The sequence below is a fragment of the Limanda limanda genome, chromosome 15 (genome assembly GCF_963576545.1).
Source record: "Limanda limanda chromosome 15, fLimLim1.1, whole genome shotgun sequence".
Classification (NCBI taxonomy): Eukaryota; Metazoa; Chordata; class Actinopteri; order Pleuronectiformes; family Pleuronectidae; genus Limanda; species Limanda limanda.
The window spans coordinates 8,202,824-8,274,912 of NC_083650.1; the positions used below are offsets into that span (position 1 = coordinate 8,202,824).

The 72,089-nt window shown below is 42.3% G+C and overlaps 2 protein-coding genes and 1 pseudogene across 2 annotated transcripts; 2 read left to right on the plus strand and 1 right to left on the minus strand.

Annotated features, from left to right (window-relative positions):
* Positions 1-4,415: 4,415 nt before the first annotated feature.
* Positions 4,416-8,428, plus strand: LOC133020993 (indoleamine 2,3-dioxygenase 2-like). Its single transcript, XM_061087763.1, has 11 exons — positions 4,416-4,505; positions 5,274-5,369; positions 5,441-5,560; positions 5,994-6,112; positions 6,296-6,310; positions 6,396-6,495; positions 6,635-6,752; positions 6,843-6,894; positions 7,504-7,652; positions 7,802-8,165; positions 8,419-8,428. Exons 1-11 carry the CDS (start codon positions 4,416-4,418, stop codon positions 8,426-8,428), a joined length of 1,233 nt encoding a protein of 410 aa, XP_060943746.1.
* Positions 8,429-9,990: 1,562 nt separating this feature from the next.
* On the plus strand, positions 9,991-12,741 carry LOC133020994 (indoleamine 2,3-dioxygenase 2-like; annotated as a pseudogene).
* A 1,387-nt stretch (positions 12,742-14,128) lies between these two features.
* On the minus strand, positions 14,129-36,892 carry insyn2ab (inhibitory synaptic factor 2Ab). Its single transcript, XM_061087914.1, has 3 exons — positions 35,733-36,892; positions 24,155-24,226; positions 14,129-14,312 (listed from the first exon to the last, which is right to left on the minus strand). The coding sequence occupies exons 1-3, from the start codon at positions 36,890-36,892 to the stop codon at positions 14,129-14,131; spliced, it is 1,416 nt and encodes a 471-aa protein (XP_060943897.1).
* Positions 36,893-72,089: the final 35,197 nt, after the last annotated feature.

Here is a 72,089-nt window from a genome sequence, read left to right on the forward strand (position 1 = left end):
AGCAACAGAAGAAGATGAAGAAGCGGAAGTTGTTCCCAGACCTTGATATTAAATATTTCTGCAACCTGTTAATCACATTCCTATATATAATGTAATAAATAACATTTGGAGGAGTGCAAAGTGGGAAAGCATCTCTCCGAGCGTTTTTCTCTTTCCTTCAGTAGACGTGCCAGTTGGACGCCACTCTCTATCCTCCAGACAATGTGGATGTGGGAGAGGAGGGAAAACTAACTGGGGGATGTCAGACAGGGAGGATGACAGGATGTGGGATTTGTGACTGAAGCACTGTACAATGATGCTCAGTTTCAAACCCTGCTGCTATGGTCCCTTTCTGAAGAATAACACTGCACAGCTGCTGTCCTGATCTCAAGTCTCTTTCACCAATATATCCCCTTCTCCCCTTGCAGAGTAAATTTACTGTCCCCCTGCACCCCCTGTGTGTGATGACTTGGTAAGTGGTCTTGAAATTAATCCGAGCACCACAGTTTCCACTCCCGCCCCCTGCTCCTCTCTCCTTCCTGCTGGTTTCTCCTGCCGCCTTGGATGGTTAAACGGTTTGCGGGTTTGCTGGCAGTGGCAGTAAAGCATCCTGACAATGGGAAGCAGGACCTGAGGGCTCACACCATAGTTGCTGGGAGGCATCCGCACTGCTAATGTTGCTGCTGTGATGCAGGCATTTGACCGAGCGGCTCGATGTGGGTCTAAACTCCCGATCCGATCAGATCCCAGTGAAATAACTCAGCACAAGCGGCTACAAATCAGTCCCTATAAAGCCGTCACATGCAGGAAACCCATTTACCCATCGGAAAACCTCCAGCCGGTCTTCTGCATTCACTCACAGTGCTAGGGAAAGAGAGTACATTCCTGTAGTTTCAGGAGCAGCAAATTCAGTCATCAAGAATCCGTTTGACACACCTCACAAGAGGAGTGGATGATTTGTTAGATCTGTGGGGGCTTCAGGAAACACTGCGGTGGAGAAAATCACGACTCCCTTATTATGTAGTGATAGTGTCACAGGAAAATTCAAGTGTTCATTTTGCTATCTCCTCATTTTGTCCAATTAATTTGATAGGAGGAGATGTAAAGTGTCTTTCGACCCAACAGGAGTCGTAGTGGTCTTGATCCACCACAGATTTACACATGCATTAAGTGTAATGCTGATTCACTGTTATATGCGTATGAGTGGAAGCTCTGTTAGTCTTTTGTCACATTCATCAAGGGAAAGATGCAGGTTTTGAGAAGGTTCAGAGTAAGTTGTATAGAAAGTTGTGTGAGAGAGAAGTTAAAGCTGAGTTGCATGTTCTGCAATGAACACAGATGTGCTGTTTCTGTTATTTTACCCAGACCAGACAATAAGTCAATCTCTCAGTTCCTCCACAGATGTTCAGAGGCTGCTTCCTTTTTTTACGGTCCTGGTTCACACCCACATGTCTTGCTGTCAGAGCACAGAATTGATAAATGGCAAGATTCTGATAGGAAATGTGTCAATGCTGACATTTGGGAAAACACATCTATTGTATTGTCTGTTGTCCAAGTTGGACAATAGACTCAGTGTTAGTATCAAACTTAAGTTAATGGTTAAAAAATGAACCAAGTTATTTAATGCGACTCCACAATCTGGACGTCTTCGAGAAGCAAGTCTCATGCACGGGCATGAAACTAGCTTTATATTCAGTGAATGACTTGTGTCTGAAGTGAATAATCATTTCCTTTGTTTTTGATGCATTGAGGTCGAGTTAATTATCATCACACTATTTAACAAACTCCGAGGTAATGCAGGGCCATGATCAGACTCTGAACCCTGAAGTAGAGATAAGAGGAAAGTCTAAGAAAACCTAATAACAAACCTGCTCTCTTGAGAAGTCCTGCAGCTGTCAGTGTATAAATAAAAGGGTTGACAACACACAACCCTGAGGTGAACCTGTGTTTGATCTAGCGACAAATCTGGCGACTTTCCACCACATCGGCAATCTCTGTTTTCGCATATTCATGTTCACTGATTTGCAGTGTTGGGGAGTAACGGAATACATGTAACGGCGTTACGTATTTAGAATACAAATTATGAGTAACTGTATTCCTTTACAGTTACAAAATAAATAGATGGTATTCAGAATACAGTTACATTGTTGAAATCAGTGGATTACATGATGGTACTTCTCGAGTTTATTCACTCTCTCGTAAATCCACCGGCGGCAAAGCCCCCAGGAAGCAGCTGGAGACCAGGGCTGCCGTAAGAGCGCCCGGGCCCCCGGCGGCGTGAAAGAGCCTCACCGCGACCGGCTCGGGACACAGGCCCGGGACCGAGGCTCTGAGAGAGTTCCGTCGCTACCAGAAATCTACGGAGCTGCTGATCGGCAAGCTGCCCTTCCAGCGCCTGGTGAGAGAAGACCGACCTGCGCTTCCAGAGCTCCGCTGTCATGGCTCTGCAGGAGGCCAGCGAGGCACGCCGGGTTCACGACGGACGCTGAAGCGCCGGGCAGCGCTAATAATATCACCCGTTGACCCAGAAGTATAAAAGCATATGGTCACTTGTTGCTCCAACATTAACTGCAACAGCGTCCCAATTTAATGTCATCTATCTTCAAGAACTTCTCCGCTGTTTGCTCCGTTCAATGTCGGGTGTCGAGGGTAAATTACGTATTCTCCGCCCCCCCCCCCTCTTTTTATCTTTATGACTGCTTGTGTGTCTGTAGTGGATGGGCAGAGGGGGGCATTTAATAATGTGATCGTTAAAATATTAAAATTAAAACTCAGAAGGGGAATACAAACTATGGGATGCATACTTTATCATTTATATCATATAAAATGTCATCAATATCGTTTAAAATCATTTTGCAGTGTGTTTCCTAGAGCGATACGCTCGCGTCAAGCGCAAAAAATAGACTCGACGCCGAAGCGATCGCCGCATCGGCGGAGAGAGAGAACAACGCCGCAATCATACACTTAAAAAATGCAATACAAACCGGAAGTATTCCAAGTATTCAGAATACGTTACTCAGATTAGTTAATGTAATGGAATACGTTACAGATTACATTTTTGGGCATGTATTCTGTATTCTGTAAAGGAATACGTTTTGAAAGTATCCTTCCCAACACTGCTGATTTGTGAATGAAGTCACGTTTGCCTTTTTTAATTCCCTACTTCAATAGAAACAGCCTTTTTCTCTAAGGGGCTCATCTCGCTTGAACTATCGGCTTAACTGCAGTCACACAAGGAAACTTGAACCCATGCTAGATCTGGTTTTAATAATATATATATACAATATAAAATATAAATAGTATCTGTTTGTTCTTGGAAAAAGGCAGGAGGCAATTACAAAGTTTTGAAAGACAAAACTTGTCTGTGATACTCTGATCATTAATAAAATATTTTAGTCAAACAATCCTTTGGTTTGTGTTGCATCTCACATGATTTTGACTGGTAAACACAGTATTCTGGGGAAAAAATTGAAACTGTGTCATCGTCCCATTTGAATTACTGACACGATCCATTTGCACTCGAATCACAGCCTCTGTTGTTTTGCTTTGGATAAGATGTGACAGCGTCTCAGGCACCTTCCGCAAAGTAACAGCCTCTGTTGTCAACACAACAACACTCAGAAAGAACAGAACACATTTAGATTTGATTTTATGTTTTTTGGAAGCACTCCATCCTCAGATAATGAGCTGTAAGAGGGTTTCTGACTCTTTAAGCTTATTATTTGGGTTAAGTTTACAAAATTTAGTCTCAATCTGGTCCTTTAACGACAGCTCTGCACGTCCCTGTGTACTCGATTGATGGCGAATAGATGAATATTATAAAATAGCAAGAATATATGTAAACAAAGCTGGAGTGTCAAGTATTTCTTGCTGCAGAAATGTAAATATAAGCTTTGCATGAGCAGAAGACAAGACAGGGTGAAACAACACTAAGGGCGCTCTCACACCTTCAGTGTTTGGTCTGCACCCTCAGACGTTTCAGTGTCCAAAGTTAAATAACAGGTGTTAGTTCAACCAAAAAAACGATGTTCAAACAGCATTAAGAAACAGAAGAGTCCAAATACTTTTTTTTTTACCAGTGTTGAGAATACAGAAACATCATCAACACATAATTTGCTAATTCACCACTGTACAGGGAGTCTTCTTTATGCAGCAGTTGGGTTTAAATATATTTAAAGCCTGTATGATCTTTTGGTATTTGTCTCAAAACCTGAATAATACAGAGTTGAAGTTATGGAAACATGATCTGTCTCTGGGTTGTTTCTGTGAATGTGTGACATTACAGGATCAATGCTTCCCTGTTTGTGGGCTTCAGATGTTGTTTTCAGTTTTTTTTATTAAGGCAAAGGTAGTAAAAGCAGGTTTGGGTGTCAGACACAGTCTGAGTTTCTCTTCTCATCACTGCATTCACTGCAGCAGAGCACAGGGCAGAACATATGGCGACTATCAACACCGAAGCACTTCAGGCAGACTTTGATGCATTTGAAATTTCTGAGGAGCTTGGATTTATCCTCAAGGAGCCACTGGTAAGTTTCATCATCATCTCTCCTTTTCTCATAAAAGCTCTTTGTTTTTTTACCATATAGTAATAAAAGCAGATCTTACACCAGACAACAGAATGTCATGACAATAACAATACTTTCAATACTGCACAAACAGAGACAGCTTTGTTTACCAGCAAGGATTAGCTTCTCTTTATCTGGTGCTTTTCAGGTATTTGATCGGAGGTACATTGGTCTATCTGGGGAAAATGATAATCATGCTTGTTTTTGAGGTTATAAACAGTTATTGATCCGGTGAAAGCCTGTCTCTTCAGGTTTCTATTGAGCCATTCACAAGACTGGACCTAGTCTGTTTCCAGCAGAATGAGAGTTCCATATACTCATTTTGTCAAATTTGGATAAAGAATCTCAGAAAGAAGGACTTTACTCCATATATTTGAATTTTGAAATTGAATACACTGTCATAAACCTGTGAGAATGATAAATAATCAACTTTGGCATTTTAATTTTGAACTAAAAAAATCAAACACTGGCATGAAGCACAGCCCACTCTCCTGTTTACACAGTGATTTCCCATCAGGGCATCCTCATTTTCTACCCGGCTCATTTTCTCAGTTTTCTCCTGCCTCCTCATTTAAATTGCTGTCTCTCTCTGATGGATAGCACCAGTCATTCCCTGACATGCAGGTCGGGCACCACAGCAAACATGAGCTGATGATGGTACTTATTACATTCTACATGCACAAAAATCAATCAATCAATGAACAATTCATCTTACTCTTTATCATCTAGACGAACCTTCCAGACTATTACCGGGTGTGGCTGGACCTGGCAAATAATCTCACACCTCTGATAGAGTCACGTAAACTACGGGACCTGGTTCACGAGGTGAGAATGAGCAAAGCGTTGATTGTGTTTGTTGCTCTCGGACATGGACCCATAAAAGCATGTGTTCCCAGATGCCGGTGTTGAGTCCCCATCTCTTGAGCAGCCACAGGGAGCTCAGGCTGGCTCGGCTTGTGCTGGGGTTCATCACCATGGGGTACGTGTGGCAGGATGGACGACATGCACCTTCTCAGGTAAAAAACGCAGATCAATGGAAGGAAGGATGGCTGAAACTGTTTTATCATAATGAATGTTAAAAGCAAGGTGACAAATTAAGTCTACAGTACCTGCTGCTCTGGGAGGCCGTACTTTACAACAGCAATGATTCAAGCTAAATTCCTGAAGGAAATGATATTTTTTGTGAATATTTGGTCATAAACCAGAGTTTTGGAGAAATATAAATTTGGACCTGATGATGGTGTTTTCTTTAAACCGTTGACTGTGTGTAAAGATGGTTTTCTCCTGGTCCTCCCACCATCCTGAAATGAAGCCATAATATCCCAGTTACGAGTACTGTCATCAGCTGTCAATTGTGAAGTTTCACCAGACAAACACAGTGTGATAAGAAAAACTAATTGATGGTCAGAATCCATCTTTGATGTAGGGATTGTTTTGCTTGGTTGACAGATTCTCCCTAAAGCTCTGGCCTGGCCCTACTGGCTGGTGTCTCGCAGACTTGGACTTCCACCCATCTTAACTTATGCAGATTCAGTTTTAGCCAACTGGAAATTAAAGGACCCCAAAGGGTGAGCACTGTTTTTTGTTTGCTTTATTAATGTCTTTACTTCATGCATGAGGCCAAACCCCCTCCTTTATCATGGTAGTAACCTCACCATTGAACTGCATAGTCTGTATTTCAGTCACGTAGAACAATTGCTCGATAAGAATAGCCTGCGCTGATGCAACTGTTTCTTTCATTTTCATTTTAGGGCAATGGAAATTGGGTGAGTAGAGTTAAAATAAAAATGTTACCCTCACGTGATTTTCATAGTGTGATGATGATGTTGTGCTCATGCATTTTCCAAACAGGAACATGGATTTGATCGTTTCCTTACCCGGTGAGGAGAGTTGCAGGGGATTTTTCATTGTGTCGTTATTTGTCGAGATGGCCGCTAGTTCAGGCCTAATGGTTCGTACTGGCTGCTGTTACTCTTCCTCTTTCACTTCAACTGTTTCTGAACCACAGACTGATGCTGCCTATTGTGTGTCCCTTTGATTGTCTGTGTGTGTTTGCTCTTGTTTTCTTACTGATGATTTTCAACCTCCAGGGGGGACTGATGGTGATGCACGCAATGAAAACCTCTGACCTCAATGGCGTACAGAAGGGTCTCATCAAAGTGACTCAGTCTTTGAGGAAGATGAAGGAAACTTTCAAACTCATGCATAGTAAGTTTAAATCAAAGCCCAGTCTGAATTTAATAAATGTTCATGCTGTGATGTAGGTAATAAGAATAAGTGGATTTGTGCTCTTTCTAGATCACGTAGATCCGACTGCGTTTCATGGAAAATTGAGAATTTTTTTCTCAGGGTGAGTTTCAGTCTCCGTACTACGTTCTGCATACTGCAGTTATTAATGCTTTCAATATTTATCTATTCTTATTAAAACCTTTTTGGAGTTTCAGGGTTAAACAGTGTTACAGATAAATCCAATACGATTAAAGTAAATGGTGACTGATTCTTTAAATGTAAAAAAAGACAACAGAAAAAAAGAGAACATGCCTCCGCAATGCTGCTGTTCAGTGATCCATGTGCCTAAATGTCCGCTACCACAAGTAGCTATGCTAATCGAAGTAGCGATGCTACCGCAGCTAATGTTCAGTGTGTGTGTGCGAACATGAATATGGCTACAGAGGAGAATGACAGAGGTCATTCAGGCAAAAATTGTGATTTAAATGACGCAAGTCATTTTCGTTTTTTTTTTTTTACATTTGAAGAAGTGGTCGCCCCCATTTACTTCAAATGTGTAGGATTTGGCTGAAACACTCTTCACCCCTGAAACTCCCAAAATGTTTTGTGGACTCAAACACCTCACCCACCACTTCATCCGCATAGTGGTGAGTAGATAATCAGTGAATATTCCTTATTTTGGCCAACTTTCCCTTTAATACGGCATGTTTATGGTTTTGAACTGTTTTAGGTGGGGAAACAACCCGTTGCTTCCAACAGGGCTGTTGTATGAAGGTGTGAGCAATGAGCCAATTTCGTTATCAGGCTGCAGTGCAGCCCAGAGTTCAGCCATTCAGTGTTTCGATGCTTTGCTGTGCATCCGGCATGAAGATGAGACAGGTAATGATGTATTTCCCTCAACCTCTGACCCCGTCTGCTGCTTCTCATGAATGCATCACTCTGTTTGTGCAGTCACTTGATTGCTCTGACATAAATTGTTTTGAGGAGGAGCTGTAGTTTTCTCTTTTCTGTTCCCTTCACTGATCCAGGGGCCTACCTGACACGCATGAGGGATTACATGCCTCCTGCCCACCGTCAGCTGGTAGAGACTCTCTCTGTTCTTCCACCTCTGAGAGACTTGATCTCCTCCTGCTCCAGCTCTGATCTCTGCCAGGCCTACAATACCTGTGTGTCTGCGCTGGTGGATTTACGGAGCTACCACCTCAATACTGTGACCAAGTACGTCGTCATGCCTGCTAACCAGGCCCGAGCCGTGAGCTGCCCGCTCAGAGGCGTGGCTACTCTCAAAGGGACTGGTGGATCCAACCTCATGGTCTTCCTCAAGAGTGCTCGTAACAATACACAAAAATCCCTGATCTTAGAGACATCACCTGTGTCAAAAGAAACCGAAATGTCAAATATTACCTCCTTGAAGAAGATGTTTTCACCACTGTCTGTGCTTTGGTTGGTTTGTTTGTTTGTAAGCAAGATGATACAAAACCTACTTGGCACTTTTACCAGGAAACCTGCTGTAAAGATGCAGTAGAGGTCAGAGAATTAAGTTGTGTTGCTGATCCAGATCGTTGGGGGGATCTTGGAATTTCTTTTTAGCACTTCCTTTAACATTGGGACACAATCTTGGTTTCTATGATGTGATTTGGTGCAGATCAAAATAAAAGCGAGATTATAGTTTGACTAATTGTGTTAAGATATTCAATCAAAATGACTAGAAAGTTCATTTTTGAACCACCCTCTCAAACAAAATGTTAAACTTTTTAATGTAGTTTTTATTTGGCAGAATTGGGCTTCCATACATTTTACCACTAATGTAATCACATCTAAACAATCTACACAAACTTATATGGCATCATCTAGTTTGGAAAGTGATGACATTGGACACAAGATAATGAAAAATTGATGTAAGTCTATTTGTGTATTTATTCTCTTGATAGAATGTGTCCTGTTATTTGGACTAAGCTCAAACTGACGTTTAATGCAAGGAAACACAGCCCCGGTCAAAATAATACATTTCACTGGGCGTCTAAATATACTCACTGGGTGTTGACTGATGTGTCTCAGCCCGTATTCTACATGTGTTTCAAACAGTGGAAGCATAACAAGGTGCCAGGCAGAAACAGACAATGGGAATGTGGAAATAAATGTCACCAGAAATCAAAACTGTCATTTGTCTCATTTCATGCTGAAGTGAATTTGGGAGTGTACATAATACGTTTGTTGTTCCGTTTCTCATATGAGCTGAAGTACAAAGGAATCAGATTTAGATGCTGTCGCAGGACAAGCCAATACATTTGGAGACAATTCTACACAGTCCCTCTGAATAATGGACGTTTCCAGCTCCGCTTCCAACAGAGCAGAACAAGAGTATTAAGACCTTCGTGGGATCTGAATATGTGTTTGCATGAGAGACTCAACCTGAAGCATCAGGATGTAAAGGGAGAACGTGTGAACCTTATCCATGGATGACTGGGACCTTTTTATGAAACTAACCTTCATAGGTGGAGTCATATTATCCAGAGTTTTGTGTGAGAGAGAGCTCAGAGAGAATTAACATCAATAAAAGGTGCTTCTGTAAACACAAGGTGCAAATACAATGTTTGTCTCGACAATCGAAATCCTCTTAGTGCTTGAAAAACATTGGAGATGCTCTCATGACAATAGATCTAAAGACTCATCTTTGCTTACTTTACATATGAATGGAGAGACATTGCTGATTAAACCTGCACGTGTCTTTTACATTAGCAAGGTTGTTATGCGATATATTCACAACATGGCAGTGCAGAGAATGAGAGTTCTGACAGCAGCAAACATGGCGACGATGGATGAGGTCCTGATATTGTACCTTTTAGGAAAGAGACAGAAATGGCCAGGTTGTAAACGTTGTTGGACAGACCTCCTACTTCCATTGTTCCAAGTTTTTTTCAGATTCATTTTCTGAAAACATCTTTACTGCCAAGGAGGGCAAATCATTTGCAGTTTACAGAGTTGACGATCACACAAACAAATAGAGATCTGTGAGGGCATCAAGATAAAGATTAAGGAGTTAAAATAAATAGCAATAAAAAATGTTCCCAATAAATAGACATTTGTTATATCATTTAAAAAGCACAGTCATCAAAGATGTAATTTAAAATGACTACTGTCTGAGTATAGTAGCCTGATAGCAGAAGGAATGAGAGATTTTCAGTATTAGTTCTCCTCTGAGATACAAAACAGGAACATGGATTTGATCGTTTCCTTACCCTGTGAATGGAGTTGCAGGTTTTTTTTTCATTGTGTCGTTATTTGTCGAGATGGCCGCTAGTTCAGGCATAATGGTTCGTACTGGCTGCTGTTACTCTTCCTCTTTCACATCAACTGTTTCTGAACCACAGACTGATGCTGCCTATTGTGTGTCCCTTTGATTGTCTGTGTGTGTTTGCTCTTGTTTTCTTACTGATGATTTTAAACCTCCAGGGGGCGCTGATGGTGATGCACGCAATGAAAACCTCTGACCTCAGTGGCGTACAGAAGGGTCTCATCAAAGTGACTCAGTCTTTGAGGAAGATGAAGAAAACTTTCAAACTCATGCACAAGAAGTTTAAATCAAACCGATCCCAGTCTGTATTTAACTGATTTTCATGCTGTGACGTATATTAAAGCAATGGAAATTCAAGGTAATTAAAATAAGTGGATTTGTGCTCTCTCTAGATTACGTAGATCCGAATGCATTTCATGGAACATTGAGAATTTTCCTCTCGGGGGGAGTTTCAGTCTCCGTATGACGTTCTGCATACTGCAGTCATTAATGCTTTCAATATTTATCTCATCTGGTGCAGATCATCTCACCATGCATCATAATTCTCGGCTCCTCTTACCCTTCTCATGCATTTTTCATTCTTGCTGCACAAGGTAGCGTGGGAAATGTTAGCACACGCCTCGATTTGCAACTGTTAAACAAGAAGCTAATACGGCATTTTTATAGTTTTGAACTGTTTTAGGTGGGGAGACAACCCATTGCTTCCGACAGGGCTGTTGTATGAAGGTGTGAGCAATGAGCCAATTTCGTCAGGCAGCAGTGTTCAGCCATTCAGTGTTTCGATGCTTTGCTGTGCATCCGGAATGAAGATGAGACAGGTAATGATGTATTTCCCTCGACCTCTGACCGCCGTCTGCTGCTTCTCATGAATGCATCACTCTGTTTGTGCAGTCACTTGATTGCTCTGACAGAAATTGTTTGGAGGAGCTGTAGTTTTCTCTTTTCTGTTCCCTTCAATGATGCAGGGGCCTACCTGACACGCATGAGGGATTACATGCCTCCTGCCCACCGTCAGCTGGTAGAGACTCCCTCAGCTCTTCCACCTCTGCCAGACCTGATCTCCTCCTGCTCCAGCTCTGATCTCTGCCAGGCCTACAATGGTGGATTTACAGAGCTACCAACTCAAAACTGTGACCAAGTACGTTGTCATGCCTGCTAACCAGGTCCGAGCCCTGAGCTGCCCGCTTTGTGAGATTGGATACAGGAATTTCTTTTTAGCACTTCATTTAACATCAGGAGTTTTATGATATTCACACCTGATTTCCCAGGGGAATAACTAATGGATCTTCATGAAAAAAAATCATAGTTTCTATATGATTTGGTGCAGATATGACATCACACTGTGACGTCACAGTGAATGTGGTCACCTGGAACCTGAGTCAGAATCTGCTTTTCAGCCTGGATTTAAATTAGTGGAACTTTTGATATGATAGTTTGACTATGTTTGATGACATATTTTATCAAAATTTGTAGAAAGTTTATTGTTGACCCACTATCTCAAACAAAGCATCACACTTTTTTAATGTACTTTTTTCTAGGATTGAGCTTCTACACATTTTAATACTTATGTATTCAAAATATATGATATTCAACATTTTTAAACGATCATGTTGCAGAGAGGAACTTGTTTTACTTCTAAAATCGATAAATTATTATTTTCAGATATTATATTTCTATTGCCATTTATATTTATACAAATGGATCACACTATTTGTATAAACCTTGATTATAATCTCTAACTATAATATATCCTGGGGATTTGTAAGTTGACCTGTTTTAAAACTATTTTCACTATGTCCATAAGAGTAAGAAGCCAATGACAGAGGAGGAAGGTAAATACAGAGAGAACTGTGGTCTCGGGGGGAAATAGAGGAAGGAAGTGCTGCAGGAGTGAAATGATGCCGTTCGGATGAAATGGTGGAGGCCTGGTGACTTAAAAGCGAAGGCGATTCAGCTGCGGAGAATGACAGAGAGACAGACACAGTGGGAGTTCTCAGGGGAGACGGCTGAACGGACAGACGTGGGATCAGGTCGCTCAGTTTGATCGACTGCAACCCCCGCCCACCTCCCAGTCGTCACTTGGAGGTTGAGAAGTAATCACATTAGAAGAGAGAAGGGAACATAGCTGCACAGCACCGCGCTGCTGCTGCTGCTGCTGCTGCTGCTGCTGCTGCTGGTGATGCTGCTGATCCCTGGTCATGGTCCAGCTCTGCTCCACTAAAGCACAAAAGATGTACAACGTGGACGGCTTAACACCGGCTTGACACCAGCCAAACGCAGCTCTGGCTGTGGCGACACTTCACAATGCTTCTAGCACTCAGTGGACACAGGAGAACAGCAAATCACCTTCAGTTGGAAATGTTTTAATGATGTAGAAACAGTAGAAAAATGCATAATATTGCACATAATCGTGAAATTGCACTTTCTCAAGGTACAGATATTTGCATGGAAATGACCTGAATAATGTCGCCTACTGCCTGATGTAAGAATGGGAGACTCGCATGTGTGTGTTCCTGACATGTAACAGGGATGTCGCTGTCATAAACTTCCAGTAAATAACAGAGAGCAAGTTCAGTGTCATTGCTACATCATTTGTTGTTTTGAGTCTTTGAATCAAAGCTGGTGGCTACATGTTTTCTCTGCTGTATACGATTGCTACCAGGGATCCTCTAGCACTGTGTATAGCCCTTCTACTCGCGCAAGTTCAGTGCACAGGTGTTTGTGTGGGTGGGCAGACAGATGTGTGGTGTTCCTGTTCTCTGTGGCGAAGGAAAAGAAAAAGAAGAGAAAGTTATTTAATTTTACGAGATGGGACTTTCAGATGAATGGCAAGATAAATCAATACAGCAGCACTTTGAATGTTAAATAAAATGCCAACTGGATGAGAGATAAATGGAGCTAAAATAGATTAAGTTCCAGAGTGTTGCTGTGACACCGTAAATGACTGAGAGGCAAACTCTTAATGGACTCGCGGAGAAATGTTAAAATAGCCTTTACTTTTTATAGTTCAAACTTTCAACAAAAAAAAAAAGGAAAAAAATAACATCATTTACATTATCATAGAAAATACTCTGCCTTAGAAGTAGTCAAAACATTATACTGTATATGCTGCTTTAAAAAATCTGTAACCCAGAAGACATTTTCAACAGTGCCTGCTTCAAGAGAACACATATGTGTGTTTTAAATATCATCTTCAACTTTGCTAAAAACAAAAAAAAGTATCATTAAAATATGGATTCTGAAAATAATGTGCTGGTGTAGCCAACAGAAAAGGAAGACACAGTTTTAGCACAGTGAAACGGAACGAGGGATGGAGAGAGATACAGGGAGGGATAGAGCGAGAGGGGGAGGAGACAGGGGTTATTAACAAAAGCAGGCAGATGTTCAGTCAGACGCACAAACTGAGCAGGATGTGAACAGATCAGGGGGGGGAGGGAGGAGACGGGGCTTATAAGAACAGCAGCGGCACACTGTCATGTACTGTACTGTGTTTCAGTCTCTTTACGCATGTTCCTGTCAATAGTCAAATGTTTGTGCTTTGCCGGAGGTCGGGCGGATGTCCATTCAAAGATTATAGCTTCGCCCATAAAAGGCCCTCCACATGGCGCCTCCTCTCGTTGCCAAGCAATATGCTCTGAGGGGAGAGAGACCAAAAGTGCATTGCATTGGAGGATGCAATAAAACCATGTGAACATAAAGTGAGAGGTGCATTAAACCCAGAATATAAATAACATCCGTCGTTACGCAGCTTTAAAAAAATACATGTACAAATATCCTAACGCTCACCTAGTTTTCCGCAGGTGCCGGTCGACACCTCTCCAGCACACGAGCCAGAAAAAGGTTTGACAGAATTGAAAATGTTTTTTTCATTCTTTTATGGTTCTGCTGTCCCCTCAGCTGACTGGACGTGGAGTCTCAACTCAAATGAACCGGTGTCCGTCGTTATCCATCCTCATGGGTTGATTGCTCCTTCGGAATATTTCGCAGATCCGTTTAGAGAATAACAGGAGTAATAATGTGCCCGATAAAAAGGCCGTTTTCCGAGGCCTTCGTGTTGGATTCAAAGGAACCAGAGTTTCCAGCGAGCGTGCTTTTTGGACTCTGTCTTGGACTTGCGTTTGGGGGTGGAGGTGAACACTTCGTTGGAGTAAGGCAGGGCAGGGAACTGTGGGCTGTCCAGGGGGCACAGTCTCCTCATCAGGGGGTGCAGCTTGTCCTCCTGCAGCTTGAAGTCCAGCTCCACACTGAAACACAAACATAAACAGTTTGAGTTTTTGAATTTTAGAATATTACCTCTGTAAAAGAGGTAATGTTTGCATTGTCATTTGTTCAGCTGTCAGTTAGAAGTATTACACAAAAATTGCAGGACCGATTAAAACAGAACCTGGTGGAAGGATGTGCTATGGGTGAAGGGAAAAACCAAATAAATCAGAGGGGGGATCCCGGAGTTTTGAGAATTTTTTTTCAAAATTTGTGTTGATTTCTTGGGAGAATAATTCATGGATCTTGATGAAAAATTAGTCTTTAAGAGAGATTTAAAAGAGGATAAGAAGTATCTCTTCAACTCCCACTTTAACCTTTATTATAAAGCACTTTGGATATTGTTTATCCAAAGTGCGTTACAAAACAAAGTGATAAGACAAACCATGATAACAATGATAATGATAACAACAACAACCATAATTTTACACAACAAATTAGGCTCATTAAAAGGCTGAAGAAGAAAGCCTTTATGTAAACTTTCATTGATGGGGAGAATGGGATGATGAGAGGGAGAAAGTTCCAGAGTTTTGGGGCAACGATGGAGGAAGCCCTGTCCCCAAAACACATCTCTTCAGGGAGATTGTTTCAAGGAGGTCAATGGCGAGTCGGGTCTTCGCTGAGGACCCCAGGTTACGACCGGGCACATGTGGTGGCAAAAGAACTGAAAATTTCTTACGTGTAAGTCCAGAAGGAGCCTTAAAAGTGAACAATACAATCTAAAAATCTCTGCTCAGATTTGATTAGACTTCACATTTATTGCCCAACACCAACATCAGGTGCATTAGAAGCGATTTATTAGTCTTTTTAACATTTATGACTCAGTTTTTGAATTATTTTCCAAGCTGGTAATCCACTGAAGTCCAGATGGAGGCTGGGAGGGAGGCGAGCGGTTCACACACCCTGGCAGCACATATCTCCTGTGGCACACATCCATATTTCAGAGTCCTGCGAGTTATAGGCTTCCTCTGCATCACCCCAGTATTTTTTTATGCATGCAGTCAAAGGGCTTTTCCTGCATAGATTATATTTGTATTAAAAACAGAGAGAGAGAGAGAGAGAGGCTGAATGTGGGTTGCTCCTGACATCAGTCGTCAGTGTAATCCCAGCCTGGTCATTGTCTGATTTTGTTCTGGCAAACCTAGCTGAACTCTCTCTCTGATTAAATCTCTCGGGCCCTGCGATATATGTGCGAGCGGCTAAATCCCATCCCAACGAAACCACTGTGAGGCCAAGCAGACCTTGATTAACTGCCCGCATCCAAGCGTGGGATAAATGCACTATTATACACCATCTCCCTTCTTTTTATTGCTATTGATCTCCAGCGCTCTGTTAATGTATTTATTCCTGCGATATGCTATAAATTGTCAAAGCATCATCGTGGAAACAGAAGAGAATGGATCATCTGCTCTGCTCCAACGACTCTGACTTTCACTCTGGTTTGAGGCATTTGGGATTTTTTTCTTCTCTTCCTCACCCGGCAACATTACACACTGCATTTCAAAAGCTCAGCGACGACTCTCCGACTTACAGGGGTGGGGGAGGGGGGGACCGGAGAACTGAAGAATTTAACTGAATCTGCCAAAAGCAATGACATCTGACATGTCAAGGTCAAACAAGTCCTCTCCTTGTCTGCAGGCGGACAAATGGGTGTCAAAGTACAAAGCTGGGCCTGATACGGAAACCGCTGTGATGGGCAGTGTAATTAGTTCGCTGAAGGATATGCTCCACACTCAGAGTGACATAATGAATCCTGGGAACTGTCCTCACCCGTAAGATAATTGTCAGTTAAGAACACAGCTCTATTAAAGACTCCGGGGGGGAAATCCGCTTGTTGTATTGTGCTCTGCTCCTTCTTTATTTTCTCGTGCACTTTCTTTTTCTCGTTTCCACTCCGAGATGAAAGCTGAGAACATGCAGATCTGCTGAATGATGAATTCCTGACAATGTAAAAAAACTCAGCTTCATACACCGAAGCCTGTATCTCAGCAGAACTGCAGCCACTTCTCTTATTCACATTATTAATCGACTCCTTTCCTCTTGGCTTTTTCTTTATCTCCATTTGTACCTTTTGTTTTATGTTAAAATCTTTGTGTCCTTTACATGTGCCGTTTTAAATAATGTCGACTTGACAGAAAGCCGAGCAGAATCACAGCAGCAGCAGCACCGTGCGACGTAGAACAGTCTCGGCAATTATTGAGCAATTAATCACTTGGCAGATCACCCGGCTCCTGCACACTGTGGACCTGTGCCTCGGTGGGAAGCCAGAGGCGGCTCTGTACGATGCGGGTGGCGCTGAGGGAGCAGGTGCTTCAGCAAACAAATGCCCAATATCTAAGATCACCTCGGCACAAAAACAGATCCGAGCCGAGGAAGACAGGGAGGTTTTTCTGGGGCATTCAGCACGGCAGATTAATCATCTTTTTAGTGATGCAGCGTGAGTAGCTGCTGCTGTGATCGGTGGCGAGCCGTTTGTTTGTCTGCGTTCGTGGAGCGCTGAGCACCGCTCAATGCTCGGTGCTCCTGGAAGGGATTTGGCCGCTGTGAAGGGCCTTTTATACACAACACACACCATCCATTCAGCAGTGTGTACCTGCTATTCCACCTTCTATTCCTGCTGCCGGCACCTTGCAGCTCAAAGTCATCTCCCCGACTGTGATTTCCCCTTCGGCCGTTCACAGTTCAAAGTCTGCACTTGACAAGATGAGTGGTTGAGGCCCTGTACGGTGTAACATCTTCCCAACTACATGATGGGGCGAAGTAAATTAAACCACCAGCGAGTGACAGTGATTTCCTCCGCTGACAGGCAGCAGTCGGAGCATAAACTTCCCACAGGTTATGTAAATCAGATCTGGAAACTCTTCCCCCCTCCGTTGTGTCTATCAGATTTTTTTCTGTTGACTGTTACATGGCTTTCTTCTCCACAGACACACAGAGAAACACAACGTTGATGAGAACAAAACTGAATCTTAACAACTCTTCACCAGAAAGAACCACAGCTTTGCCATCTCAGTGTGGGACACGAGCACTAATTAGCTCCTCGCGTCTCATTATGTTTCATTGCAGTCGCCTTTCCCCAGGACGTAACTGTTTCTCAAAGTCATTGTTAGTTTGGAATTGGAAACAGTGCGTTATGTACTTTGATGCAAATTCAACACAGCGTTATAGAAATAAAAAAAGACTTGAATCCTTTGATCTGAGCTGCTGTTTTAGTTACTGGGCCTCCTGCTGCAGCCCACGCTGACTCACTGGTGGGCCATGTTTAATTTGCAACTGATGCTCTTGCAGATCTTGTTTGAATTACACATGTACAGTGGATGAGTGTGGCCAGGAGACGTGAAGTGGACACCATGTCCTTCATAAGCAGTTTATTAGTTAAATTTAACAAAATTATTTATCTCCTAAAGAACGTGAATCAATGTGTTCACAGCACTGAAACACTTACACAACAATACGGGGCAATATTCCAGTTTAACCCAATGAAGACAATGGTCTGAATAAGACACTGCCATGAAAACAATATTTAATTTAAACTGAATGAGGTCATACATGGAATAAACAATAATCAAATTAACACAAGTGGAGTGTTCTGACCTTAGTTGCATTATATAGTCAATAGAGAACTTTTTTGTCCTTCCCTTTTTTTGTAATGAAGTCATATTTTTTTAATTTCCTCCTGGATCATCTTGTCTCTTTTGCTCAAGACTTTAAAGGACTCTGCACCTGGAATCTGAGAGAATATCTGCTGTCTGCTTAATCATGCATGAGGAAAAACTAAGGTTAAAATATGTTGTTCACATTTTAGACAACGTATTTAATAATGTTCCACATTAATGATGTATGATTTCACCCACCTGAACCCACCGGCTATTAACATGTTCATTTTAACAACCCGACCCACCCGACCTGCAGATCAACCATGAGTAAGCAGTTATAACTACAATCTGCGCATCATTAAGTAGACACAATATATGTCAGTCATAATTTCACTCCCCCTTATGGAGTTTTTAAGGCAGTTTGCAACATCAGCATACAGCAGTCACCTAAACTAAATGACACATGGCCTGGGTTGTGTAAATAAGACAAAAAAATTACAAAGAGTTGAACCTTTTACTAAATTAGAAAGAATGCCCTGATTGTTTGACATTATGGACGTAAAGCTGACGTGAATCATTATCAAACATAATAAATCTGAGTAATTATTGGTGTTCGTGTGAACGTAGACACATTCTTTCTCCCCAAACAATGTCTGCCACAAATGTGAGCAGTCAAACCCTAAACCCTTGCAAAATGGGTAAAAACACCCTTTTAGCGAACCCTTTGCCCCCCCGACGTGAAGGACAGTATCATTATCCTTCTCGCTCAAGTTTATCGCCCTATACATTCAGCCTCTCTCCCCCTCCCTTGCCCCTCCCACCATATGTATGCCCTATTTGTTGCCGTGATGTATGAGATGCTGCAGAATGCTGTGGAGCCTGTCAGGGCCGGGCTGAAGTCTGGATAACACCCACAGATTGACTACCTGAGCCCGGTTGCAGCTCCACTCCCAAATTTATCGAACACATGGGATGTTGGTATGCTGCGAAATTAAGGGCTTCGTCTGGCGAGCTGCTAATCTTGGCTGCGGTTTGCTGTCTAACCTCGAGGGGTAATTGCTTCTTTGGTCCCGACTTAAATTGTTTTAATTTGCCTCACTGTACTCGGCCCTCCCCATTGATTTGTCTCAGGGAATAGTTTGTCCTGCAAGGTTATTACTTTTGCCCTATCAGCAGAATGACCTACGGATTAATAGGTGTTTTATAATAACAGGAATGCTGGTGATGAGAACATGCAGCTGTTTGAGTGATGAGGTTGCTCTATATGCGACAGTTAAACAGTAAAAAGTATTAAAGAGCAGAGACATAAAGAGAGGTGACAATAAAGAAAAATGCCAAAGGAAGATTTGAGCTGCAGGGTTTTGCAGACGAATACTAAACAGCACTATTTGCAGAATTGAAGATATTTCTGACAACTGCTTTGGCAGAGACAGATAGAACTATGATGGATTACTTCCCTGCTTGCCAACCACAGCTCCTCCCGATCCAGTGACTGTTAAAAACCAGTTGGTTGAAATCAAATCAACGACTGTTTAATGACGGAGGGCACGGACGAAATGACAATCTTCCACTTTATTATTGCTCGGCAGAATCCATCTTCATTGGGATTTTGTCACCGCACCACATGCTTTGGTTTAGTGAAAATAAACTGAAGGGACGTCTTTCGACATCAGGAGTCGTTCAGAGTTTGTTAATTTAGCCAAGTAGCTTCATTGAAACACACGGTTGGCCCACTTTGTTTAATCTAAATATGATCAGTGAAATAAAAAAAAGGAGAAGCTCGACTATACGCTTAAGGACTTCTCTCCTCTATGCAGTGTGCTTATTGCATCAGTCTTACAAATCGCATTACTGCTACATCTATAATGTTGCCCTCTCAGTTCAGTGAAACTCCCAAATGCACTCCAACACGCCATTTATCTGCAGTAAGACGTCGTTAAACTATAGATACAGTAAAAAGTACACTGCACACACACACACACGGCATCATTCACAGCCTCATGGACGTTTATTTATATAGTTCTTAATATTCTCCCATACTCTGTTTCAACCCCCATGTTGAAAGCCACAGTAACAGTAATGGTTAAAGCTATGAAACAAATCAATGAGAAGTCCTGTACGATCAATAAGGACACAAATCCACAAGCACACACAGAGCAGAGATAATAATGTCCCAATAAAACAAGACTTGGAGGAGGATGAGCACAAGATAAAATGGATTTTAATAATTAGAAAATCCTTTTCTTTGTGAACATTTATGATTCTTGCAGGATTCATGAGGATACAAATTAAATTACAAACACTGTGATAATAAACAGCGCAAATTGTAATTTATTTTCTGACACTGGAAACTACCTCAATTCTCCGTGATAAAATGTGAGTGTTGATACTGTAGATCTGTGGCGGATCAAATTTTTCTCATTTTAAGCTCCATAAAGCCGGGGGAACCTGAATTATTTACCATTCAATGTTGTTGCTTGGAAAAAACCCTGCAGCATTTCTCAGGTCGGGTTTATTACCTCATCTGAGGAGGTTATGTGTTCACCTGTGTCTGTCGGTTTATTCCTCTGTCAGCAGGATTAAGCAAAAATTACAGAAACAAATTGCGCTAATTTGTTCATTGACCTGTTAACAGAAGCTACTTTGTTAACTGGAGGAACAACCTGCCTAACTGGAGGATGAGGGCATGTTCATCACTTTTTTTACAATGTAAATTCAATTATTTATATATTATATGTATATACATTTGTCGAAAGGCCTGTGTACAATGAACCAGATGACATGTTAGCTGACAGGTGTTATTATAGCTGCATATTCAGAAAGGAAGAAAAGACCAGGGCCTATGACTGAACCTTGAGGAACACCACAAAAAATACACAAATCAGCCACAAGATTAAAAGAGGTGATTGATAAAATACTTTTAAGTTAATTTGCTGTAACTGAACTTCTAAATGGAAACAATAATAAACTTTCAATATGATTTTCCTGTGTCCAAATCAAGTCTAATGTTGTTTACAGCTTACAGTGGTTTCATGTCTGGCCGTCTCTCTTACATGATGCATCATTTAAGTCCTTGGGACGACGATAAGGCCATGCTTAGAAGAAAATGTATGAATTCTAACTACATAGGTTGCCCATGACAAGTGATATACAGTTTTCTATATGGCCTTGTTTACTCCAACAGTTAAAGAATGTATCACAATAGCTGCATATATTGAAGGTTATAGTGTAAACAGATTTGTCCCCAGATTTAACACTGCAGGAACCTTCAGAGGTTTTTCTCTCTGGACTGCAGGGAAACAACAGACAAAGCAAATAACACTCGACCGACCACTGTTGTGCTTTGGATCCCTGCTGAGTTTTTTTATGAAGGAGGAATTGCTGTCTTTGCAACCCACATATGGCACTTCTTTTAACAAGATGTTTAAGCCAAAACCTGCTGGGGTTGCCGTCATCATCATCATCATCATCATCGTCATCATCATCATCATCATCATCATCATCATCATCATCATACATAAGCTGCCTCACTAAAGCAAAGCAGTTTTAGCCGTCCAATTAGAGAGGTTACTGGGATGTGTGCTAAATAATTTCACATGGCTCTCATAGGATATTATAAAATTGCTCTTGCTAGGAAGAAAGGTTCCCCACCACTGTTTAAGGTGAGGTCCATTTATTAAAAACACAATTTAGTCCAACATCGAGTACATGGAGAGTCTTTACAGATGAATAAGTAGTCAAGATTCGAAGGATCTAGTTAGGTCAGACAGCATTTAATTGAGTGAGCAATAGCTTTAAAGCCATAACTGCTGCCAATCTATTATCTCTCTAAAAGCAGAAAATCATTTGCTGTTGCTGAGATCTGACTTCAGTCAGTTTATCCATACTTGCTAAGGAGTGGTGTTTTCCCTTCAATGGTGGAACCTAATTCTCTGATAGAAACTCGGGTTCATTCTGAAGGAGCTTGAATCTACTCTCCAGTTTTATTGACCACAGTCCAATGCTGCTCTCTTCTTACACTGGTGTGGGAGTAGTGGGAGAAGTTCTAGTGCTCTGGTTAGTTTACATCCTGTAATGTTTTGTAGAGGTATCGACGTGATAAAGTCTTTTTTGGTTTTACCCTGACTGACATCAGAACAAAGCTCCTTTTTTGATGCTTAAGGACTTAAACATGACACACTTTAGTCTTGCAAGCCAGCGGGTCAGGTCAGGATCTTGTCCAAGCTGGACTCTAATAGTGTGCAGCCCGGATCAGGGGACATGTCATCAAAATCTCCAGTCTGAGGTTTATTCTCGTTGGGCCTGAAAGGAACATGATCATGCTCTTATTCTTCTGTTGCACTTTTCCCCTGAGGCTTGCTGTTACTGGGCTGCCAAATTTAAACTTGATGTGTACCGCCTGTTCCCGAGTGGTGCACCTTCACCAACGAATTAAAAAACCTGCTGTTCGAAATCAGAAAACAAAAAAAGACTCAAATTGGCTTCATCAGTCTTTGTCACGTGAGCAAAGCCATACTGACTGAATTAAGGAATGACCTGATGCCAGGGAGCATCTTGCCGGAGCGAAGCAAACCACAGGAGGTGGTCAATGAGGCACGATAGCTTAGGAGATGGACGAGAGAAAACATTATAGTTGATGTTACACTGCTGGGTTTCCCCTGGACAGCAAGATTCATTAGAGGAAGAGGCAAGTCCTCACACTCCAACGCTGCTCTAATTTCCCTTGTCTTTATCGGATTTGAATTTAGTTTGTATTGTTGATTACTTGATTACAACCACATTGCAGTAATTCATATTAAGACCTTATAATCCCAAAGCCCAGCAAGTCTTTTTTCCCCATGTGGAGAAAATGCTGACTCATGCAAAAGACCTGGGACATATGGGAAGTTTATTTGTTGCCAAAAGACATTTCTTTTATTTTCCAAATATGGAAATAGGTGACTATGGCACAAATGTGTCCATATGTGGTTTTTCATTGAGACACAATGATTAATCATCCAGCTGCCTCTGATATTACAGGACAGTATTTGATTTTCTTTGCAGTAAAAACAGCTCTTATTATCTTAACATTACAAAACACATTCTAGCATTATGCAGGGACTATTTTGAAAGTAAATAGAGAAGGATGAAGCAGAGGTCAGGATATACACAAAGGATAGACTGAATATTTCATCTCTAATTAGTGATTTTGCATTTTTTGTCTGCTGCTGTGACTCAAGTCCACATGAAAGAAAGTGAGAGGTTCCATTGCACAAAGTGTTTTTCTGGGCTTGAGAGTATTTTCCAAGCAACTGTCTATTACCTATTTTAGGGCACTGCCAAGCAGGGACTCTGCAGTGGAAGCGTCTGGATTGAAGTGACAAATGACACAAGGTTCCAGCTTTAGTGGATTTCCCACCTGCTCCTCAGCCATTTTTCAGCTCAGGAACATACGAGAACACATGTGCACCTCGCAGACTTGTTGTGCGTTTTGACAGGAATACAGGTTACAAGTAAACTGACAATCAAAAAAAAAACAGAGCTATGCTGACTGGGATTGGTACAAGGGCACAGAACTAAGCAGGTATTTGACACGTTTTATGGGATATAAGTCATAACTCCTAATGTTCTTTGTGACAAAGTCATTTGTAATTCATCGAATTAAGTTCCCGTTGCTATTAAGTTTGTCACTCTACAGAAACCCTTTCAAATGATATTGGAAGTAATATTTATTTTATGTCGTATAATCGTATTCTCGGAGATAATCATCTTCCTGACTCTTTTGACTTCTAGTCACTTTTTTTCATTTATTCAACATTTTAAGCCACATCCATCCAACCCATGCATTATCTATAGAGCTTGTTCCTTGAGGCTCAACCATTTAGACTAACATTCTCACAGAGGGTCAATTTATAGTTTCAAATTAACCTAACCCCAATCTGCATGTCTTTGGACTGTGGGAGGAAGCTGCGGTACCAAGAGAAAAAAATAAATTGCCGAGCAAACTCCACACAAAGAGACCACCATCGAACCAGGATTCATACCAGGAACCTTCTTGCTGTGAGGCGACAGTGCTAACCACTGCAATACCATTTTGGCCGTATGCCTCGGTCAAATAATCACTGATGTAAATGTACAGAAAAGCAATGCTGCCCTTAAACCCTCTTTTAAGCATCTCTTTCACATTGAAGCACTTCATCATACAGGAAAACAGCATTATTGACACTGGCAGTGAAACGTAGTGGGCCCACCTGTAAATGATGCATGCGCTGTTTCGACAAGTGTCACAATTTGCTGTGTCTTGTCCTGTTCGGTAGGAGAGCCTGTGAAAAGACAGATGAAAAGATTTATGGAATCTCCAGAGAAAGGCTGGAGCTTTGCATTTCAACAGCTGTGGGGCATCAGCAATGAACAGACAGATTTGTTCAGCATGGTTTTCAGCCTCGTGTTGTTTATTCCTAACAGGTGAATATGCAGCGGCGGATCTGATCCTTCGGTTCTCTCAGATTCGGTTAATCAAGTGTGTAGACTTGCTGATTTTACATAACAGGATTACCTTGTTTTGCCGTAGCAATAGTTTAGAAAGGTGATATGTGTCTCTATTCTATAGGCAATAGGAAGTAAGTGGGAGCTGAATGCATCATGAATCATGTGTAATGGAAAATCTATATCGTTACAATCTGGGCTTTCCTGTACATATTCATTCATTTGCATCCAAATCAATTTGCCACAGACATAATTCATACATCAAGAATGAATAACAAATTAACAAATCGTGTCTCATTTGTATACGGCACAGGTACATTTCCCCCAGGGACTGTTTTCTGTACTGTTTGATAGTCATAATATTACGTAATATGTCAAAGTATATAAAATAATATTATCATTTCATAATATGTCAAAGGACGTCCACAAAGAACCAACTGCAAGCTATTTCTTTGGGAAAAACAGACGTTTATGTATAAACAAATCGAAAAGGGACGTTTTTCATTCATTTCGCCTCACTTGAGTTTACTTATGCAGGTGTGCGTATTGGTATTCATGCTTGTGTCCCTGCACGCTATGGCAGGCTGCCGCGGTATGGGCGCCGAGGGGAGGGGCTGCGTTAGAGCTGCACATGTAATTGCTTGCTGTCGCCGTAGCCCTTCACCCTGATGGATGACATGTGGAGGGGGGCTGGACCTCAGCGGTCACTGTGACATGAGAGGTGACCTCGGTGGGGGTGGGGAGGGGAGGGGGGATACTGATGGGGGGCTCAAAGTCAACAAGTTCATCCATCCTGCCCTGTTCTGAAATGAAGTGCCTTTGAACAGCTGTGAGCAAGGACACTAACTCACTGCGGAGACAATGGACAGGGCTTATCCTGTACATCCTTGTAAATTAAAGAGCCTCGCACTTATAATCAAAGCACATTAACCTTAATTTATGATTTCTACATTTACAGCATTTAGCAAAAGGTTCTCTTTCCCATTCAGGGTGAAACGTTTGTGACCCAGTATACTGCATTGGCACTGTATTAAAAGCGCAGAATGTCACAGTGTACAAGCTCACGTATTACAACAAATAACTGCTGCCTCTGAAAGTCCTTCTCTGAGCTGACTGTTTGCTGGCACAGTGGCGCTGCTGTGTTGTTTGCACACGTCAGCAGTCCTGGGATATGTCCTGCCCTCATCATCCCGGTCTCACTGTCCACACCTACAGTACGTGCCTGCAGCTCTGCCGGCCTGAGAGCTGCGTCATGTTTTGTGCCGGATTGATAACGTGTGAGCAAAAGCAACGGTCAGGTCAGGGGACATTATCTCATGTGGCGTTCTACACTTTATGTAAGGGGTAAACTCTGCGTGTTATCCAATGTCAGATACGTTTTCTCTGTATACAGACGGAGCACAGAGGACATCTACTGTACACTGCAGTTCCCTGACAAGTATTAGTAGAGACCTTCATATTGTATATAACTGTGTATATACACAGGATTATGGCAATTTGATCAATGCGGCATGACTCTGAGTTTATATGCATCACACATAAAAATAAAGCTCCAGCCTAGTGTTACTCTGAAATATGATGTTGTGCAAAAGATGAATATTCTCTGTGTGACCAAAAAGCCTTATCGTTTACAACCACCTTGAGATAAAAACCTCGAACACTAGAGTTTGTTTTATATACAGAAACTGGTTGAGGTCTTAAGATATATTCAGTTATGCTGAGATTGAGGAAAAAACTGGAACAACAGAGCCAAACATCAGATATTTATAATGTGTCACTGCCCTAACTTTATTCAGGCCAGAAGAGATATCAAACAGCTGTTTGTGGTTCCTTTTCCAGGATGCACATGAAAAGAAGAAAGTAAATTGAATGCGATTTCATCAAACTTAAGGAGATGTGAAACAGATGACAAGGAAATTAACTGTTTGTAGTTTGGTTAATGAGACAAGCGAGGGACAGCAAGTAAGCTCACCCTAAAATGAGAAGTTTGATATTTGTTATGATGTTTTGGTGCAGATCCAAAGAAATGGGCAGGAATAGTTATTTTTTTCACTTTCTCTGTATGTCTTTTTCGGTTTTCCAGAGAATGTATTTCATCTATGTGGTTAGCAGGGGTGCACGTGCCGAACAACTACAGCTGAGACTACGAGGTCTGAGGGTCTGCGTGGACGGTAACAGCATTAAGGGCAAACGTGAGCATGCAGCAAATAGCACACAGCTATTCAATGCAGCAAAACACCAAGTAAGAGATCTCTTGTCTTATTATGAGTTGTGCAAAAATTTACTTGGCTCTTTTTGAAACCGGGCAGGACAAATTACACTATGCCTGGCTGCCACTCGAGGTAATTAATGGAAAACTTTGCTTTGACATGACGAGATAGTGAATTAACCTGGGTGGAGTGGTGCACTCTTTATGCTAAAAGGCCATACAAATCACTGGACATTGTGTTTAGTCTTGGTGAGAACAGGCAGGTTTAAAGCTTCTCTTTTGTTCATTTCACTGTAAAGTTTAACGACTATCTGACTCTCCAGACGTCGCACAAAAGTATTGAGGAGCATACGGATGCCAGGCATTGTGCCCTGTCAAAGCTCTTCTCACATAACACAACTGCAACACAATGCAGTGAAGACACTATGGCATAAAGGGTTTTGTGGACTTGAAAGGCGCACGTGTTATGAAGCTGCACTAATTGGGCCTTTAAAACCCACTTCCACAGAGTCACACTGGGGTGCCTTGTTCTCCGCTGGATGTGGATACGGCTTAAAGACAATTTGGTTTGTGTTTCCACGGGTTTTCGGAGATAGAATTCATTGATTCTTAGAGTTACATGCTTTAAGAGTCTTACTCTGGACATGGCTCGGGGACTTTATGAAGCATGTTAATACATTTTCTCCGATAAAGGTATATCCCTAATGGAATATAACACTTGGTTTACAATAAATATCAGAGAGACGGTACTGAGGTGTATTGTACTGTATTCAAAAAGCCTCATTACACATTGTTGATTGAATGAAGCTCGCGTAAGTTCAATAGGGAAGACTTAACCTGCATTCAGATCAGCTGACTGCGGGCGGTCCTAAATTTCGGGAACGCCTCAGAGGGTTTAACCCGCGTCTGTCAGCTGATCGCGGGCGTTTCCCAATCTTCCAATCAGGCCCGCGCGGGATCTTTCAGCCAGTCACAGCAGCAGCTGTCAGAATTTAAAAGTTCCCTCTCTTCTCTTCCTCAGCAGTGTCACTTCAGCGACGAGCACTACTACGCGACTCGCTAAACAGCACGCTCGGCAAAACCTACTTATTTTGCTATTACCATCATGTCGGACTCCGACGACAACGATCCACAGGAGGTCTTTGATCCTAGAGCGGATCTTCTCCTAGAGATCGCTTCCAATTCATCTGGCGGTCGGCGCAAGAGCCTCCGCCTAGCTGAACAACATCCTGGATCCCGCACAGACGAAGCTGACATGCTCATCGCACAGCTACGGGACCAAGGCATCACACCAGCCCCAGGCCTGCTTCCTGCCCAGCTCCGGGATCTAGCAGACTACGTGTCCCTTCAACCTGGTCCCAGCTCCGTCCCATCTAACCCAGCCGACTTCTCCGCCGCGCCTGCCCGCGGGCGCAAACGAACCAGGAAAGCGGCTCCATCCAAGGCCCCCACGGCTAAGATAAGTAACCCACCAGCCCGTCCCCGTGCGCCGGCACCCATCCCAGCTCCAGGCGACATGCTAACAACCACCTTGCAGTCCCTGGCCTCAACTTTACAAAACATCGACAACCGGCTGGAGACGCTCGAAAACGCGGCACACTTCGCCTCATCCTCAAACACCAGCGCTCCGCAGTTCTCGTTAGCACAAACAGCCACGCACACGCTCTCCCTACCCAGCGAAAACACTCAACACACCTTGGCCTCAGCTGTCCCGGCGCCCGGTATAGGTAGGCCGTACATCCCTCAGGCTGCAAACATTTCAGCACGCCTCCGATCAAAAATCCTACTAGGCAAAGACATAAACTTAGTCAGCCTCATCCTGCCATCGCCAGAGTGCGATAAAACAATTGCAGCAGGAGAAAACCTAACCGCGGTGTTCAAAACCACCGATCCACGCCTAATCAGAGATCTGTCAATTGGACAATTCCTTATTGCCTTCAGTATCTTCCGCGACACAATATGCTCCGTCTACCCCGAACGGAGACAGGAATTAGACGCATACTTGGTGCTAATCGGGGATCTTAATTTAAGATACGGGAGGAATGTATTTTTTCAATATCACAAAGCCTTCTCCAGCAAGGCCGCACTATACATAGCGCAATATAACACACGCCTCAACTGTTCCGAACTGGACACAGAATTGCTCCTCCTGGTTGCCGGCGGCGCTCAGGCAATCGCTTGCAATTCCTGCGGGAATACGGGTCACACGCAGCCCTTCTGTCCTTCCGTTCCATTTCATAATAACTTTTCCCGTCCATCCTCATCCCAGCATTACGACAGCCCGGGCCAGCAGTGTCTGCAAGGAAGCACATCCAAAAACTGTCTGCCCCAGACGCCAGATCCCATCCCGGAACCCACCTCTCATGCAGAAACGCCGTGGCTCAAAGCTCTTTTGAACACTCATCCCTCCACACCAATTAATGTACAAAATCTAGCAGCAGAATTGCGCTCCCATCCCGACTCCGTATTTGTGAATTATTTAATCACCGGACTTTCCCAAGGTTTCCACGTGGGGGTCCCGTCCTCTCCCACCATCACATACGTGGCAAAAAATCTCCAGTCCGCAATCAAGGAACCAGGGATTGTTTCTCAGCTGCTCGAGAAAGAAGTGGGAAAAGGCTACATCATCGGTCCATTTAAATCCTCTCCATTCGCAGTGTTTCGCTCAAACCCCATAGGCATAGCCACACGGAAATATTCTGGAAAAAAGAGACTAATTTTCGATCTCTCAGCCCCCCGAACCGGCCCCTTCGCAAGCATAAACAGTACCATCCCGATAGAACAATTTTCTCTCAATTACGCCACAGTCGACCACGCAATAAAATTAATAAAACTCGCAGGGCAAGGAGCCTGGCTCTCAAAAGCAGACATCACCGACGCGTTTAAAATCATCCCCGTACATCCCTCACAGTGGAATCTGCTCGGCGTCCGATGGGAATCCAAATTCTACTTCGCGGTACGCCTGACCTTCGGGTGCAGGAGCAGTCCAAGTATATTCAACCACCTGTCCGAGGCGCTGTGCTGGATCCTGCTGAACAGAGCGAGAGTCCCCTCTGTTCTCCATCTCCTGGATGATTTTCTCCTGGTAGATTCCCCGCAAGACAGCTCAGGCGCGTCTCTCAAAAAATTGAAATGCTGTTTTCAATCACTCGGTGTACCCCTGTCGGAAGAAAAAACAATAGGCCCAGATACACGGCTGGAATTCCTGGGCATCACATTAAATTCCATCGAAATGAAAGCGTCCCTCCCATCAGAGAAATTACTACGCATTCGCGAAATCGCAAATACATACAGCGAAGCAATAAACATCACCAAGCAGCAGCTGCTCTCTCTCCTTGGTCACCTGAACTTCGCTATGCGTGTAATTCCCCAAGGACGCTCCTTCATCTCCCGTCTTCTGGAAACCGCAACCTCCGTCCGAATCTCCACGACAAAATATCGCTCGACGAAGGATGCCGATCCGACCTGCGGTTCTGGTCCCACCTGCTCGACCATTGGAACGGTGTCACTTTTTTTTATGAAGACCTGGTTCACTCCTCCGACTCATTACAGTTATTCACGGATGCCGCCCCATCCGTGGGTTTTGGGGGTTTCTTCCAAGGCCAGTGGTTCGCCAGCCGCTGGCCTCCCTCCTTCCCAACGCACAACTTATCTTCCGCTTTATCTGAAATCTACCCCATTGCCGTCGCATGCCACATCTGGGGACAGCATTGGGCACGTAAGCGAATCTCGGTCCTCTGTGACAACCAAACGGTGGTGAACATAATCAATAAGGGGCGGTCCTCATGCAAAATCATCATGCCATTCATGAGAAGCATCACGTGGTCTGCCGTTACACATAATTTTATCATCACTGCACGTCACGTACCAGGGCATTTCAACACCCTCGCTGATTCTCTTTCCCGTTTTAATTTTCAGACATTCCGACGTCTCTGTCCAGAAGCCTGCTCCAGCCCAATTCCAGTTCCTCCTCTCCACGTTCTCTCTCTCTATTAAAAGACGAACCCCTGGTTAAATACCTCGAATCAGCCAAATTCTACATGAGGAAAGGATTAGCACCATCCACTCTAAGAATGTATGATTTCGCCTGGAGGACCTTTTCTTTGTTTTGCATCTCCGTTCACATAACACCCAAACCTATACTTGTAAATGTAGTGTGCGCATTCATCTGCTACTGTACGGACGTTCGGCATTTCAAGCCACCCTACATCCGAGGACTAGTAGCGGGAATCCAGTTTAACGCTAGATGTCACAATCCTTCTTTTCCCAGTTTATTTTTAAATCAAGCCGTTAAATTAATACTTAAAGGCATCGCAAAAGCTTCTCCTCCCCTGCCAGACAACAGACAACCCATCACGCTTTCTGTCCTGCACAGGATGCTGTCAGTACTGAGAAACGGCGTGTTTTCTCCCTACACAGACTCACTGCTAGAGGCTGTATGTTTACTAGCTTTTTACGGATTTCTAAGGATCGGGGAGTTCACTATATGCTCCCACACGTTTAATCCCGACGTCGACATCTCCCTCAACGACCTCAATTTCCACTCCGCGCACTACAGCCTCCAGCTCAAACACTCCAAATGCAAAGGCGCTTGTTCCATCGTCGTGGCCCGCAACGATTCATATTTTTGCCCTTTTGAGTCCATGATTAATTTTCTAAAAATCAGGCCTTCCACCAGCCCTCTCGGGCCCCTATTCCTCATCCCCGGGAAACTTCCCCTAACAAAAAACTGGTTTAATCTTCATCTTAAAAAAATCCTGATTAAAAGCAACCTATCGGCCGAGCGTTATTCAGCCCATTCGTTCAGGATCGGAGCTGCTACTTCTGCTGCAAACCAAGGTATTTCCTCTTCTGCACTCCAACAAATGGGGAGGTGGTCTTCTTCGGCCTTCACCTCCTATATTCGCCCGGATATAAACACCGTGCTTTCAAATCAAAGATCTCAGAAACCTTGATGTCGGTAAGTAATTCATATAACTCGTGGTGGTTCATTTTTTTCTCACTCTCTGAGTCCCGCAGCTATTCATAAATTCTTCATTGAATATACACATCCAGGAACTCCACTCACACACTGAGACACTGTCTCAGCCTGCACCACATCCGGTCGGAAGGACCCCATACGTGCGAGCGGCGTATGTGCACCTTGTATTTTAATTTCGGTCCAGCGCAAGCAAGAAAAGGACCTTATTTTCAGTTCGTCATATGACTTATTTTCTGTTACGGTGGTCGTGCCGAATTTGATTTTTGTTGACATTTAATTTCAGTTGGTCTTGGACCTTATTTTCTTTGGTCAAATGACCTTTTTATTTTTGTTCGGTCCTCGTGACCGTTTTTCTAAGTTTACATTTTGCACTCACATGGCTTGAACCGGTCAGGTGACCTTAATAGAAGTTCGCCATGCCTTTTAATTTCCTTTGACGGTGTGCCGAGCCGTTTTAATTTCTGTTCGTCATGAAACTTAATTTTTGTTACGGTGGTCGTGCCGATTATATTTCTGTTGACATTTTATTTTTGTTGGTCTTGGACCTTAATTTCATTTTGGTCTAATGACCTTCTTTTTAAGTTTGGTTTTAGTGACCGTTTACTAAGTTTGACATCTTGCACTCACATGGCTTAACTCGGTCCAGCGGACCTCTATAAGTTTCGCCATGCCACCTTATTTTCCTTTGATGGTGTGCCGAGCCGTCTTAATTTCTGTTGTGGTGGTTGTACCGCTTACACTTTCGTTGATATTTATTTTATTTGGTCTTGGACCGTTATTTAATTTCGGTCTAACGACCTTTTATTAAGTTCTACATTTAAAACCCGCACCCACCACATTTCACTTTCAGTCCAGCGGACCTAATTTTCAAACAACCAAAATTTCGTAGCGGTTGCTATTGATATATTATCAATGTCATCTATTATTGATTTAATCATATCACATTCTAGATCCCTGATTACACTTGCACATACCTCTCTTCTTTTTACCTCATATCTCGTCCACTCGAGGGTGTAGATGCACTCTAAACGAGTCATCATCTTATTCCACTAGGAAAATGTATAAACGTTCGTTCGTTTCCAAAGTATGTATCGTCTTCTACTACATACTACACAAGGTAAGACTCACCAGTATCTCACTCCCTCTGATCTACACATTCGTCTTTTTCTTTTGGGGGTGTTTCTGTGCGGCGCTTTGCTCCGCCCCCCTCTATCCCGAGATGACATCACACAGGGGTCTAGGATGCCAAACACTAAACATTTTTACATTCTTGTAAATTGTAAAAATAAATTTGTTAAAGAAATTATCAAGTCTCTCCTGATTGAAATGAAGCTCGCGTAAGTTCAATAGGGAAGACTTAACCTGCATTCAGATCAGCTGACTGCGGGCGGTCCTAAATTTCGGGAACGCCTCAGAGGGTTTAACCCGCGTCTGTCAGCTGATCGCGGGCGTTTCCCAATCTTCCAATCAGGCCCGCGCGGGATCTTTCAGCCAGTCACAGCAGCAGCTGTCAGAATTTAAAAGTTCCCTCTCTTCTCTTCCTCAGCAGTGTCACTTCAGCGACGAGCACTAACCCTCCTCCACCCCAATCTCCTCCAGTCCAAGAAGATCATTCTCACCCCTTCCGGTTCCAGATAACATGGATCACGGGCCAAGGCGGCAGCTACAGCCGGACATCACACCATTACTCCTGGCATCCATTGCACTTCTGTCCGTCCTGGAAGAGGGATCCCTCGCATGCGGCTCTTCCTGAGGTTTCTACGTTTTCCCTTCAAGAAGGGTTTTTCGTAGTTTTTCCTTACTCTTGTGAGGGTTAAGGACAGAGGATGCCACACGAGGACAAAACCCATACATGGGCCATCAAATCGACGATGAACCACCACCAGTGTCTAGACCCCGGGGGGGGTGTTTCTGTGTGGCGCTTTGCTCCGCCCCCCTCTATCCCGAGATGACATCACACAGGGGTCTAGGATGCCAAACACTAAACATTTTTACATTCTTGTAAATTGTAAAAATAAATTTGTTAAAGAAATTATCAAGTCTCTCCTGATTGAATTATCATATAACACTACTAATTCAATTTTGAGCCATGGCTTTTCCTCCAGCACCACCAGCAGATAAAGATTTTTACTCATTCAGTGAAATAGCCTAAAGGCTGGCGCATGCTTCTGCGTTTTCACAGGCCTGGAAGCGTAAAGGCCGGCGCATGCTTCTGCGTTTTCACGGGAACGGAGACGCAAGAGCCCTTCCGGGCCCCTCACGGCCCTTCCTACGTCCTTACGTGCGTCGGCCAATTTTTCTAACTAGACGGCAAAGCCCCGCAAGCGTCACCCGGCCGCAAGGGCTGTGATTGGTCTGCTGACTACATCATTGCCGGAGTCGCATTTCCGGTTCATGCCCGGAAACCACGGAAGATTTAGAAGAACGAATATGGACCAGATAGAAGAGCACTTGGCAGAAGAGATCCGACACTATGTCCACTAGTATAACCCGTCACTAACCGGCGGATTTTTCCGCCAGAAAAAGGCTCAGAGGAGCCGCCGTGGCGATGTAAATAAATCGCTCTTCTTCGTGCCACACACAAAGAAGAGCCGACTTCGACAAAAAACATTACTCCGCCTGTGTTCTGGCAGGGAATTGCATGGCAACACGCGCAACGGTTGGAGAACCATGAATGAGAACGAGTCCTGCGTTACAGCTGCGTGCCTGCGGGCCCCTGACAACGCAGAAGCATGCGCCGGCCTTTAGAGCCCTTCCGGGCCCCTTAAGTACTTACGTATTCCTTCTTACGTGCGTCGCCCAATTTTTCTAACTAGACGGCAAAGCTCCACAAGCGTAACGTAGCCGGCAAGGCTGTGATTGTTCTGTTAACTACATCATTTCCGGAGTCGCATTTCCGGTACATGCCCGATAATACCGGCTAAAACCACGGAAGATTTAGAAGAACGAATATGGACCAAATAGAAGAGCACTTGGCAGAAGAGATCTGATGACTTCGACAAAAAACATTACTCCGCCTATTGTTCTGGCGGGGAATTGCATGGCAACACGCGCAACGCTTGGAAAACCATGAATGACAACGAGTCCTGCGTCACAACTGCGTGAAAAGCTGCAGACGCCGTTGCAGAAGCATGCGCCAGCCTTAAGATTTAATTGACAGATTGCTATTGTTGAACACAAGTTGATGGTTTCTAGAGGATGAAGCCCACGAGCTTTAGTGAACCTCCAACATTTCTTCTAGCGCCACCATGGATTTCAATTAAAAATATATCAACAGCTTCTGTATGGATTGCTGTGAAGTTTAGATCAGGCATTCATGGTACCCAGAGGATATACCGTAAACACTTTGATCTGATGTAACTTCATAATAACATTCCTATTAGCCTTAGCTATACTTTCTTCATGCTACCATTGTGATTGGGAGTATGCTGATGTAGACCATGGGTCAAATGATGTGAATAAACTTATATTCTTTATATATTACATACAGGAAGTTCCATTACATCATATTTAATCCATAATGATGATATTGCTGTCAGTGTTGTTTTGAAGCAGTGAAGAATGCAATCGTCATCAGTTATTTTTCTAATATTTGTGAAACTCTGATAACACACCTCTATAGGGGTTTCCTCTAGGTGTAGAACTGATACATAAACATGGGCACATTGTATTGTTTTGAAGTGCAGGCTCATAGAGGCTTGTTGTATAATCTACACGTATGGTGAATTGAAACTTAAGTAGTTGACTGTGTGGCCGGCAGCCAAGGAAGTCACTCCCCTAGGTTGTCAAAGGCAGCTGAGAAAACCCTGAGACCCTCTTTAGTCCACATGAATATTTGAGTTTTCCCCTCTTTCTCTCCTTGGATCTACACTGACCTCATGCAGGGCTCCTCCGGAACCCAACTGAAATCGTGACGGAGAACTTAAATCACTGAATCACTAAATTCAAATATGATGAAACCAAAAAAGCCCACCGGCAGTCAGGGGTTAAGAACGCACCTCTAGGTTATAGCCAAACTTAATTGAGAGAGAAACCTCTTCATCATAGCCTTTTCTGTTCCTGGCAGCTCTCTGGATTGGGCACGTGCACAGTGTATAATGCATGTTTGGGTTGCATGTGTAAATGTGGGCACTGTAAATCTTACTGTACTCACCCCTCTCTCTGTGCTTCGCCTTTCTCCAGCTCCTGAATAACTCCAAGCAGGACCTTGATGGTTTCCTGACTCGAGCTGATGAGGTTCTCCATGGCCTGCAGCTGTGCTTTGATATCCTTGTCTCCTGATACGGGCATTATCTGCTGGCTGCTCCCCATGCCTGGGGCTCGCGTGTCTCCTGGAGGAAAGCCCTCGTCACCCCCGACCGTTTGCTGGAGTTTCGAGGAGGCTGACACGTGCCTTGTCCGACACTGCCCTTGTGACTGGACAGCACATTTGGCACTATGGGGAAGTGTCTGTGACTGCTGTTTGTTTACCTGTGTGCCCTTTTTCCGCTTACAGCTCACAGAGGGGCTTCCTAAAGACTCCACCTGTGTTAAAGTGTTCCACTCAACGGGGCCCATTCCTTTTGACTTCTCCTGTGAAAACTCGGAGTTAGCCAGCTGACGCTTTGAGGACGTGCCAGCATCCACACCTTCTTTGGGTAATCCTTTGTGTTTGGTCCTTGTCCCACAAACCTGGTACTCTTGTTCACTTTTGGAAGGAGGGCTGCTCGGATGGCCCTCTTCCGAGAAATGTGATTCCGGGCACGAGGGTCCATCCAGACAGTTGGCACTGGAAAGCAAATCCTCTGTATCACTGCTGTCATCAGTGTGGTGAAGCAGTGCTTTTGTCTGCCCCACAATCTTACCTTTGTACTTCGACGACTCGCCGATAAGAAGTCCGTCCTCTCCTGCCGTCTTTATATCACTCAAAAACCCATTGTTTTGTCCTTTGTAATCTTCCACCAAAGCAGTGTGTTTAAACGTATGTCCCTTTTTCCTCTCGAAAGGGAAAGTCTTGTATCGCTTGTTGAGGTCTGGCGATGTCTGGACACCAGTACTCTTGGTCACATTTGGAATGGAGCGTCTGGCAGGCATGGTCATGTATTTTCTGTGAGTCACTTTGCAGGAAATGGATCTGGAGTGTTTCCCCTGGTGCTCATTCTGAGCTTCGCAGATATCTTTAAATCGCACTTGTAGGGCCTTGTTTCTCTTCTTCACCTGCGGCTTGCCTGATTCCGGTCCGGACTGAGTATCGAGGTGTGATTGTTCTGTGTCTGAATCTGAATCGTCTGAGTTTGAGAGTACAACGTATGTGGTGTCCTCTTTGCTCACCATATTTCCTGAAAAAGATAAAAGAGGTATAATCAGAGACTTTGTGTTACTCTGTTATGATGACCTGATACTTTTCTCCTTTTGGGAACATAATTTTACATTTTGGCAACACATTATAAGCTTCTGATAAAGGAACAATCTGTGATCCCTATTCCTAATTCAAGTACGGGGAAATGTTAAAAAACTAAAACATCATAACCACATTTAATCATTCAATCCCCCCATATGTGCATTTGGATACAGTTGTGTCTCAAACAAATTACTGACGGGATGCTTCAGAAGTTTTTGTTCCTTTCTCCTGAATAATGCAGCTATCTCATACATTTATGCTATGCACACCACCACTTAATCACTCCAATTGATTTGGCATGGCAGTCAGCTCTTAAATACTGCAATACCCAGGAGCCACGGCCACCGTCGCAACGGTGAAGAAGAAGCGTGAGTCAGAGTTGGAACCGTTTCAAAATGCTTTACTGATGCTAATGAGAACAAAACATAGTTGCTATTCAAAAAAGTTCCCCTGGATTTAATCCAACCTGCAGATTGTGAAATCTTTTTATCACTGTATTATTTAGTGTCCACTCAGCATTAGTGAAGCATGCAACAGAACTTCAGAGTCAGGAACTGGATGTTTCTTGAAGAAATGCACCTTGGAAGTTGCAGTGAACTTCTCACCCTCTCTTTTATTGTGCAGTGGACCATCAACCCTTCTGAACGCATTTCTTCAACTTTGGTATTGATCATTGAGAACGTTGGAACTGTGTTTCTACTATATTTCTTGCTGCTGCTGCTCTGCCAACATCAGGATCTAAGTTCACTGACTGTTATAAATAAACACCTCAAGCTAAAGGTACAATTTCGGTCTTAACTTGGGTTGTTATCTTCTTTTCCGTTTTTCTTTTCTCTATCCTCAAAGTTGTTTGTAAATGTACTTACTTTTAACTCTGCAAAAAGAAACAGAAGCTAAAATCAAGCATTTCAGACAGAGGCTTAAAAGAGGAGCTGCAGCCAAAGTATAGCAGACCTGAATATTATTGTGTCCTTTAACTTACACATAAATAATGTAAAGAATATGATTTCACATCAACTTCAAGTATTTTTTGGTTCTTGACACATGTGTTTGAGAATATCTTGAAACAGGGCTGCTGTTTGTTTTATTGCTCCCAACTTCCCATCGACCTGCTTGTGACCTCAAGTAACTTTGAGTGGCAAACATTATTTTTCTTCTGGCTATTACTTAACAAACGCCTTGTGGTGACACATTTATCTTATTGATTCAGGTTATAGTAACATAATAACACTCACATTTCAGTATTATGAGTGTTTTGGGCTGAGTTGGGTTTGTGGCTTATTTCCCCCTTGGCTGGTGTCATTTGTTTGGAGTCGCCATTTGGTTCACTGCAAACTCTGGTCCCTCTAACAGCGAAATGGTTCATATAATATAAATTTCCTTTAACATGATTATCACCTGCCTTGCTGCACACAGGAAAGACATATTTTTAATTTGTCCACATGCCTCATATTTTATGTTCCAGATTAAACAAAAATGTTAATGTGACAGTTCAACTTACTATTCTTCATATCATAATTACATCTGACCTGCTGAGCTCCTGTCCACACTTGGCTATCGAATTGTCAATGCCAAGACTTTATATAAGATATATTTTTTAGGAGTTATTGTGTTTACATAGCAGTGGCTTGAGATGTTCTGTTATGGCTGTGGGGTGGTTGGTGCTTGGTCCCCTCAAAGGTGTTTACTTTATAATATATTCCCTTTGTGCTCTGAGGTCCAAAGCAAAGAAAATGACCGCACAGCAGCTGGGGCTCACACATAGACTCCCCATAATGGCTGATATTAAGCTCCTCCACATGTAACCACCTGTGGGCTCTGACTCTAAACTCCCCAGAGGAAAATTTATTATCATCCATCCCAGGTTTCCTCTGCGCTTAGTGGACTGACGAGGTCGGAGCTCAGACATCTAATATAAACTATGTACACACTCTGGGACGACATCATAAATCGGTTCCGTGTGGCTGAGCTGACCTTAAACCTTTAATGTTCACAAATGACTGTTACAACTTTTTTTTTTTTTTACTATTAAGAAGCAAACAGTTAAAAATAGATTTATTACTCAACCCGCAAGTGCATGGATAATGAAACATTTTCGTAAATGAGAAACTGTTTTCTCTTCAGAGCAAGAGTGCTATGGTCTACAAAAGAGTTCAGCATATTTTCCAACAGCTGTTTTAGCATATGGTTTATAAAACACTGGTTTGTACCAAAGTTTAATTGTATAAATTTGAATATTTTTAGGCATCCAGGATCAACAAGTCATTTATTTAGACTTAAATAATTTCTGGTGTTTGTAAATGTAACACTATAATGAGCCAATTGATGTTCCTCATTCATAAGATGTATCTTATTTATAGTAACTGCTGTCATACCAATATCGCAAAGGCCATTAACATAAATTCCTCATGCAGTAAGCGACTTCAGTTTTTAATTAGTAATTACCAAATAGCTCCAATCACTTTTAATGTCAAGTGTTTTTTATTTCCAGTGTCATAACTTGATTTATATTGATTATGCCACAAATCCACAAACAGCTACGATCACACAAATAAGTTAATATGTCTTTCATTGGACAACGAAGTTGGTTTAGAGTCGTTCCCCATTGCAGAGCTCAGAATTAAGGTCCATACGATCAAATGAGAAATATTGCATTTTTCTGTCTTGTCCGTGATGAAACACATTTCAAAGCTTGTGTGGGAAATACATAAAGCAGCACGAGGAAATGAAATGATGTCTGATATGGTTGAAAGGAAACATCAGAAAGAGCTGGTTAATCATTTTCATATGACAAGACACGGATGCGATAAATAAACTCGGATGAATCATTTATTACCACACAAAGCAATCCGCTGAAGGTAATCACGTTTTATCATTCGGAGACAGTGTAAATCCATCACTGTGATTGTTGTGGTGGGGAAATTTATACTGAAGAGACATTTCCTCACTGTAGTTGCACATCTGTCATGTATAGGGACAAGCACGGGTAGAGTGGACTGATGCTAATTTCTAATGTGCAGTTGATCTAATTTAATGACTGAATGTATGAAAAAGTAATGACTAAATGAAAAGTAAACTACTATTGTAATGATGAAAAACTGTCTGTGGCTCTGCATTATATTGTGTGTATTAAGATTGTGTAGATGCAAATGCAGTTGGTCACATGTATTCACACATGTTTGCATATATTAAATATAGACTGTATATAAAGATGAGCGACAGCTCCGCAAAAGTGAAGCTAAACAGTCTTTATTACTCCCCTGGTGGCTGACTGCAGTATAGGTCATGAGCTTGGCCTTCTCCATGTTAGTAGATGGGACATGAAACTAAAAAAGTACAAAGTACATGTGAAATACATTTTCCTCAAAGTTGGTTTCTGACATTATAGGTAGTTCACATCACATTGGTGTATGTTTTCTGTTTTTTGAATGTGTGAAACATCATGGTAAATAACTAAGACTAGCTCGTGATTGGTAAGGGATACATATGAGCGGGATCTTAATACTGTGGCTCCACACCATTTTTAACTTCTGGGAGCACTAGTCTCATACAACGCTGCATTTTTGCCTGTGTTTTTGTACAAAAAGAAGTGGAGACGTGTGGTCCGTCCTCATATAGAGTCCATGGTTGCTATAGTCTTGTGACTGTGAGAGTGTGGCAAAGAGAGAAAGTACAATTGCAAGTATTGGTCTGTGTCAGCTTTGTTTTCACCTTTTTTAAAGAGAGGGCATTTGCCGGCAATGTAAAGAACACACAACACAACCACAAACACGCACACTGCAGACAAGGTCTTATGATAAAAAAATGCACAAGGTTGTATTTCTTGGGACTCCTGCCATATGTTTCACCTTGCATACTGTCCACTGTAACCTAACCCTCAGCGCTAACTGATTAAATTGAATATATTTAGAGTCATCTTGCTTCCTGTTGATGCCGGGGGAGCAAAAAAATCTGCATGCCAACAGCTTCTAGTGTCACTTCAGTCACTGCAACGCATTCGGTGCCAAATGAGACAGGCAGCAAAACAAAACACCAAGCAATTAGCTCAATCTCATTATACGTGAACAATATGGCATGCTGTGCCATGAGTTTATACACAGTTGTTTTGGAATGTGGAGCAGCAGAGTTTTATTGCAGGGTGGTATTTGTTCTGAAACATAGCTTAGTATGCAGTTTGATTTTAGCCTAAGTTGTTTGTCAGAAGCAGTGCCACGGATAAAAAAGAATTTGTTCGAGGCTGATTCACATGGGATCATACTATTTCACACCCAGGAATACCAATCTCACACCACTGAAAAGGTAATCACATCTGCAGGAAGTCTCCTCTGTGCGCTTACAATTTCTCATGCAGCCATGTACGGCATGTAAAGCAGCTAAGTGGTAATTCGCACAAAGGGAATCAGGAAAAAGCTCTTCAGCGACTTATCATTGTTGGAAGTCGGATCCACAAAGAGAGAGGGAGAGTGAGAGGAAAGACAGACAGACACACGGATAGAGAGAACCACTCATGTGACACATTTTCACAGAGTCGAGCGAGAATCTTCTCTTCCTCGTTGTCGTCTTTCTTCTTCTCCTCCTCCTCCAATCCCTCCTCCTCGTCCTCGTCCTCCTCTTCTCAAAGCAAACTATATCTCTGCTAATGACCTGAGGTCCTTCCCTGATTTGGCCTCAGCTATCCAAAGGATTATGAATAATGCATTGACTCTAAAATTGCAAAAGTAATCCTCTGAAATCTCCTTATGTACCCTGGCAGACCACGTTGTCTGTTCCAATTGCCCTTCAGTTCTTCACGCTAAAAGGCTGCTTGTATGAGAGCAAAAGGGAGAGAGAGAGAGAGAGAGAGAAAAAAACAGCAAATACGGTATCATGATTGATTTATTTTGACCACAATGCTGTAGAAACGTGGCTGCTTGTAAAGGATGTTAATTCTTGGGCCGGATTCATTTCCCCATGCATTCCCAGTACTACACAACACTGCTGACTCATGATTTATGCCCCATCGCAAAGCAGAAGGAGAGAGAAAGAGAGGGGCGGCTTTGCGTGGATCGCTTTACATCCTTGTCACACTGCATCAACGCAATTATTACTGAAGTGCATCTGCAGAGTATTTACATAGGATAACAGCGTCTAGCCACTCTCATTAATGGTGAAGTAATGTCATTACGGCGGCCTCGGTCTCGTCAAACACGGCGAGCGGCCGCTGCACCACCGGTAGAAACTCCGTGCGTTGCAAACCCCGGCACGTTCTCCGATGCCACAGCTCCTCATTACCCTGACACGTGCCACAACAAGGTATTGGCTCCTCATTGTCCCGACACATGGTTGGTGCTGAGCTCATGTGTTCTACTGTATGCATCGGGACTGGGCAGTGTATCCATTTTCCCCCTGTTTGCATGAATTACAGTGTGTGACATTGCACCAACTAGGCCTTCATAAGCACAATGTAGAAGTTGCATCATCGCTAAACAAACGCCTTTTGTCCAGTCCATAAAATGTTTGTGTGAGTGTGTGTTTTATGTGAGCGTGTGTGTGTAGTCATTTGCATTCCTACAGTACAGTACAGTACTGTGTGTGTACTATAGGCTCGGCCCCTATATGCTTCGTGTGCCTGTAATCTTTTTTGTCAATGCACCATCAGGCTTTTCTCACGGCAACAATCTAAACCCCTTTCTGAGCCCAGAGCTTTACATTTTCTTCAGTTCAACTTTTGAAAACAACCTCAGCCACCTTTGAGAGCTCCTACAGTCATGCACACACATGCACACACACACATGCACACACACACACACACACACATTATACATCTTCTAACACCAGCTGTCATCCAGAGCTATCTGTATCCATCCGGGCTGCAGGCTACACCTGTGCACAGGTTTGCTTTATGACATTGGCTTAAAAGATTTATCACTGAGCAGCACTTTTTGTTAGTGGGGGGGGGGGGGGGGGGGGGGGGAGCTCCTGTCCATGTTACTCCTGCATGAGAGCACTGGCTGTGAAACGGATCACTGGGAAGAGTTCAGACAGGCTGAAATGCAGAAGGGCATTTGGGGTTGTTTTTGCTAGTGTTGGTTTCTTTTTGTCCAAAATAAGAGGGAAGACAGTGTCTACGGGCATCTCTTCACAGCTTCCATCTGTAGTGCATCTCGCTGATGAGTTTATTGATTAATGCAGGATTGGGCTGTGGGGCATAGACACGTAATCAGCTTGACGTGATCATTAACTCGGGGCGAAATGTAAAAGATGATTGAACAAGTGCAAATAGGGACAAGACAGAGAGGTCGCTGTGTGTTTGCACCTCAAATCTGGACCCTGTGTGTTCCCTGTGAATTTGGGTAGTCAAGGAATGACGTGTGGGAGACAGAGAGAGAGAGAGGGAGAGAGAGAGAGAGAGAGAGGGAGAGGGAGGCAGCAGCTGAGAGCAAATATAAGTACAGCTCTGTATGTGATGCAGTACCCCAGAGCCTCCCATGATCACACATGTCATTAGTCATGATAAGTCCGAATCTGTCTTTCATCATATTCAGCTTTGAGGAGCGCATCACTCACCGCATACGAATGTCATGTCGTCCACTCCACTTAATAGGAGAGGTGTTTTCCAATAAGCGGTCATCTCTCTGACAGTCCGTTGCGGTACGATATACAATTGTCTCGTTGGCGAGCGCTTATTAATATTCTTACTCTCAAGCAATTCCCAAGTAGAGCAAATCGTGATAATCAGCCCCTGCCTCATCAGATATAGAGCTGCATGTCTGTCAGGGGCTGCGAAGACACGCATTATGATAAGTGAATTATTTAGAGTCATTTCACAACTGAGCTCATCTTAATTCTGAGGGAAAACATTGGACTTGGTCTTCTGATTAGTCATAAAACCTTCTGCTGCTTGGATGCAGAGATGCCACCTCCCTAACGTATCCTTATCTCATGCATGCAGGGATCGTACACATGTGTGCAGCACTTTGACAGCATTTCATCATGACCTAGGAATGCTTCAGAATCCCACTTTGATTTCATTCAAATTCTGGCACAGACGGATGAGATCAACCCCCCTCCCTCCCTTCCCACACTCCTTTTGCAGTACCTGTGAATATGTGTGCAACTCCCAAAATAAAAAGAAAAGGGGGGTGAGTATAACTCTTACCTTGACAAACAGATTAGAGGTGCAAAGGACGAGAAAGCACAGATCTCCCGCAGAGCCGGTGTTCATCCATGTATCCAGTGGGAGCCGGGGAACCGTCCAGCCACCGGAGCAGCTCTCAGCCAGGCAGCCGGCGCAGTGACAGCTGGAGGAGTTGTGGCACATCCGGCAAAGATTCAGGTTATCGAGATGAAAGAGGGAGAGAAGCAGACAGACATTTGCCTCAAAAGCCACACGGGGTCCTTGCTGATGTCCCCCCTTCTCCTGCCTTCCACTCTCTCCCCCCCCCTGGTCTCCCTCAGACACCTCATTCAAGCATTACTGACACTCATTCGCTCTTGTCCCTGCACTCACCGGGAACAGGCACTCACACACACAGCGGAGATCTCCATCTCGCGGTGCCGCCGCTGCTGCTGCTGCTGCAATCCCTGTGCATTCGTGATTGAGTGGAGCAATGTGTGTATGTGTGTGTGTGTAAGGAAGGGAGGGAGGAGGTGGGCTGGTGGGTGGGTGGATATGGCAAAGGGAGGAAAGAGGAGGAGGAGGAGGTGGAGGAGGAGTGAGGGGTAGCACACAAGCTGCTGGGGAAAGTCCAGAGTCGCTGAGCTGCATCATCGCCGAAGACCCCCCCAACTTGTCCTCCACAGGCTGGCTGCGTTGACACTGAGCTGTTATATAATCTGAAGGGCTTCGGGAGACGGCAGAGAGGAGAGAGGGGGAGCTGGGAAATAATAATGCATTGTGCTTTTAATTGGATGTCTCCTGCCCCCCCCCCCGGTACTTTCATACGTGCACACATTGTTTATGAAGGTTCGTGTAGCAGGGCTGAATCCGGAGAAGAAGTGGCTCTGTAGCTGCACAAAAGGGGGGGAACAGAGGAGGCGGTGAGGCAACAGGGCAGCTGTGTTAATGAGAATATGAGACAAGAGAGAAAACGAAATGATGAGAGGGAGTAATAGAGACAGTGAGAGAGTGAAGCGAGAGAGAAACGGTCACCGGGAAAATGGGAATATTGATTCTGTGGACATCTCCAATTGCCTACATTTATAATATGTTTTTCAACATGTATGAGGTTCTTTCATTACAGAGAAAGTACATATAAGTACATGGACATGTAATATGTACAGTTTAAGGTTTCCACTATATAATGCATTTTTAATCACGTCAAATCCAGAATAATATAAGTTTGAGGAAACAACAATGTAACGTTGACGTACAAGACGGGAAATATGCAAAAAATCCTAAAGATGAATCTACATTTATGCAACTAATTGAAAAATCTGATTGTGGGAACAAGACTATGATGCAAATAACTGTTATTCTGTGAGAAGTTGATTCAGTGTTTTAGTTTCTGTTAACACTGCCGAGCTAAATCCAACATTCTTCACTTTAGTTCTTTCCTCCTCCATGAAAGATGTTTTCTTTCTCCTAATTGGTGTTTTTCTGTTGGTTCTCAGTTCTAACGTCGGCTTCATCTATAGCTGTTGTTTTGCACTGATACATTTCTCACTCACACCTAGTGGCAGCTTTCAAAAAGACACTGTGGGAAACAGCAACACACTGATCCAACCCTGGCAAAGGTGGAAATCAATGAGCTGAGACAAGCACATGGACCGAGCCATTTTTACTGCGATTGTTTCATTATAATATTAATTATTGAATATAACTGAACAATTTTAAAGATCTCATGAATGTTCTACCCATGTGGGACTTGTGCAATGTTAACAGCGTGTCCAAACAGCGAGCAGGTTCCTGCGTGGTGTCCGGCATGTTCCTCCCGGTGTCTGTGTGGGTTTTCTTTGGAAACTCCTGCTTCCTCCCACAGACCAAAGACATGCAGATTGGGGTTTGGTGAATTGGAGACTTGAGTGAATGAGAGTGGGAAAGGTTGTTTGTCTCTGAATGTTGTTCCTGCAATACACAGGCTAACTGTCCAGAGTGGGACCCCAAAAGAAAAGCAGCAGGGAATGTCACCATAATAAAAAAAACAGCAACTGCTGATCGTTTTTCAGAGTATGCTCACATACTATAAAAAACTGTGTAAGTATGGATAAAATCCCCAAAGACCTTCGACCTGTTTATCTGCTGAAGAAAGTCATTCAAACATTTTGCAAACCAGAGAACTCAACGTATTTCTCAGGAGATGACAGACTAAAATAAGAACCCAAACGCGAAGCAAGCCAAAGTTGCCGTAGTTGCCAAACCACCTCCACAAATGTATTTTTTGTCAACAGCCTGTTCTCCATACGAATGTACTGTGTGTATATATGGTAAATATTCTTCTGTATTCAAATGCTTGCACAATAAGACTCTGAAAAGGTGAAGTAGTAACTCGCAGCTGCCTGGCTGTGATACCGTCCTTTTAATTTTCTGGGGAGTCATGCCGAGTGTCACTGTTTGGCACTCCACTTCCCGAGATCGCCCTCCAGAGTGAAGCCTGTTCTCAATCTTGCCAAAGTACCCTTCACTGTCTTGCTCAATTTGAGAGTATATTCTAGTTTTTGTCATTTACTGCAGGAGGAATATTATAGACTGAAACCTTGAGAGGCATCTCAAAGACTACTTTACCTTGTGCTTGTCTATTTTCCTTCAATTAGGTTGATTGCTCCTGAGTGACAGGTTGAAGTGAGGACAGGACGGTGAGAAGGGGAATCAGCCACAGGACCAAAGTTTTCCCACTCTTTTCTAATGTAAGTAACCTGAAGCTGAAGAGGTTAAAAGCTTTTTCAAATGACTTATTTTCTTCCAAAAGGCTGGGGTTGGGGGGGTAGCCGGTGCGGTGATCTTCTGACTGCTGTCTTATTGATTTAATTGTCTGTTTTCCTCCCAGCCCTGCCTGCTCATGGGCCTATGACGAGCTCCTGACTGTGCTCGCTGCATGCATGCCAATCCAAAACGCCACCAACCACGGCTCCCCCCCCCCGGTCCCAACACCGGCTTAATATCACTGTGCTTAATGAGTGGAACAACACAGAGTTGACAAGTAGGGAAAATCCCTCCCGCCACTGCTCGCTCCAATCCCCACCATGCTGTTTATTGACCTGCCAAAGGCTGTGAGGGGAGTGTCCAGATTTATGCAAAAAAAAAGTCCCCCCCCCCCTCCCCATACTTGCTGATGACTGTCAGCTTAACCATTCATTACTGTTGGATCCCTGAGGACAGCTTGAGTCTCCGGGCCACTGTACATACAGAGACTTTAAGGTTGTCATATTTCACCGAACACTGGGGAAGTGTTTATTTGAAAAATGGAATGGGAGAGTGAAAATAAATGTGTAAAAAGGAAAACAGCAGATGTTGCATAAAAGATTGAGGGGCAAATGTGGAGGTTCAGAAAAAACCACTATTCTATCTCTTCCAGTTGATTTCCCAATCTCTCCTGAGCTCTCCTGAGTCCCAGAGGTATAGACGGAAGTGTTCACTGTCAAATGCCTCTCAGAACATCCCCAGGTGAAAGGGAAAATGGTGGCATTAGCATATGAAACAGCCATTGGAGTAAACATACATTTTTATCTTTTATCTAAATTATTCATGAGTATTTCCCATTGTATTCTGCAAAGGCGTGGGGGATTGGAACAAGTGAGATCACTGCATTCAGGCACAAACATGAATAAACAAGGAGTTTCTCATTATTAGAGGTTGATCTACTTTTGCAGACTGCACCTGCTGCAAAAAAATATATTTGCTGACTGATGGGATTGGCTGGAAAGCATCGATCATGCTTCAGAGATATTCAGCGACGATGCATCACGTCAGTCAATCCTTCGTTCAGATGCAGACTGAAATACCTAAGCAACCACTGGATGAATGATCATGGAGGATCATGATTTTGGTAAGGACAACGTTTTCCTCTGACCACTTTTTACTTTAAGTGAAATATTCCAACAACTACTGGACAGTTATTCATGAAATTCTGTAAAGCTACTGATGCTCCCCAGAGGTTTGCACCCTAATGACTCTGATAAGACCATGACTTGTTCATTTTTGACTTTCTAATGGTTGTTTGTTTGCATCCTGGTCACGTCTGGGTCTTTTTGTTTGGAGTTTCCATGTTCTCCACTTGGTCTGTGTGGCTGTTCACAGGCTCCAAAGACACACAGACTAAGGCCGACACAATAAATTGACTGTAAGTGTGATTGTGAGAGTGACTGGCTGTTTGTCTTTGCATGACAGCTCTGTGATGGACTGGCAACCTGTTAATGGTTCCTGGGGGATGTTTCCTCATGACTTGACACTCACGGTTTTGATCAAATGTTAGAACGTATTTCCATGAAATGTAATATTGACATTCACATCTTGATCAGAATAACTTTCATTAACTTTTTACTTTTATCACATCAAAAGTTCAATAAGGAGATTTTGGACCAAATGCATGTAAAACTAATGAAACTCCCACTACCCTTAGTTGCACTTTCCATCTTGTGCTAATAAGCAATTGGTGGCCTGATAACACTGAGAGCTAAGAAGTAATTATGACATTGTTTATCATCCACCTCCCACTCCCACTCCTAAAGAGATACACACACAGACTGAACAGGTTGTACTCCAAACTGCCATACTGTTAAATGAGATTGTACTTGTTAGGGAGATAACAGGTATTAATGCACTGACTCTTTGCTCTTTGCTTTCACAGAACCATCTCTCCAGTTTTATCCCAATAAAAAGCATTGAAAGCCCAGCCCATTAATCACTATTATTGTCAGTGGAAAATTGGCTTATTAGTAGAAACTCCCACAGAGAAGCTTCTAAACTAATAATACAAAATAAGCCCTTAAACACACACAGAGAGAAACAAATAAATAACTAAAGTAATATAGAAATGTTACATAACCCATTATTCCCCAGACGGCTGCAGATGATTACTGGATCACTATTTGATATGGTGTATTAACACAACGACAATCAGTCCAATCACACTGATGTTATGAAGTGTGGCCCTCTGACCCATACCTAATATAAATATAAAATCCAAATTATAATTTAATCCACTACATTATAATAAAAACGTCTCCCGCGTCTGTAACTCTGAACAGCGAAGAACGACAGGTCTCTCCTCTGCGGATTCCCTTTGTTTGAAGAGTTTTCAGTGTAATTGGTTGTGTGTAAATCTATTTGCATACGCACACTGTGTGCCCGTTCCTCCTGAGACCACATTCAAACACAGCTAATCTGGTGTTGAGGATTTAGAGCAGCATGCTTTCCTATGATTAATCAACGATAGACATGGAAGAAGGACCAAATCCCTTTGCTGTTTTTTTTGGTATATTGTCACAGTTTCTTTGAAGGGTGGTAATGTTAGTACACCAGGAAAATCTGATCAGAATCATTCAATTATAAGAGATGGTGTTTGCGAGAGTAACTTTGAGAGTTGGCACTTGACTCAGCAGAGGGTCGGTGGATTTGACACCAGCAAACTGCACATTACATAAACCAGTCTGCAGCTGAGCTGATGGTTCTGTGAGAACTCAGACTTACTTAGAGCTGTGCTTTGTAAACACAATGTTGAGATGCTGGTGCTGCATGTCATTAGTTCTGAAGGTACTGAGTCATAAACCAACATTTCAGACGAACAAGAATATTGACCTGATGATGGGGTAAGATAAAAGATCCGGGGATCATGAGAATCTGTAATGAATTGCTGTGCAACAAAAGCATGGAAATTTGGAGCAATCTTTAAGGCAATCAATCAACTAGATGTTATGACATTTCACCTGCAGGTGACATAGGAAGAAAATCACCAAAGTCATAAGAATTATCCTTTGGGGACATCGAATATGTGAAGCAAATCCAGTGGCTTATAGTAGCAAAGGTTCACTATTATCCAGACATGTCGACCTCATGGATGTGCTAAACGTTTGTAGGTTTCATCTTCTGGGGACCATGAATATCTTCATTGCATGACAATCCATGTTTTAGCAGTTAAGATGTTGTTGTCTGGATCAAAGCGCTGAAGCACCTGACCAGCCAAATGACAAGTTAACAACTGTGTTCCTTGACCAAATGTTGCTAAAACGGCAAAAACAAATGTGGTACAAACTGATTTAGAGGGTTTACTCCTACTTGTATTCACCCTTGATGTTACCAGTTGTTGCTTTGGTTGTTACCATAACACAGCAGCATGAAGTTGATGAGGGATGTGACAGTTTATTTCCCTTGTGAGGACGACTCCCTCTCCATGTGATGACTTATCCAAAAAGGAAATCTTGCTCTTAATTACATATTGGCAAAAAAGTATATACAAAGAAATGCTTAGTGTTGCAACTCATTTCTGGTTTCCAATCACACTACATTGCAGCCACTTCAATATTTCCACATTGTGCACATAAAGGTCTTGACGTTGCCAATTTCCGTTTTTTAATTTATTATTTATCCTCGAGTCTCTCCAGCGAAATGAGAGCATCTGTCCGCGGGAGGTAGGTGGGGGGTGGTGGGTGTGTGTGTGGGGGGGTACCATCTCTTCATAATGGGCAGATTTTGTTTGCTCCCAGTCGGTGTCATAACCAACTGCAGGCTCCGGTCGACAGCACACTTCAAAGTGAGAAATGATCTGTGAGCCTCAGCGGTGCTGGAAGCGCTCGGTACACATTCATTTTCACGTGCACCAATTCAAAGTGGAGGATGTGTCTTTCGGTGGCTGCACATACTGCAGCAACTAATCAGTTGTGCGGTGTGCTGTGTTTATCTTTTATCAAATAATGTCCCTGAGGACTGGGAGTGCACAACAAAAACATACACACTGTGCTGCACTGTCAAAGAAATCAGCTTTTGAATAATATTCGATGGGATAGATTTAAAAAAGAAAATCCCACATATATTTATATAGTGGAGACTTTGATATATCTAGGTTAATATAAGAACCCCGGAACACCGCTCTCAGTCGGCCATCATTTGTGACTCACCAAATAAGGCTTTGAAGTTTCCTCATGCGTGAAGATGTCATCAATGCTCATCCAAATTAAATCTCTGTTACTCATCAGCTTTTCCATTTGAGCTCGTATGGTAACGAACCCAACCGGCCAGTTAGTGGACCAGAATTACAGACTGCACTGGAATATCAGGGGATTAACCCTTTGACACGGCATCTCTGAGCCGTGAATTACGCTGCTTTATTACCAAGGAATGCAATATTTTACTGCGTAACTCTCGGTGTCTTTAACCTTGTTGGGCACATCAGCATGGGATTGTTTTTAAATTGGATTATGCGTGTCACTCAAGAGCATCCGGGCTTGTCTGCATTTTCTATTCAAATCTCCGAGCGCTATAATATATTGCATACGTGACATGTCGGTCTCGGAAACTGACTTTTCATCGGCATCAAACTTTTATGCACCTTTTAAATCATCTTTACATTAATATGTATTTTTATAAAAATCCACCAGAAGCAGCTTTTCCTGCTTTAAAAGATTCATTTGTTTTTCAGTGATCATTATTTATCAGTACTTTTGTTAATGACTTTATGTTTAATGTTATTTATCACTAACCTGCAGGCAAATGAACCGTACTGTGTCAGCCTCAACTGTCTGCCTGTAAAATGTAAAAAGATTTCATGAGGCATTTTGAAAATGTTTTGTTCGATAAGACCCTCAAGCTCTATTTACTAATTTCCATCACTGTTCTGCTCATAGAATTACAGTATAGATTGCTAATTATTTTGGTATGTAAATGTAATATTTGTAGTATTTTATGTTTTCTTGGCATCCCTCCGATCTTTTTTTGAAATGGAAAACAGCTTGGACCCGCGGTGCCACATTTGTTAAAGCAGCTGGTGTTCAAAAATAATACTGACAACACTTTAATGTATAAGTTAAATAAAGTTTAAAAAATGTATATGATTTCTCCAGTGTAATAATTATTAATATTCTGCTCCATATGGTCTAATTCAACTTAACTATCAATATGATGTGTGATGACCTGCAGCCGGCTGTTTGAATAACGTGAGCATTAGACTCATACAAATATATCACACGCACACACACACACATCCATGTTCACGTCACTTCACTGTTCATTATTATATGAACATGTGCCTGTTCTAATCCTGCCTGTTTGGAATGAGCTCTTTGCCTTGTTGCTGGTTGCTGCTTGTCTTTCTTAGACTGTAAACCTGACCTGCAGTATTTAAGCCGTGTCAAGAAAAGAGCGGCTGCAGGACCCGGTGGAATCTGCAGAACCTGTTTATTCAAAGTTGTATCCCAGACTTGGAAAAATCTGTTGTTGCTGCTGTTTTGATTGACAACGTCACTCACCTCCATGAATCCCAGCTGCTGCTGCTACAGAGCACTGGTCACCTGTTTATTAATATTGACTGCATCAAATTCAACACTGCACTTTCTCGGGCCCTTAACAACGCGCATGCAAAGTGAGAAGGCGATAAAATGATCGGCTCGGGAGATCTGCATTCCACCTACAGACACACAGACATTTGTGGAATCAGATGCAATCAGTGCTTAATCTGCAGAGACACACAGACCTGCAAACACACATCACCTGGAGCAGAGGATCTTTGCTGTGTTGTAAAAAACACTTCCCACATCACCTCTCTCACCCACTATTTGTTATTTTTCTTTCAGTTGTTTCCAATTCCACGCACTCAGTCATAACACTCCACCCCGTGTAGTGGGACAACCGGTTTATTCGCGGACATTTGCTCGAGTGGTTCTCAGAATCTGTTCTGGCGGAACCTCTGTTCGAGGCAGCCCCGCTGAATAAAGGCAGATTGCATTGAGGACTTAATAATGATAGTTCTGAATCACTCCCCGAATAATCTGTCTCAATTCATACACCCTTGAGATGAAGCTGCAGCTCTCTGCTACTGGAGAGAAGCTGTCAGATCTGTCAGGAGCAATAGTGGAAGAGCTTACTCATCACTGGGTTTACACACTAGCGCTCTTGAACACCCACTACTGATCTCTCTACAGAGTGGACATAAAGGCCTACTGCTCATTGAATGTTTCTGTGCAGCATCCGGTGCCCATTGATTTCTTTTTGGCCCAAATATGTACACACTGTACTGCACTGCACACTTAGGCTCTTTTACTGTATCTGGTATGTTTTTCACAACAGCCCAAGGCACTGAGGACACTCTGCTTGAACCTAATGTGCATCTGGCAATAATAGAAATAAATAAATGAATCAGTTATTCAATCAATCATTCTCTAGCTTCTGTCTTGAAGACACACATGCATACAGGCTGTGACTCAGCAGAATCGAAGCCAGTCAGTCTCATGCATGGTTTTGATAGACAGCACAGTCATGATGAAAAGAGACCTGAAATCAAAAGGGAATATTCCTGGCAAAGCAAATTCAAGGTGCTGGCTGCAGGGTGGGCTAAAGAGTCGACTCTAATTGGATAGAGGTAATTAAAGCCGTATGACACAGGTCACAGGCAAATTGGTTATTCCAGCACGAGAATGAAAGGAGGTTTCTAATTATATAACCAGTGTTTCCGCAGCCTTTCCTCCGCACCTACACACGGAGGAGGGTGTTTACAGTCAAACACTAAAGTTTGAGAACACCTACATTTTTCCAGTAGTTCAATTTACTGAATTCAGTGTCTCAGTGTTTCTGAAATGAAAGCATTAAACATTCAAACAACAAGAGATTTTCAAATCATTGAATCATGGGATCTTCTTGTTGCACTACTACTACAAAAAAAGGAAATTGTTGGAACAACTTAACAAAATAGTCAAATTGGTAACGCAGAGATTAATAAAGTTAGTTCAATAGTTCAAGTTGGTTTTACATTTTCTTTAGTGAACGAAAAATGTAACGATATTTCTACGACAGATGTCCAATATTGTTCAGAAGAATTGATCCAACACCTTTTCATAAGTTCACAAGCTAATTTGCTTTAACAATGTCTTTAAGCTTTGGAGAATGTGCTGGTCCTATATCGGTTGAACCCAACATCTTAGTTTTTTTTATTTCAATTCCTTGGATCATTATCTTGCTGTCAGAAGAACTGCTGACCAACCAACCAGCCAGTCTTTCTTTGTTTTCTTTTCGTCACCACTCTGTTTCTGTGTCAACACACAGCAGCACTTCCTGTAGCACAGTGTTGTCCTAATAATGTTTTAACACAGTTTTGTACAGACAGAGGGTTTGTAAGTAACAACAACAGTTGGGGCACCATCAGAAATGATTTGTAGCAGCTTTCAGGGCTTCATTTACTTCCACCGTTGCAGGACACTTTAACCAATTTCTTAAACTCTGATCTTCTATTATTCGTTCTTCAAAGTGGAAGTTTTTGTTTTACCTCGGGCAGTTTACCACAGGTGGGGACCCAACACTGTGTCACCATTTGGTTTGTGAACTGCTGTTTCGAAAACTCTGATATTGGCAGCTCCATGTTGTTGTTTTTTAAACCCGAAGTGACCATAGTTGAGTTGTCATCACACGGTATCCATGCCCATAACATGCTATACTGCCTATTCTACTCTAAACCATAGTTTTCAAAATGCACATCATGCTGTATCGAACAAGACTTGAAATTAGCTACTGAGACCGTAAACTCCAGAGGAAAATGTTTACTGAGATTGTAAATCAAGACAATCCTTTTTTTATAGATTTAAATAGAGACAGACTTATTTTTGCAACCAGTGGAGCTACCTTCTGCTAGTCATTTGAGAGAATATACGTTTAAGGCACTTCTGCATGTATACATAGTCTATGGTATACCGATGACCTTTGTACAATATCAACTTATTGACTAGACTTAATTCAAAAATGTGTTAAACGTTTGACAGGTAGGACACATAATGAGATATTGTGTGTCGCACTTCAGATGAAACATGGGAAGCTATACAGTAAACCGCTCAGATTTGCCTGAATGCTGTGGAATCAATTTGAAAAAAGCCCCAACACTGTGTTTCAGTGTTGCTCAAAGGTTCTTCAGGTAAGCTTTGATGTGACAGAAATATAAACCAGGCAGATGTGAGCTGCATACTGATGACAGCTGAGTGCTACAGAGCGGCTGTGTCAGTTGTCGAGAGTTAAACTTCAGCTGTGAGGGCTTCTCTGCAGACCGCTCTGTTTCCCCACAGCGAGCAGATTGCAGGTTGTAAAACAACAGCATCTCTGACGTCAAACGGATTTCAGTGTTACTCGTTCCAAGGTAATTGGAATGCATCTATTACAGTGCTTTTCTCCAGTCTTAGTGTCCACTCCAGTCACATTCAGCCATGCACACAGCACTTTAAGGAGCGAAGGTCAATCATACACTTTTCACATTTACACTCCAACGAAAGCTATCAGGGGCAATTTACGGGTCTGAGACTTGTCCAAGGAAGCTGTGGCATGCGGATTGAATGAGCCAGAGATCGAACCAATGACCTTCGGGTTAGAAGACAACCCATTATACCTCCAGAGCCACAGCCGCCCATTTAGGCTGAAGAGGTGTAATAGGTGAGTTTAGAGGTTCAGTGTGTAAGATTTAGGTGAAAGAGATTTATTTGCCGAAATTGAATATAAAATAATCCTAGTGATGTTTTCTCTAGTGTGTTTCATCTAAATTGCACAAATTATTGTTTTCTTTACCCTAGATTGGGCCCTTTATATTGAAACAAGTTATATTTACATCAGGAGCAGGTCTTCTCTACGGAGGCTGCCATGTTTTTACAGTGGCCCAAACTGAACAAACTAAACACCTTTTGAGTTATGAAAACTGAAGGCTGTCACAGGTTCTCCTTCATGTTTGGAAGGGGAGGGTGAGTCGAGGGGTATACAGCTGCAACATACAATTTCACCACTAGGTGTTTCTAAATTATACACACTGAACCTTTAAAATAAGATATAAATTCATATTTGTCAGTTTAAAAACTAATTTAACAAAAACTCTTGCAGTCAAGTCTTTGTTGTAGTCATGGTTTTAAAAATATGTTTATTATTGTGTAAAGATGATCACTGTACCTGCAGAAGCAAATAGCTTCCGTACAATGTGGTTTCACTGTTTTATAGATCAGGGCATGACAAATACTGCTTTGGTCATTGGGCAACCTTGTTGCTTAGGAACAATGATAATGATGGCAAACCAATTTTTAAAATATGCAGTTCAAAGCAAACAAAGAACAATCACCTAATGCATTTTTAATAGTATGCACCATTTTTTTTTTTGTTGAATGAGCCACGCTGTGAAGTAGATTGAGTCAGTTGAAGTGTTCTTTGAAGAAACGATGGCGTTGAACTGCCAACAAGATAATGGCTCAGCTCTCAGGGGTTTGAACTGTGATTGTGTCAGTTACATCAATGCAAATGTCAGTGATTTGTATTAACTGCTCTTTAAAGCGATGCTTGTTTGCATTAAGCGATGTTCACTCAGCTGCAGTCGGTGTTAAATCCACACCGCAGATTACTTTTCGTACAAGCGAGAAATTGATAGTGTCATTTCCCATTGTGTTAAAAATGGAAGGATGGTCTTTTTCTTCCTTTTTTTCTCTTTTCTTTCACCGTCACTGATGGAGTTTAATTATGAGAAAACTTGACATGAAATTAATGGAAGATGAAAAGTTATTTGTCATATGTATCATCTTATATGAGTGGCTGTGATTGTTGGTCTTTATCACCCGTGAAAACAAACAGCATTCTGGTATTTAAATAATCCAAATCCATTTTAAAAGGCATTTGAGTTTTCGTTGTCTCTCTTTCTGTTTCTTGGTAGACTGATCTTACACTTAATTGTTTGCATTCGAATTCATCATATTCATACAAATCTGCGAGACTGAAAGCGAGATGAAACATCGAGCCTGGGTTTACTAAGCAAGTGTGATGCTTACAATGATCCCCATCTCAGCGTAGTATAGCATGCTAGCATTTATGAAGCAACTGATGGGAATTGAGAAAGTAAATCAAAGCTTTTGACAATATTGAAACTTTGAAGTAATGAAAGGATTTTTTGGGGACATTACTGTTCGGGTGAGACTTTTCACAAAAACCTAATAACGTTGGATCGAGTGGTGACTGAAGATAACGTTTAATTTAATTTAATCAGGGCTGAGGGATCCTGCTCGCCAGTAACAAGAAAGAATTAGATTGCAGGAGGAGGTGGGTTTTAGACCCAAATCCTGCTAGAGCAGGTGGGAGTGAGATGTGATATGTTTAAAAACAAGTAAAAATAACCCTTTTCATTACTCTACCTCCTCCAGTTACTATATTACTACATGAATAAGTGTTCAGTCTCCGGATCAATATGCCCAGTTCCTTACAGACACTTCTTCAGCACAGATTGCCACAGCGATCAGCGTGTTTACTCCCCTTTTCAACCACTCAACAAACAGCCGCACTCACATGCACGTGCGTGTTCATTGATCCGCTGTCAGCGAGTATTGTGCTTTTTGGAGAGATCTCTTCATTTATTCAGCAGCTGCGGGGACGGGAGCTGCTGGAAGTCCCTCGTTGCTGCATTCGCATGTGACCTATTAGGGCCAGCCTGGAAATACTGCAGCTGCTCTAATTGCCTCTCGCTGCGCTGTCCTGTTTGTAGACTCTCATCAAACTCCATTGACTCATATTGAGGCAAATACTGCAAGAATATGTTTTATGCAGGATTTGGTAATTGATGCGGATACAAGATCCTCTTAAACTAGTAATTCTGTGGCTGAATACACATCCTCTCATCTTATTTTGAGTCTGTTATTTTACAGTCCACACTATAAATTCTATTGGTTTGATTTACTCGACCATCCATTAAATGTAGAATGTGCAGCGTTTAACAAAAACGAGCCTTGTAAAGGATAATACCGCCACTTGTCCTGCTCGGGACCACATGCACACAGTCAGTTAATAAAGTGCACCAGGGAACATGTGGCCTTGTGGCTGGTTGTATTCCCTGAGTGTCGTCGGCACACGAGTAAAGAAGAGCTGTGGTCACGTCTGTGTCGAAAATTCCTGACCTGTACCGTGTGAGACATGAATGCAGAGGCCTCCTCAGCTTTTAATCAGCTCGCTGGTCGGAAACAAAACATATCTCTGCAACACTTTCACTTTCTGAACCTCGCGGCTGCATGGATGTAAATGAAAAGAGGTCTTTTCACTTTGTCTCTGGTGAGTAATAGTCCACCGAGCATGCCCACCTAATTGTTCCTGTCGGGCTTGTAAATCATGGCAGTCTCCCCTCCTCTCCATCACACATAGGCTCTTCATGCATAATCCTATTAGGCACAATGCTATCACATAGAAGGCGGCAGTATTACTTACAGCCGTCTATGACTCTTTTATTTTACTACTGTGAATATGTTCTTAGAAATCTATTCGTATGACATTTTACATTCAATCTTCCACAGATGCACATGTGATTCAAACATAAACCTTAAGGGCTCTGTTTTAACGATGTTAGTGTATCGTTTAAAGCCAAAGGCAAACGTGGGGTTGACTTAGTGTCTTAATGATGTTAGGGTTAGTTTTGAATGTAACATACATTGAAGAGGGTGCTTTCACTTTGTGTTCTAAGACTGTGTGGAACAAGCAGAGTTTACACATGCTGTGCACCCATCTATGCTGACACTGCATCATGATAGCAATGTGCCAACTATTTGCCTGACCACAAGATATTTTAAGACCAACACACCCAGCTGTGCACAAGTGTATTTGCTATTCAAACAACATTAGTGCTGGGCAGGAAAATGGCAATGCATTGGTCAACAACTTACAAGGACACTTTATTGTTGGGGCAGCTTTTTGCACAATGAGAGATAGCGTATTTCATGTTTTGCGAGCATGATATCGTTATATCCCTTCTCTTGAAACTGTGCAGGGTCATATTTTGGAGTCCACAAAGCTACAAACAAATTAGCATACTATGGTGTCACGTACTTGCTGTGGATGATTAAGCCAACAAATATTTTAGCTGTTTGGTAAAGAGAAGAATTATTGTCTTGCTCTTGGCCTTGATGAAACAGCAGATAGCAGGGAGATCCATTTATCTCTAACAGCGTGCTGCCTTATCTGCTAAGTCTTAAGAAAATGGGAAAATTATGACTTTAGCAGGACGTCTTCCTTCCCCTGTTAAAATCACTACTTTCTGTGTCCAATCTATGTTAGAAGCCATTCTCATTACAGTCATTTCTATGTGAGGAGATTCATGCAGTCTCACTGATGGGGAAGAAAGAAGGAATATCAAAGATCTGTGAGTCCTTCCGCTGTAGAAAATAGTAAGTGGATGGTCTGAAGGTATAACGGTAGAACCACAGAGGTTTGCACCTGTGGGGGGGCTCTGATAATGTCACGACCCACCACTTTCTCCAAATGGTCGCTCATCCTTTGACCTACATCAGTTTACGTTGATCCAATCCCGTCCTGATCAGCTTCCAGGAAATCAAGTTAGGCTGCAGCCGGCCCCAGACTGTTTGTGGCAGGTCAGTTTTTTCTCCTGTTAAAAGCTCCAAACATTATGCTATTAACCTTTTTTTGTTTGGACAACCAGGATGGATAACCCCATCTGCCAGTCTTCTCATTACAGCTTTCCTTTTCTAATGTACTTTCTTAAAGATTGAGCCTACTTTTTATCGTTATATGCCGAATGGGAGACGGACTTAAAAATCCCCTCAAGCCATCTCCTGGAGACAAGCGTGTGCTTGCACAGCCAAAGACCGACCAAATGACTCAATTTCAAGTCCATTTGAGCCAATTTTGGAGAAAGCTATTGGATGCCTGTGCTGATGTTGTTGCAGTGGGGCTGGTGTTTTAGCTGCTGGGCTGAAACCCATCATTGACTGCAAAGTTACAGAAAAACCAACACGGACCAAGGCTTTGTCCCAACTGCAGTGTGTGAAAGCTACATCGAAAATACTGCTCATGAAACACTCTTCTCTGTTTTGATAGATTAACGTTAAATTCCCAAAGTAGAAAAATAGGAACAGGGAGTCATTATTTAGTAATGGTTTTAAAATTGGTAGTATAGGGTGTCTCAGAAGCAATGGAGGAAATATCAGAATCCTTTTATATCCTGAGAGGTGTTTATATGAGATTAACCCTGTAGCACATATATGCTCCAACACAGAATGTTTTCCTGAGTTTTAATTATCCAGCACTATATATATATATTTCGAGTTAACTCCCTGTGTTTATACATCTTTCATGGGACATTGTTTTTATCCTGTGCATCACTAAAAAGCTATTATGATATTCTTCATAATATGCCCTCCTCGTAAACTTATGGAAGGTTGGACCATCAAGCTTTCACATTTATGAGAAGACTTTATTCCGACAGACATTAATCATACATCTTAGTCTTTGATATTGTAGAGTGGCACGACCTTTTCTTTTTGGGGCATTCCATGCGTTTCCATTATCATGTAGATCAAGACTGTAGAACATTAATCTTTTATGGTGAATTCTATCACAGTGTCACGTAATCATCTCTTTAAAGTTTCTTTGAGATGAAAAATGAACTCAGATTGTGGAGACAAGTGAGCCCAGTCTTTGGACTTGACAAAATGATGATTATTTTTTCATGACCTAATCTGTATTCACTTTGCTTTTATCTACTCCCAGTTGGTTTATTTGCCCTAAGTTCTGTGTGATGCGGTTACACTGGCCAGGGAGTATGAGCCTGTTGATGGACCAGTTTAATTTGTCCTCTATTTAAGGAACCAGATGGTGTATACTGATATGAATGCATCCACTCAAATGTTTCCTGGCATCAAAATACAAATGCAGACTTGATTGCCATATTGTTTTTGGATTACAAAGGACAACAAATCCATGGGGATGTCAGAAAAATGCCTGCACGTGGACAATGACGGATGCGCCTGTGAAGCATGGCTTCTTGAAGAATAATTGGTAACGACTGCTATGTTCTCACACTCTTGGATATGTTGAGCGAAGCACAGTGAAGGTCTGCATGCAACCGGAAAAAAAAGCAATTTATGTGTCAGTGCAACATTACTTATGTGCAGAGAACGACACGTCATTGACCTGTGAAAGTGCACTCATGCAATACCAGGGCCATCATGCTACAACTAATCTCTAATAAATCTTTCGATGATATTTATGCTTTGCGTTGAGGACAATTTTCCTTCTGGTCTTCAACTATTATCATTAGTGAGACGATGTGTGAATAAAGAAAAAATTAAAACAAACTTACCAGACAATTAGCACTTGGACATGTAGGGACACCTTTGCTGTAAGGATTTTTCCCCTGTAGCAGAGTTATGATGGGTTCAGTGAGGACGTTCTCCAGTGCTGACTCAGTGTTGTGGAGATGCTGAGGTCTTTAAAGGTTATTACATTAGTGGGACACTTGAACACAGCAGAGCCATTGTTAAGTTTAATAGTAACATCTGTGCATTTCCTCCGACTCTGATAAGTCTGGAGACGGAAAAGTCTCCTCCTAACCTACCGCTGTCCCTTTTGTAACGGGAGCAGAGATCTTCTCAACCGGAGCCATTGAAACACCTGTGTGTAGTTTCAGGTCTGTTGAGACTCACGATTGATCCTGAAACACAGTTCGAGTTTTTAAAGCTATAATTCCCCACGTTCAGACCACAACACAAACTTTATCCTGGCATTATCATACAGCACAGGCTGACTACATAATATTGCCAGTAGTGGAGAGTCGGCGGACCCAAACGCAGGAGCCAGTGAAACAATAAAAACATATTTTGATGAAAACTCAGTGTAAGACAAGGTAAAAACCAAAGTTCAATATTAAATCACACATGCACTGAAATCACGAGGAACCAGGAAAAAAACAAATAAGCATCACAGATCAAAACTGGGATAATAAGATGAACAAGGTGACAGGATGACAAGATCAACTGAGGAAACACGATGAACCAGTGAAAGATGACGAAGCTTATTCACTTATATACACAAGGTTGATTGAATACAGGTGAAAGACATGAGGAACATGTTCAGACGATCAAAAGAGCGGGAAACCGCAGAAAGACAGGAAATAAAACTGGAAACACACAAGGAGGATAAAGACTGCAATCTGCAAAAATCCAGGCTTAGATCTGTTCATCACAGTTTGGCTTTATGTCAAAATTATTCAAGTCAGTTTCAGGATTTACTTTGCAATCTTGTGAATGAGAAATATGAGAGTAGAGCAGAGGGCTGAGGATGAACACTGGCTGCAGGTGAAGAGTGAAGATCGCCATGGCAGCGGGCACAGCTACAGGTTATCAGGTTGATTAGCAGCCTGATAAATAGGCTGGGACTGCAGGAACAGCACAAACAGCCACTGGCAGGGAGGATGAAATGAAGCTGAGCTTTGCATTTGTTCTTATTTTGTGCTTAAATGGAGTAGTTCTGTCTGTGTGTGTTCATGTCTAGTCAAAGAGTGTCGTCCATCCTCACCCAGTGGACAGGACCACTTGAAAACATTGGAAAGATAGTACATTCATTTACACAAACAAACAAGCCTCCAGTAAGTGTCCCCAGGAGCTTAAGTCCCTAATGCTACAGACGCCTACCTTGGAACATGAGCGAGACAAATTTAATTAAAGTGGACATAGAATAGTCATATGTTGGGGTACCAGTACACGTGATGACTTACCTACATTGTATGCAGCCTACCTACACATCTTTATCCTCCCCTATTACCATGTCCACACTGACCAAAAAGCAGCATTTAGCTGCAATAGAAGAAAGCTACTGTGGAAGTAATGGGAATTTAGTAGCTGTCCGTAAGTGAGTGGGTGGCTGCATAAGAAAAATACCTACCATCGCAGACTGGACCCAAGGTGGAGGCATTGCAAGTGGATGGGGGGGTGTACAGGAACATCTGTGCCGAATTTGTACTTAAAATACCAAAGTCCTAAACAGACATGGCACCAAACGTGGTTGACAAAGGTGGTTAGAAGGGATAGTGTGTAGAGCAACATCAGTAACAAATGTGGATTAGACGTTTCCAAGTTCAAATGGGACATGCCACTGAAGTTGATTGATAACCAGTTCTGTGGGACTTCAAGTTCCAGTTTGACAAACAGCTTTGGGCTAACTAACCAAAGATAGTGGTTCTTGACAAGGAGCAGCAGAGGGCAGTGGTGATAGAGGAGGTAATCTCTGCCGATCGTAACATCAGCAAGAAGAAGCATGAGAAGATCCAGGGGCTGAAAGAGCAACTGAACAACAAGTAATCTAACTGATGTAATGATTCTTGCCCTTCTGTTGAGATTAATGAAGACATGACCTTTGTCTACAAGGGTCTCTGTTGACTGTGAAAAGCCGCCGGTGAGTGTTCAAATATCGTTGACAAATCTGCAGTTTATATCGATAATATCAATAATCTGCAAAAGCATGTTTTTTGAGTATAATGTACATTGCTATGCTAAAGCGGAGGGACTGATAGTTTTCAGGATAGGCTTTACCGGAACAAACTGTATGTCCTTTGCAAGCTGTGAACGTTTCTTTAAAGAAGTGATTGACAGAACCGTGAGTCCACCAGTTAACAGCGATTAAATGAGAAAAGGCATCTAGCTTCGTCTCTGACATATTTCTAGTGACAAGCAGGTTCACAGGAACATGACGTTTTATTTGTATGTTCACGTGAAAGATTGACACCTCCACTTCCAACGTTGTGTCAGCCTGAGTGTGTTTCACTTCAGAAGTACAAATGTTTTACACACTCTGTCATAACAAGGGTAGATCAGATTTGTCCCTTTATCTTCGCAATTCGAGGCTGGCTTTTTATTGTCAAGAGCAGACAAGCAGTAAATTGACACTCAAAGTGCTGTAGAGAGGGAAGGAGGAGGAGGAGGAGGAGGAGGATGACAGTGGGTAGGGAAGTATGTAAATGGAGGTTTATTTTACTCTTTCATAGTTCTATCGGTGCGTTGATATTGCTCAGATTGATGTTAGTCTTTATTACAAAAATACAGAGAGAGAAAGAAGTGACTGTGTTCTGGTAGTATAATGTCTTCAATTGAAAGTGGAACTTGCTGAAATATATGGTTGCTGGATCAGGTTTCTCAGGACTTGTCTACACCACAGAACGGTTATATTTTCCCTTTGTTTAAAAAAATAAATCTCTGTCTAGAGAGAAGCACGCTGTGATCCAAGTTCTATTGGGTGAGACAGATTTCTGTTAATAGTGGTAGACCTAGCAGGGCTAACCAAACTTAGAGAGAAGGGTATACCTTATATATCCCATTGTTGTTACAACAAATAGCAATAGGCATATGTAGTAGAAAATTAACTAAGCAAGGTTGAAAAAGTATTTTGTATTTGGAACAGTAAGTTTGAAGCTTCTCAAGAGACTTTTATGACTTGTATTTACATACAACAGATGTTTGATGACTTGAGCTGTTTTCTGGTGGGAACTGTTTATGACGTCAATACAGTGAGACCTTTTGCGACTTAATTACCCATCAAAGGAAGGAGTGTATCTCTTCTTATCACCTCAGGAAACACATGTGAATCAGCTGTTATGTTTAGTTTCCTGTCCTTCCCCCACCTATGGGAACCTGTCTTGATTGGATCAGAGAGACAGCCCTATCCCCTGGTATATAAGACCCTTGTATTTGACTGTTCTTCATCTTCACTCTGAGTTCTTTGGGACTCCCTGTGTTGATCCTTTCTGCAGAAAGCCCCTTATTAAATACACGTAGAAAACTTTGTTGTTTCCAGCCTCTTGTATCTCCAGATTTCCATCACAATTTGGTGTCAGAAGTGGGATCGCACGTCTGGACGCATCTGGACTCGGTGTCTACGGTTGACTGATCATCTTGGAAAAAAGTTTCCAACCTTAACCTCCCCACGGGTGAGATGCAGGGACCTAGACCTGAGCCGGATCGTCTCAGCGCTGCGATCTATCTGGTGAGAATCTGAGATTTCAAGTGTAATATATACCAAGCAGAACATAGTGTTACAGAGAAGTTGGTCTAAGGAGAGAAGAACTCCATGATGGTTGAAAGCCCCGTACATTTTTTTAACCAAGGTTTTAATAATAAACCTGGAAGGTAGACTGACGAGGTTCCTTATGAGTTTGTTGAGAGCACAACCACAGCCTAGGACATAATACTGAGTGTATTTGCATTGTTGAAACAAGACTCAAGACGCGCGCTATGTAGAGAACTTCTTTAAGGCACTATGATTTGTGTTGGTTAGGCAGGATATTGGAAGGTGTATTTAAAAAAAAAAAGAGATAAAAAAAAAAAAAAGAGATGAATTGAGAAACTAACAGCAACCAAGTAATTACAAGAGGAAATTACTATTGTTTATATAATATAGGAGGTATTACATTATTTAGATGATGTTTATATTAACAAGTTTCCTATTTGCTCCATACAATAGCGTTTTGGAGATTGATTGAAGACTTAAGGTAACTACTTTAAATAAAATAAAATGAAAAATATAAGATTTGGATAATGGAACTGAACTGAGTAATCCTTATGAGAACTTCATGTGAAAGAACTATGGTGACAAAGCACTAAGTTTGTTTCAAGTGTGAATGAGGAATGAGAGACTGTGGGTTTCCAGAGAGAGAGAGAGAAAGTTTTTTAAGACAGCTGAAACAGCTGAGACTGAAGCTAGAGGAGAACGAAATAGTAAGTTAGGCCAGAAAAGTAAATCTTAAATTTCAGGCAGATAGGAATGTATGTTGAATGTAGTTAGAAGAATTGCATCATAGGGACAGAAAACATACACTGGCAGGGACAGTTAACACCTCACAAATGTCTCAGTGTCTCAAAATGCAGGTTTCCGACCTCGACTCTTCCCCGCCTACAAGACGACAACCATAACAACACCAAGCTCCACCAGAAGCGGATGTTCCACAGGCAGGAGCCCAGGTTCCACAACAACCTTTTCCAGCTAATGACGTTCCAGACCCGCAACTCCTCTCTTCACCTCGCACCAGACAAGTGGGCAATATGGACTGGGACAAGATCCAGCCCAAATTGCGAAATTGTTGAAGTTACCTGATGTTGCCAGCCTGTTAAAACGTACAGGCATCAAGTGGGACTCAGGAAGAGCTTAATAAAAGCACATGCAGTTCATGCGAATAAGAAGACGAAAAGAGAGACTGATCTGCATAAAGCCTCACTGAAGATGTTCAGAGGTACATCGCGATGCAGAAGAAGAGGATTTCAAGGAAGGAGGGGGGATGCATGTGGAACGATGATTGGGACATTTGTTTTCTCTGTGGAGAGAAGGGACATTGGGCAAAACAAAAATTGCCAAGGAAACAGCAACTTTACAAGGCTGAATGGTACGAGGCGGGGATGGAGGAGAGGGAGGAACCAGCATCTTTGAGCAGAGAACGAGACCGTGAGGAACACCTCACACATCAAGAGGGTGAATGCACCACACAAACACAAACATTTATCATAGAAGTAAATTATTTTTTTTGTTTTTTTTGTTTTTTTTTAGAAAAGAAAGACAAACTGCTGATAGGAACATAGCTTAAATAGCAATGAGATGATTATGCATATATGCCAATGCACACACTCACAGTGCTAGGGAAAGAGATTATATTAAGTGTAATGCTGCTTCGCTGTTATATGCGTTTGAATGGAAGCTTTGTTCATCTGTTGTCACATCAAATCAACAAAGATCTAGTGGATAAGGCACATTCAGTCACACAAAGAACAGACACCACGTGTATGCATCCAAAAGATTTAAACTTCACTGCACTCAATCACAAAGGGAGAGATGCAGGTTTGAACAAATAAGTTGTAGGGAAAGTAGTGTGAAAGAAAATTCAACACTAAGTTGCATGTTCTGGAAAGAACATAGATGTGCTGTTTCTGTAGTCACCCTCTCAGTTCCTTCACAGATGTTCAGAGGATGCTTTCCTTTTTTAATGTTCCTGGTTCACACTCACATGACTTGCTGTCAAAAACAAAAATGATGAATGGCAAGACATGCGACCGTGGATACAAAAATGTGTCAATGCTGACATTTGGGAAGATATCAGATCCCGTGGTTAAGTAAAATCTATTTTTTAATATCTTTAGAAAAGGATTTACATCTGTTATTTACACTTTCAAGGTTGTTTAACTGGTACCATACACATGTACAGATGCCCAATATGCACATGCATATTTAGATTATACAAACAACATTCCAAGGGCTCAAGGTAATCATGATGTGGGTTTAATTGAACCATGGAACCTGTGGTTATCACACCATGATCTGACAATATCTACTGTAACAGAAAGCCATTGATGGTATTACACCAGTTTTCAACTCTCTATTGAAGGCAAGTGTAATTGTTCCTTGCAAGGATTCACTAGTGCACACTCCGATTTTTTCCGGTGAAAAGTATTTTTGATAAAACACAAACTGATGATTTGCGATTCATCCAAAATTTGTATGTTGTCAACGCCGCAGTACAACAATGCGCTTCGTCGGTTCCAAATTCTTCAAACAATCCTTTAGCAAGTTCTGAAGGATAGTAAATTATTCTCTGTTGTTGATCGGGCAAATGCATTCTTCAGTGTTTACATTGATAAAGATAGATAATACTGGTTTGTATTTGAGTTCAACAGAGAAAGTTATACATTCACATGCCTACGTCAAGGCTTTTGTGAATCACTGACCATTTACAACCAGGCACTAAAAAGCTTAAGATCATTAAAGATAACACCAGGAAGAGCACATTTGCGATATGTTGACACTATAATGATTTGTGCTTCAACTGAAGAATATTGTGAAAATGATACTGTGGCTTTCTTAAAACATTTAGCTGCATAAGGACATAAGGCAAGCCTGAAAAACTGCAGTTTGTTAAAGTATAAGTTTGTTAAAGCAAAGGTTCGTAAAAGTATAAGTTTGTAAAAGTATAGGTTTGTAAATGTACAAGTTACATTTTTAGGGCATGTGATCACAGCAGAGGGCAATTCCCTCTCCCCTAATAGTGTAACAGTAATTCAAAGATTCCTAAAACTGTTACAAAGAAATAAGTGATGTCATTCCTATGAATGTATTTTAACTATGCTGTCCTCGAGGAGCCCCTCAGCGCAATCGCACACGGGCTTAAAAGCATATAGCAAAGTGACATGGACTGATGACGCGGAGAAAGCTTTCACTGACTTGAAACTGACGCTACAGATGACCTCGACTTTATGACTACACGACCATGACCGACCTTTCACACAACCAGATGACAAGAAAGGGGGAGTAGATGACATAAGTGCTACTCCCAGATCAAGGGGGGTAAACAGAGACCTATAGCATTTTTCTGAGCAAAACTTGATCCCAAATGCTATGTGTATGATGCTTCGTTATCATGCTATTCTGTTGGAAATGCCTAACATCACTGTGAAAAGATGCAATGTTCTTAACCCAGCTACTCTTCTTCCAACAGAAGGAGATGGTGAACAACATAATTGTGTAGTAACAATAACCTAAGTTTGTTCCCCCAGACCACACTTACAGGAAACAACGTTGCAGAATCAAGATTTACACTGTTTGTGGATGGATCAGCGTCTCGCAATTCAGACACAGGAGCAAATCAAGTTGGTTTCACTGTGGTAGCAGCACATGATACATTGATTGCACGACCATTCCCTGCTTCCCTGTCTGCACAGGAAGCAGAGCTCACTGCTCTCGTTGAAGCATGCAAATTGGCTAAGGGGAAAAGGGTTAACATCTACACTGACAGTAGATATGCATTTGGTTAAGTACATGATTTATGCACGATTTGGAAACACAGAGAATTCCTTACACCATCAGGCAAACCAATTGCACATCATGCTCTAGTGTCTCAGATGCTTGATGCTGTCCTCCTCCCCAAACAGGATGCAGTATGTAAATGTGATGCTCACACCTCTTATAATGACCAAGTATCACAAGGAAATGCCAGGGAGGATGCAGCGGCAAAAGCATTTGCTCGCCAGCCCTATCTTCTTCACACATTCTCTTACAGGTCAAACCCACCACCCCCACGGCTGACCTGCAAGAACTTCAACTTAGAGCAACAGTGGAGGAGCGTGGACTTTGGAAGAGAAGTGGTTGCACACACACACATGGGGTGTGGGTGGGCCCTGATGAGAAGCCTTGTTTGCCAAAATATCTGTTTCCCCATTATGCAAAGTTAACGCATGGGAAGGATCATGTTTCAAAAGGATCGATGATGGCTGCTATTTCACAACATTGGTTCACAAAGGGGTTTTCTAGCTACGCTCAGAAGTTTTGTCTGGTATGCATGATTTGTGCCACTAACAATATTGGTAGAGGAATGCAGGCCCCACAAGCTGCACATCCTCCACCTGACAAACCATTTGACCATCTACAGATGGATTTTATTGAGCTAACACCGAGTGAGGGGAAAAAATATTGCTTGGTTATAGTTGATATGTTTTCTAAATGGGTGGAGGTTTACCCCACATCGAAACAAGACACAGTTGCCGTAGCTAAAGCATTGATCAATGAAGTTATTCTCAGATGGGGAATCCCAAGTAACATCAGCAGTGAAATGGGACTCCATTTGTTAGTGCGGCACTAAAATAATTAAGTAAATATTGGGGCATTGGACCTGTTAAAAGACAATTGCCCTCAACCATTCTCTGTGAAGATGAAATGCTACGTTATTGTACAAATTTCTCTTCTGCTTTATCTGCCATCCACAAACAGGTTAAAGACGCACTCCCTACCCCGGCAACTGGACCACTTCATGACCTGAAGCCCGGCGACTGGGTGGTAGTGAAAGACCTAAGGCGTAAAAGTGGGCGACACAGACGCTGGACAGGACCGTTCCAGATCCTGTTAACACCCCACACGGTGGTGAAGGCCACTGAGAGGACAACGTGGATTCATGCCACTGCAAGAGAGTCCCAGAACCAGAACATCCACCTGCTGCACCCACACTGAATAATTAAAACAAAGGATCGGTGAAGAGGGGGCAGTGCTGACCAGCACAGATGCTGGTAATCGTTGCTTCGGAGAATCACATAAATACATACACAGCCGAGAAGGCGACGATGAAACGCTGACCGCCGTGGCATCACTTCAGTCAGCTGGGTCGGAGTGGCAGTAGAGGAACTGTTCTCTCAATATTGATGACATCAATCCCCCGCTGACTGATAACTCTTGATACGAATTTCGTTTTTAGAACATTCCTTTGAAGCTACAGAGAGTGTTTGCTCGTATCAACGTGCCACACTTCTTTTAGCACGTATGTCTCCCCCACACTACACCTTTATACTTACAGTTTGGTTACTGTAGCCTCCATGGGCTTTATGGGGCATGCCAGCTGTGTCCCTATTGTTTGTTCTGTCAAATGACACACCAATTAGATCTACAGTGACGATAATATAAGATGTGTTTCCCCTCCCTGACTGGTTTCCTCCCCAGAACCCTTTGATAATGATGAAGAATGTAATGTTGTTGTGATGTCTGTAAAGTTTGCTCTTATCACTCCTTCCTCCCATTTAAAGACACATACCGTCCATGACAAAGGCAGTTTGTTTTACACTACAGTGATGATGATGATGCATTTTGAAATCCTGGTGAATTGATGTATTCGATTTTTTCATTCTCTTAAGTTGTCAATAAATGACAAAAAGGAGGGAAATGTAGTAGAAAATTAACTAAGCAAGGTTGAAAAAGTATTTTGTATTTGGAACAGTAAGTTTGAAGCTTCTCAAGAGACTTTTATGACTTGTATTTACATACAACAGATGTTTGATGACTTGAGCTGTTTTCTGGTGGGAACTGTTTATGACGTCAATACAGTGAGACCTTTTGCGACTTAATTACCCATCAAAGGAAGGAGTGTATCTCTTCTTATCACCTCAGGAAACACATGTGAATCAGCTGTTATGTTTAGTTTCCTGTCCTTCCCCCACCTATGGGAACCTGTCTTGATTGGATCAGAGAGACAGCCCTATCCCCTGGTATATAAGACCCTTGTATTTGACTGTTCTTCATCTTCACTCTGAGTTCTTTGGGACTCCCTGTGTTGATCCTTTCTGCAGAAAGCCCCTTATTAAATACACGTAGATAACTTTGTTGTTTCCAGCCTCTTGTATCTCCAGATTTCCATCACACATATGCTGTGACGTCATCGTTTCCTCTGTTTAAGATGTACACACAGATTCACAAAAATCTTGTTCAGGACGTCAGTGGAAGCTACAATTTGCAAAAATATTCTCTGCACTCCAATATTTTGTTGCATTTGTTGAGAGAGGAAATTCTAGCATTGTGTGTGGCTTGTCGTGATTCTGTCCTGACCTATCACATTTCTAGTTTTTCAGAGCTGTGTGGCATTGAGGCTCCGGTGCCGCTTTAAAAATGATAGTGATAAGAAATGCTAGACAGGTCTGGACAATTTTTTATATCTTCTCTTTGTGAATTGTTTGAGTCCTGTGCTTGACCTGTCAAGTGGTGAACAGGCTGTGACTGTAGGCGTGTGCCGGGCTTTTAAATTTGCTTTTTGCTGTTGCACTTCACTGATGTTTGGTATCTCTCACAACTTGAGGACTTTTATCATCACAAGCAACTACAGACATTTTATTTCCACTTGCTGGATTAGAGGAGAGGGCGAGTGTCTTAGGGTTTTGTGGCAAGGGGTCTCTTTCTCTCGTTGCCGAATCATTTACTCTGCACCTCACAGCAATTTCACACTGCACAACTCTGTGGTTTTGATAATCTGTGTTTTGAAATGTCCAGCGGAATATTTGCCCCCCCCTCCTCCAGCTCTGCCTCCAAATGCTAGCTTTTTGGAAGAAAGGTTTTAAACAGACATTTGCAAAATAAATTTATCTTGCTGCCATAGTTGATGCTACACATAACTTTCCCTGGTTCACGTTGAGGACATCTCTGTTTTTGTGTTTCCTTGATCCTCCTGTTCCAGGCCAACTTTTTGCGAAGAAAACGAGTCTGAATCCATCCTCTTGCCATGCAGCTCTTTTTCCCATTGAATTATTGCTGACTGTCCATTCTCAATGTTTCAGAAGTATGGTTTTTGTTCCCTGTCCAAGAATGCACTTCTTAATTCTTTTGCGGGATTTTTTTTTTCTTTTTACCATTGCAGCTTTGGATAACCAGTCAAAGAGATCAATCACACAACAGTCTGATCCCCCTCCTAAACCAAGCACGCTCTCTTTGAGTCAAACAAA

Bases quoted from the DNA above. Each gene is read 5' to 3' on its own strand.
- LOC133020993 (XM_061087763.1), top strand. From the start codon at position 4,416: ATGGCGACTATCAACACCGAAGCACTTCAGGCAGACTTTGATGCATTT. The intron at 5,370-5,440 runs GTGAGAATGAGC...ATGTGTTCCCAG, and splicing joins TACGGGACCTGGTTCACGAG to ATGCCGGTGTTGAGTCCCCA. The intron at 6,753-6,842 runs GTAAGTTTAAAT...TGCTCTTTCTAG, and splicing joins AACTTTCAAACTCATGCATA to ATCACGTAGATCCGACTGCG.
- insyn2ab (XM_061087914.1), bottom strand. From the start codon at position 36,892: ATGGTGAGCAAAGAGGACACCACATACGTTGTACTCTCAAACTCAGAC. The intron at 24,227-35,732 runs GTGAGTACAGTA...GTCTTTTCACAG, and splicing joins GGCGAAGCACAGAGAGAGGG to GCTCTCCTACCGAACAGGAC. The intron at 14,313-24,154 runs GTGGGCCCACTA...TTTGTGTTTCAG, and splicing joins AGCGCATGCATCATTTACAG to TGTGGAGCTGGACTTCAAGC.